The sequence below is a fragment of the Mauremys mutica genome, chromosome 24 (assembly GCF_020497125.1).
Source record: "Mauremys mutica isolate MM-2020 ecotype Southern chromosome 24, ASM2049712v1, whole genome shotgun sequence".
Classification (NCBI taxonomy): Eukaryota; Metazoa; Chordata; order Testudines; family Geoemydidae; genus Mauremys; species Mauremys mutica.
Genome location: NC_059095.1, coordinates 3,112,500 through 3,180,516, shown reverse-complemented (window position 1 = coordinate 3,180,516; position 68,017 = coordinate 3,112,500). Strand labels below are relative to the sequence as shown.

Genomic DNA, 68,017 nt, shown 5'->3' with positions numbered 1-68,017 from the left:
ATTAGTGACTGACAAGGCAAAACCAAAGATGTCTTAAACTAACTCCAGATATCAAATGTTGACTTCAGAGGAGTGTTAGAAGGGATTTTATTCTCTTCCCCTCCCCTGGCTCCTAATCAACTTTTGAAGTATTGAAGTTCGAAAGGGAAGTTGTGTGTTTTTTTTGGTTTTTTTTTTGTTTTCATTTTTTTTAAATAAATAAACCTTGGCACATGTTCCATTCCAGTGGTCAAAAGTGGTCACATCTGCTCTGCAAAGGCCCTATTTATTTGTGTCAGTGGTTGGCTCTTCAGACTTGCCAGTTGCTTTATTTTATCTGTGTACATTGTTCAGTGTTCAAGACATTTCCTTGAGCAAACACAGGGACATACAAAGGAATACTGCAAATACTGCTGAGGGAGGATGGTCTGTTTTGAGTAGAACTGGCAGGCTGGTAAGGGCTACTACTGTTGGTGCTTAGAGTCTGAGAATGTTTTTGAATGCCGCTAGCCATAAGAGCACTGAATCCATACTCAGTTACAAACCAGGCTACAATGGTGATCAGAAACATTGTGAAAACCCTGCTGGACAGGGTGTGTTTGTGAGGAAGTATCGACCAACTCCCCTGTCTGTTTAAAACTTTGGCTAGACTCTGACCTATTTTCCCAGCCTAGACAGGGCATGAGGCTTTAGCATGGGTAGGGGATGTCTACGCTGCAATGAAAAACTCACAGCTGGCTTAGCCTAAGAGGCTGTTTAGTTGTGCTGGAGCCCAGGCCGTAGGACCCTGTGAGGTAGGAGGTTCTTAGAGCTCAGGCTGTAGCCCAAACATCTACACCACAGTTAAACAGCCCCTTAGCCTGAGCCCCACAAGCCCGATCAGCTGGCATGAGCCAGCCTTGGGTGTCTAATTGCAGGGTAAATGTACTCTGAGAGGGCAGGGTGAAGATTCACCAGTACTACTAAAATGGAACTGTGTTGTAACCAGGTTCACTGACAACCGCTGGTCCCCCTAACACTTGTAGCTGTAGTGTAGATTGGGCCTTAAGTACCAAACCATACAAGCTGAAAGCATGTTCAGAACCAGGTGCTGAGCGTGGTTCTGGTTAACCCTGCAGAGTGGCGTGTAATTCTTTGAACACGGTTTATTATGGTCTGGAGCTCCAGAGAGGATGAGGGCCTATGTACCAATCTGTATGCTATTTGCATTGTTCAAAGAAATCTCTTGTGTACAGTCTGTCACTTGGGGGGTGGTTTAAACCTACTGAATCGAAGTGCTGCTTTTTCTTCGCTTTTCTTGGGGGCTACAGGGTTCAGAAGCTCCCGGATTCTTGTTGGCTGGTGTCTCTTTCTCCAGGCATCATGACTCTTGTGCCTTATACAGTAATTCAGTTGTTAACACTTGGACTGTTTCCTGTGTTGAGGCAGAACTTTGGGGGCTTGCTGGAAAAATCCTAAATCTGCTTCTGCAGTAGCTAGGATTACTTTGGAGGAGCTCATTTCAGAATATACCTTTTGAAAATAGATCTGACTATACATCGTCAACTTCTGCTTATCGTGGACAGGTCATACACATGGGCCTCAGTCATAAGCAAAGCTGCCATTTACCATCTAGCATTAGTATGTTTATACCACTAATGTGACTTTATTTTTCTGTTCAAAAGTTATGCTTTTTTCTTTTTAGTTTTGCAACTATACTTATTATATAATGGCCTTTTCTTTCCCTGATTTATTGACTGGCATCTGGCAGCAGGGAAGTTATGCTACACTATGGCTTTGACTGGAAGGATTCTTGGTGATTGTCCTCTAACTTTTGTGTGTTATAACTTCCGATGTATAAAAAGTGTGTGTGATTTTTGTTTTTAGGGGGCCAGGTGTATTTGGATTGGGGTGTGTGTGTGGGGATTAGGTTGATAAACATGCCCAATAAAGGATACTGCATCATTTGTTTACTCAAGCAGACTATCCTTCGTACCATATTGAATGCGCAGTCAGCGATCTCCACTCAGCTGGTTCACAGATGAATGTTTGTCCTCCTTGTAGGGGAGAATTTAAGTCATGGAATCTCCTCTAAAGATTGATCTGGTTTGGAGCACTGTTTAGTACCACTAACCTGCTGAGAAATGTGGGACCAAAGCCACATTTGCAGGTAGGGTACTTGACTTCTTTACTGCCAATTGCAAGCTTATGTAGGTGGATGTGCTCATTAGAACCGTACTACTGGCTCTCTGGAGTACTCACATTTTATATCCACCAGCCTACATTTCTCATTTGAGAGGCCAGCAGCATTGTAGCTCTCTCCTGCATTGCTGCTGAGCTGTGTGTTCATGGATGTGTGTGGATTCTTCAGTGGAGTTCAACATCACACTAGCAACTTTAGAGTTGAACTTGCACTTCTCTATTCATTCTAGTTTTCTTGTTAACGAGTTTGGGATGAATATTTCCTTCGGGTGTAAAGAGGACTGAACTTGGTCTGTACAGGAGAGCAACTTTGTAATTGTGACTTTAAAAGTGGGAATGGCCAAATGCCAACCTTCCCATTTGTTCTGCACTAAGATTTTTTTTTTTTTAAAGCAAAGCTTCTCTCCCCCCCCCGCCTGTGCCTGGATGTGGAGAGTGAAAAGATTAATCATATGTACAGATTGGCCTTTTCATTCAAACTGGTGCAGTTCCAGTGATGATTCTTAGGTTGTGTAGACGGGCAAACGACTACTGAAGGTCTTAATGTTTTTTGGAGGAGCCCTGGTGGGCTTATCCTTTTATGACTGAGTTCAGCTTTTATCAGTGTAAACCCGGGAGTCGCTAATCAGCTGGTGGGATAAAAGGGCCATGTTGTCAAAACTTTTTTGCTTTTTTCATCTAAAAATTAATTGATGATAGAGGTGGGGTGGTTGAGTAAATCAAATGGCATGAGTCAACCCCCACCTGTGGTCCTGGGTTCTAATGTTCTTCAGGCCACCTGTGTACAAATGAAGTTTTGTGTGTCACTATCTTTTTGTCTCCTCTACCAAACAAGCACACACTTCAACTCAATTGGCATTCTGTGGTGAGAGATGAACAGCCAGACTAGAATAGCCATCGTGTTGGGAGGATGAATCTGCCTTAACAATGAGCTGTGCATGGTGGGGAGGTTAACCTCTGCCATATCTGGCTGGAGTTACTGCTTTGGCGCTCTTATGTGCGTGAAAAAGTTTCGTTTTGAGCGTGAACCGAAATCCTCTTGCTGGGTATATAGTGATGACTTTTCACTGGCCAGCTTGTTGCTTCCCATATTATGAATACTACGTTGATAACCGGTCCCTGTAGCTGTCGAGTGCACCCCAGTGCTGTAATCTTGTGGTTGGTTGTTTATAACACAAGTCTAAATGTGCTTTTCTTTTCTTCCTTTGGGAAGTGGAGGGAGCTCTAATAGTGTAATTAGTCAAATACTCTTCCTTGCTTTGCTGAGTAATGTGTGATTAAAGATCGATATCTTCATCCCTGAGATACTAGCAATGATTGGCCATTTAGTTATTTAAATACACACACATACTTGTTGGAGGAGGGCAGAGTAAACTACTTCACTTGCTAGCCATCTGCTTTGTTCTGTGACGATGGCTGTCTGGCTTGGATTGCAGAAGAGTCCTGACAAAAATGGATATTGATTCTTCACTTAGAAGAAGAAGTGACAGAAAATACTGCCATGCAATCTGAAAGGAATGATCCCTGGTGCTTGTCAGCACTGAATCACCCTGCACAATACGGCTGGGCTGGACTTCCAAATACATGTGTTTCTTACGACTTAGTGCAATGTGTATAGTTAAAAAGGCTTTACTGGGTTTTTTATTAAGACTAATCTACGTAGTCTCCTTGGTCAGTTGCATGTAACAGCTGAATGTATGGGATTGGGCCTTATCTTTCTAGCCATCCCAAATTGCTTTTACGTCTGTTACAGTCTGGAATACAAAATCCCAGGATGATTTTATTGGCAATACACAGTGTATCCCTTGGAGCCTGTATTACTTACAACCCGTCTTTCTGCTTGGGGACAAGAAATACCTGCTGCGTTCCAACTCAACCTCTCCCCCCTTACTCTTTTTGCAAACACTGTGTCTGTGGGGCAGGGGGCAATGTCTTCTCCTGAGGAGTTGCGTGGCGATAGAGGGGCTGCTGTAATGGAGCGACTGTAAATATTCTGTTCTAGTTGAATGTCACAGCTGTTGGATTTTGCATTTATTTTTAAACTATTTCATGTTTGATACTGTGTATAATAAATTTGCAGAAAGTAGAGGATTACAATGTTTTTCTTTCCCATTCCTCCTCTACCGTTTTTACTTCAGTAGGGTGAGACAACTGCTGCCTGACTGCAGAAACTGGTACACGAGTGACTGGTGGACTCCCAAATCAAGCTGTCACACTACAGGCTTGATTTTTTTTTTTTTAAATGCTATATTCCTGTCCCATAACTTTACCGTGTGTGAGTGCACGGAATAATAGGTACACAAGGAAAACTAGAACCCAGAATCCTGACTCCCAGTTCTCTATTCTAACCCCACACTGGGCTGCCTGCCTGCCCCAGTGCTGGGACTGAACCCACAAGTCCTGGCTCCCACTCCTGCATTTAATCCAGTCACCCTCAAAACGAAAGCAACCTCGCTGGGCTCCCTCGAGGGAAAACCCTTGGGGCAGATGAAGCGACCTCTCACACACTCTCACCTTTCCCCATCTCACATACCTGGAAACCTATGGCCTGTGTTGTGCAGGTCAGGTGAGATGATCGCCAGGGTCCCTTCTGCCCTTACATCTGCTAATCCTCTGTTTATTATCCTCACATGGCAGAACCTATTGGTGACAGCCAATGGGACACTGGAGACATCCACTAAACAGTGCATAGGCCCAGAAACCGGGAGAAGTGATTCCCCGGGGCCGATGCAGCCTGCAAACTCTCCAGTCGATTCAGCAGATGGCAATACCCACGTTTGTTGAAATATATTTTTATTGCATTTCTGCAGGTTTTACAAAAATATGACAAATTAAAAAGAAATAAATAATCCCTTTATTTTTTTAAAATTTCAATTGAAAGAAATAAAACAGCAAAAAAAAAAAAATCTTTTCCCTCTTTGTACAGTAATTGCCCAGGAAAAGGGAGACACCAGACAGCCAGATACTCATATAAATACGTTTAGAGAGAAACATGTTTTAAAAATTCCCTGGACTGCTGGGGGCCTGATAAGTGGTGCTTGTAGGATATAGTTTCAGGAGTGTTACTCTCATGGGAACGTAATAAATAAGAGCTTGCTCCTTTTAAGACCAGCGTGATTTAAACAATGACAAACACAAGAGTTGGCTTCAACAAACTGAACACGGATCATTTATAAAAACAAATTAAAATGATGTTTGAACACAATAAAGCCACGTTGGGGTTCCCTCCTCGGACTGCCTGTGGCACCAAGAAGTTGAGGAATGACTTTGCGCCATTGCAGAGCAGCTCCTCCAGCCGTGGAAGGTTCCTGCCTAGCTCTCCGCTCCTGGGAGGGTGAAGCATATAAAGTAGTGGAAAATAATTGGAGGGGTGGAGAATCCTTGGGACCCCCAAAGGGGAGAAGATCTCCCTCTGGAAAAGTGATAATGTTGGGGGTGTGTAATGGCCATCAGAGTTGGATCATCAGAGAAACTGAATGTTGGGAGGAACCTTGCCACCTCTGGTGTCATCCAGACCTTAATTTAGTAGAACTAGGGTCAAAGTCTGCCCTGGGTGGGGTCAAAGAGGTTGGAAGGAAGGGCAAGATTTGGGCCCAGGTTTTCTGTAGGGCCACAAAGCCCAGCTGCTGGCATGGGATCAGCACTGCTGACAGCAGAGGAATAAGCTAGTAAGTAGGCTAGTGCTACGAGTGTAGCAGAGGCAGATGGAAAAGGCCTCGTAGGTTCCTCCTCCATCCCACCCTTGGAGTTGGGGTGCCTGGAAGGTTCTCTGGGGTAATGTAAGGTTGGGAGGGGTGCTCTCTCCCCACCTTACAGCTGCCATTGCTCTGCTCTCTAGCTGCTGCTCCATGGCAGCTGAAAGGGGGGAGGTAGAGAGGCCAATTTGCTGTCTGCAGAGCAGGTACTGCCCTCGCCTCTGGCAGCCAGGAGGAGTTGATACAGCAGCTGCTCCCAGCACCCGCTGGATTTCTGATGCCCAGTCTCCATAGCCGCTTGGCCTCCTGGAATCCCGAGTTCCCATCCTTCCTGCTCTTTCTGGGATTATCCCGATCTTTCGTCGGGTGACCCTGTATCCACCCCAAAGCACCACAGTTTGAGACAGTCACAGCTCCTGCCATCTATCATGGGACCCAGGATGCATCTGCTGACACGAAGCCAGGGAGCCTAGCACCCCCGAGTCCCTGGGCTGGCATGCTACAGAGCAGCGCACTCAATGGCTGGGGGGCACGCGAGAGATGCTGAGTTGCTCAATAATAACCGCCCGGAGAGAGGCCCCTTCTAGTCCATCTCAGCGAGGAGAGAATGGCCATGATCAAGGCTGGGGAGAGATCAGAAGGTTCTTGGCAGATCTCTGAGGAAGGGAAATCCAGGCACGTAACTAGAGGGGATTCCCCTCCCTGTTCTTCAGATAACTCTGCCCCAGCCTTCATGTCCATAAGGCTTTTCGTGGCTCCGAGCAGCATGACCCAGCCCAGTCTGATCTTGCAAAGAGGAGATACCAGGGTTACCTGCATTTAAGGAAACACTAGGCCCCCATGCAGCTGCATTAAACATCCATTCACCATGCGACCAAGCAAACTGAGTAACGGCAGGTAATCGTAGCAGTTTCACCAGCTGTTGCCTTCACACCCTGCCTATCCTTTGTGGCTGGTAGCACAGAGGTATTTTCTACACATGGATTCTCTCCCTTTTTGTCCATTAGACAGTGGAAGGTGTGAGAGGGCTGAGCCCTAGCTGGAAAGTTTCACCACCCCAGCCTGTGTTACATCTCTCTGGCTCCGATTAGATCCTCAACGCACCTTGGCCTATTTTATTGCTGCTACAGAATGGCTTGGTTATAAGACAGAAACACCATTTTTTGTGGAGGAAGAATGAAAAAAAAAAGCAAGCAACTGTTGTTTCCTAAGACTCTGGGCCTGGGAGATATCTCCTGGTGTCCCCAGGCCTGGAATGTCACAGTACTGGGCTAGTCGCAGAAGTGGGAGCTGCAAACAAGCCATTGGAGGACCCACTCTGAGAACTCCAGGTCCCTTCTACTTGGGGAGCCTGGCTGCTTTCAAACCCCACTTGTACGCTGAAGATGGGATGTCAGAGATTGGGCCAGCCAAGCCTCGTCTCTCTGCTCGGGACGTTGTGGGCATGTCCCCTTCCAGAATGGTTAGTTCCAGATGCTCTGTGCGTCTAGTGATTGACGTGTCAGTGTGCGTCAGAGGACACAGCTTGCTGTGGGCATGCATTGGGCAGGGACAGCACTTCTAGAGTTTCTGGACTTCTCTCCTTCCTATGATAAAGCAGCAGAGGGACCACTGACATCTTTAAAAAGAGTTAATCCAAAATGTCCAAGAGTAAACCCGCCTATCAGTCCCCAGACTCAGCCTGGTGGATGCTGTCCCTTGCCACCACCCGGCGGGATGATCCTATAGACACTTTGCCTCCTTGGCGGTTCCTTTCCTGCCCGGCCGAGTCCCCAGCTCCTTCCTCCTCATACAGCATCCCTATGGTAAATATTCAAAGATTCCTCCATCCCCGTCCGAAACTAAACCGCAAAGCCAAGCCAGCCACAAGCAGAGAAGTGGATCAGCCACTGACCTGTCAACGTAAGGGGCTAGCCGTAGCAGACCGAAAACTCGATTGCTAATCCTAGTGTTGCTGAAACGCTGGGTGATCTGAAGAGCTCGGAGCCACCCTCTGAGATTTCAGTTGTTAAAGCACTAGCTAAAACTATAAACTAACTATGGTAAAAACTTCCCCACTGCTGAAGTGAAGACAATCCCTCCCGCCCACCCCGAGTTCCACAGACCCTGCAATTATTTGGTTGCTAAGAACATTGGTTATTTATCCTTCCCACCCCACTGAGCCCCCCCCCCCCTTGAGTGGCTTCTTTCCCCAGTCTGCCATGACGTTTATGTGCAAGCTCCTTATGGGGGGGAGGGGGAACGTCCCAGTTCTTCTAAAGTCACTGAGGGCTGGATACCCTTCTTCCCTGCCAATGGAAATCTGAAGAAATAACTACAGGTCGCTCTTTGTTCTGGAAACTGTAAAGCTCAACATTTTGCAGACACTGGGGATGCAGCAGCTCCCAGATCCTGCCTCCGCCTTTTAAGCTGTCTAAAGAAGAACGGAATAGAGTCTGTTAGGTTGGTGGGGGGGTTAGTGCAAGAAATGTCGACCATGCATGGAAATTGTGGCTCAAATTCGCTGCCCCACCCCTCGCTCTGTTCTTCAAGCAGAAAGATGTCCTGGCACTGGAAAAATCACATCATTCCGAGGCTGCAGAGTTGGGAGGAAGCTCTGGGGGCGGTGAGCTGGCACAGGGGCGAGTTTCCCCTCTGCATCCAGTGCAGATGGGATTCTGCCAGCTGCCGCCTGGTGAGTCCGCAGGGGTGAGTGATTCAGGGGTGACCCACCTCCCCTTCCTCCTGATCTCTGCCTCCACATCGCCCCTGTAGGCCTGTGCCCCCACCCCCTCATTCCTGGGCTTGCCCACTCTGTTCGTCCCGCCGTGCTCCCCCAGATGGGATGCTCAGCTCCTTGCCAGCCCCAGCAGGATTGGTGGCTCTGGCCTGGTCTTGGAGCCCTGAGCTCTCTTGCTGTCCATCCCCAGCTGGGCCAAAGGGACTAGAGACTTTGACAAGGGTGGCCCATGAGCTAGATCCCCATCCCCCGGCTGATGGGTGGCTGCCACTTGAGTCAGGCGGGTGCGGTGCCAACCCCATTCATGCCACCCTGGACTTGAGGGACGCGAAAGGCCCATTAGCTCCTCCAGCCCATCGCCAGCTGTTGCCTGGGGCTCTGGGCGCTCTGCCCACCCTTCGCACAAGCTGGCCGTCATGGCGACGTTGGCACCAGGGTCGCAGGGGCTGAGGAGGACCTGAGCACAGGGGGTCAGATTCAGGGGTTGGGGCAGCAAAGGCTGAGCCCTATGAGGATGCAGGCAGGGAGCGCCCCCTTCTGGTGTGTGTTTGCAGTAGCAACACCAGGCCAAACGCCTGCAGTCGGGGGCAAAGCTGGCAGGAAAGGGAACCCGGCGCAGGTGGTGCCAGGGGCTCAGCAGGAGGGCACAGCCAAGGGAGCTTTGGAGAGTCCTTGCTGGGAGCCTGCCTCACCCTGGGACGCCGGGGAAAGGAGTTCTGAGCACACCCCAGCTGAGCTCCTGAGCCCAAGGCCTCTGCTTCCCCAGCCCCATCTGCCTGACTCACCCCTCTGGCTTTAAGGTCAGGCTGCCCCTGGTTGCACTGCCAGCTTCTGTGCCTGGCTCTGGGTGCTGCATTAGGGCAGATTTCCCCCAGGGAGCGCTTGGGAACATGAACATACAGCACCCATACACCCCCCACCCCCCAAGCCCTTTGTGCCCAGAGCACAGGGCCCCAGCGGGTCCCGACTCCGCTAGGAGACAGGGAGAACCCCCCCCACCCCCCCGTGCTCGAGGGGGAAAATCCACCTGTGATCCTACTGCTGCCCCTCAGGCACGACCCCCAGCCCCCCCAGCTATCCTAGCCCCGACTTCCCCCTGCACACACGGAGCTCTACCAATGCCCCTCACTCCCAACCCAAGCCCCCATCCCCCTCGATATTCAACAGGCACTGCTCTGTCACGTCACTCGGACTTGTGTGTCATGGACCCCCTCTGCAACGCAGTTCAGCCCCCCAACGTTCAGCCCTTCCCCCCCCCGCTAGTTTTCCAGTCCTGGGCTCTGGTGACGCGCCCCCCCCCCCACACACACACCCCAATTCCACTCCCGCAGGATGCTGAACTGCCTCTTGGCAGTGAGTTGAGGCCACCGATCTCATCACCAAAGCTGGTGTCTCAAGGCCCAAGGCGCCGAGCTCTGCTTTCCCGGGCTGCGGCGGATGGGACGGTCACCGCTCACGTTCCACACCCACCTCCGCTCTCCTGATGGCGCAGGAGGGTGCAGGTGTCCTAAGCGCCCCACCCCAGGCTGGGCACGTCCTAATTCTACTTGAAGAACAGACCCGGGATCCGTGGCTCCTTTGCCCGCCATCCCCCGGTTAGAGTTTATGGCCTGTGCTCTCCTCCTCGGCTCTGAGCTCACCCTCCTCCACGCCACCCTCGTCCAGCAGCCCGTTGAGGTGGGCTTTGCTGGGCGGCTGCTTCTCGCCACCCTCGGCGGATGGGCCAGGCCGCTGCGGCGGGGAGGCGGTGGTGCCGTTGCCGCTGGCCCCGCCTCCCCCAGCCCCCTCGGACTTGCCGAAGTTGAACAGTTTGCCCGGATTGAATGGTTTGGTGGGCGATTGGACCTTCTCGGTGCCCCCGTCCCTCTTAGTCTCTGGCGACTTCAGGAACTTGAAGTTCAGGAAGCCGGGCAGTTTGTTTTCGCTGCCGGTCGGCGACTGGGCCGTGGCGGTGCTGGCTGCCCCGGCGCCGCCTCCTGCCAGGAACTTGCTCTGCAGCGGGATGATCTGCTTCAGTTTCATGACATTGTTGGTGGCCAGCAGGGAGCTGGGCCTCTTGGGCTTCTCGGAGCCGTGGGACGAGCTGCTGGCCCCTTTCATTTTGGCCTGGCTCTTCTCGTGGCCGGGGTCCTGCCCGGCAGCCTCGGGCTTCCCCTCGTCCCGGCTGGCCTCCCGCTCCTTGCGGGCATGGTACTCGGCTTGCCGCTGCCGCTCCTCCTCCTCCCGCTTGCGCCGCTGCTGCTGCTGGTAGTGGTGCTGCGCCTGCCGCTCGTGTTTCTGGGGGGAGGGGAGGGCAGCTGGTTAGTGGCAGGGGCCTGGGACGTCACGGGGTTTGGGGAGCCTCCTGCTTGTCACGGCGCAGCTCCAGGTGCCTCTCCCCTGGGGTTTCGGTGCCTCCAGCCCCGGGCACGTGAGCACGGCAGGGGTGACTCTGCAGAAGAGGGGCCGTGGCAGGGAGAGCAACCCCCACACTGCTCCTTGACGTGCATCACCCCAGGCCAGCACCCAGAGAGCAGGCCAGTGACTGTGCATGATCCACCCCACCCCTGGCCTCTCTGCAGAGACGACCAGCAAGGGGACAGGGGAGGGGTTGGGGACATGACGTCTAGGCTGAGACACCTCCCAGGCTTGCGCCGCGCACCCAGCTGGGATGTGTGAGCTGCGGATGCTCGACCCCTGGGATCCGGACTCACCTTGAAGGTCTCCCTGCGCTGATACTCCAGCTTCGCCATCTCCTCCGCCACCCAGGCTGGGATGTCAGGGATGGCCACCTGGATGAGGTACTTCAGGAGCAGGGCAAAGTGCTGTGGGGAGGAGACAGGCAGAGAGCTGTGGGGAGGGTCTTGGTCGTGCCAGCAGGGGGCACTGCACGGCTGCTTTAGAAACGGCATGGGGCTAGAAGCCCGAAATCTGACCGGCCCTCTGGGTTCCTCGCCCTCTGATTCCAACCCGGAGCAGTTCTACTGAGCTGCCCCTCCCAGGCAAATGCTGTGCCGGTCTGTGCTAAGCAAACAGCAGCAGCCCCGCTCCAACGAGAGACCCTACGATAACAAAGCACATGCACCACTCCAGCTCTAACCAGAGACCATGCAATAACAAACCACAGGCACAGCCCCAGCACTCACAGAAGACCCTACAATAGCAAACCTCAGCCCTGCTAGCACTTCCGTACCTCCAGCACCACCACGGAGATGATGGCTCCCTCCGGGCTGAGCCATGGGAAGAGCCGCTGCAGCTGCCCGCACTGGCCGATCAGGTAGCAGTTCACCACGATGGCCAGGACGCCCATGGCCTCCATCACTTTCTGCAAGACAAACACCCTGGGATGAGATGCGCCACTCACACCCGCCACCTGCGGGCCAGCTCTTGCGCTGAGCTGGGAACCCAGCCTCTCTCGCCCAGCCCCTCTCCTGGAGGGGCATCTGGGCCAAATCTGAGTCGCCATGGGAGCCTGTGTACCAGGTCACAACGCCACTGACTCAGATTTGGCCTGGCCGCCCCTGTCACGATGACGGAATGGCCGAGCCAAATCTGCGGCCCTAGGCCTAGGACAACGCAGGAGACACACTGAACTTTTGCTGAGGGTGGCAGATTGTCTTGAGTGGTCCCTGCGGATGCTGAAGGGGAAGGCGCGAGATCCCTGAGCCGCACCGAGCGTGGCAATAGAGAGCTCCCCAGCTTGTCCCCTGGAGCAGGGGGCACACAGCTCGTGCCACTGCCAATGAAATCCTTAATCAGCACTCTCTCCTCCCGTTGAGGTATTTGTCCCAGTAACATCCTGTGGCAGCGAGTTCCACAGGTTGAACAAGTGCTTCCTCATTTTTAGTTGTCATCAATTGGGGCCTTTTTGATTCCACTCAGCACCTCTTTGCTCCAGCCCTATGGGATAGGCTGAGCCGTCCCCCTATCTGCCTGTCCTTGGATAGAATCAGACGTAACAGGGCAGCCTGCCCCCTCAAGGGCCAGCAAGCTGGGGCCAGCCAACTCTGGTCGATGAGCCTCACCCCACTACACCTGTATGGGGGCGTGGGCTTTAAGAGGAAAGCAGCCCAGCACTGGGGGTGAGGCGGGGGCTGGGAGCCAGGCTTGGGCTGCGCACTGTCTGGTCATTCCCGTCTGCCAGAGGCCCTGGCTAGGAGGGCAGACCTGGCCTGGATGGTGGGGATGATTGGAGCCCAGGAGCCAGCAGCTGGACAGTAGGACAGGCCGCTACCACTGGGGCCTGCTGGTGAAGAACGGGGCTGAAGGCTGAGCCCAGCAGGGCTGAAGAGTCTTTTGGCCCTGGCTTGGGGCGAGAGCACAGAGCGACCCATCTGGAGAGTCAAGTCGCCACCCCAGACACCGGGAGCCTGAGGAAGAGAGCAAAGCAGAGAGGCTGCAAGGCCAGGATTGTCCCCGAGGGACGCTCTGGGATGGCAAGGCCTGTGCCGAATCCTTAAACAGTAACTCGTGTTTCCCGCCATACAGCTCTTGACAGAGAATACATGGTTGTTTCTCCTGCCGGAGACAAGCAGCCACCTCTGGGGTGGAGCACAGCACAGCGCTGGGGAAAGCGCGGTTCTGTATCCGTCTGAAAGAGCCAGGGAGACTAGGGAGGTGAAAGTGGAGGATGCCTAGGGCACTGAGGGGAGCCTCCTGGCTCCTCTTCTGCTTCCCAAGGGTAACAGATCCTCAGGACTGGGTGCCTGGCCGTGCCAGCTCTGTGCCCTGCAGGGATCCCCTGTGCCAGGCTAGTCCCCCAGCAGCACAAAGCAGGCCACGATCCGGACCCTCTAGAGCCTCTCCTGGGACTGAAAGCGCCACGCCTGGGCCCTCACACGAGTGCCCACCCTCCCGGTGGCTCTCGCTGCCCTGCGGGGATGGGGACCCGGCCACCAGCCCAGCCGCTCCCTACCTGCCACTGCCCGATGCTCTCCACCCTCTGGCCGAAGGGGCGCTGCAGGCCGGTGCACAGCTTGAAGGCATCGCTGCGGATCTCGATGATGTTGTTGATGAGGGCGCACAGGGCGGCCAGGGGGAAGGCGGAGGAGAAGAGAACCACGTAGCCAAACTGGATGAACATCTCCTGGTAATCCTGGAACGTGTCCTGGGGGGAGACAAGTCATGCTGGTGCGAGTCCCTGATGCCCCATGATCCCGACCCACAGTCCCCCCTGCAACTCCAGCCCTGGGCTGCCCCCCCACCAACCCCGAGCTCTGCCGGTGCCCCTCAATCCTGCCCCGCCCCGGCTCTGAGAGCACCAAGCAGGGTGGATCCAGGGGCGCTTTGTGATGTGGGCACTCTGGGCAGTTACTGAGACTCCTCTCGCCTGCTGCTTGAGGCAGGATTCGCACGGAGCCCCCCGGGGCGAGAGGCCAGCGCACGGGGCTCCCCGCTCCCGGCAGCCCCTCACCTCGTACTTCTTCATGCAGCTCTCCACCTCGGCCTGGGTGAGGTGGGGGGAGTAATTCTCCTCCGGTGGGTCAATCCAGGAAGCCCGGTTCCGCTTCCTGCCCTCCTCCTCCTCCTCTTCCTCCTGGCTCTCGGCCCCCCGGCCCCGCCGGGCCCGCAGGGTCACCGCCAGCTCCTTGGCTTCTGGGAGGGGGCTGCCGGAGGGCCCGTCGCTCTCCTCCTCGTCCTCGGCTAGCTCGAAGACGGAAGCGGGGTCCATGCCCTTTTCCACCATGGTGGGGCTGCCCTCCTCCAGGAAGCTGGCATCCTCCATGGCACCCAGCTCCCGGCCCCGGCGCTCGGCCCGCTCGATGAAGCTCACCTTCTTCAGCTTGAGCCCGCAGTCCAGGACGCTCTCGTCCTCTGAGTCCGACTCCCGCTTCTCCTCCTCCTCCTCGGGGACGCCACAACCCCCGTTGAGGCACTTCTCCCCCTGGGGCCCCTCGCCTGCCCCCTCGGGCTCGGGGCCCGGCCTGGCCGGCTGCTCTGCAGGCCGGGGATCAGGGCCCAGCCTGGGCGCCGTGTATCTCTGGGCGAGCAGGCGGAAGATGGTGTGGGAGACGTCGCGGATGTTCTGCAGACTCAGGTCGCCCCGCTGGATCTTGCGGTAGAGATGGGGCTGGGAGACCTCCTTGATGTTCTGCAGGAACTGGCGGGTGATGAGCAGCGTGGCCAGCATCTGGGGAGGGGACAGATGCGCCGGGAAGGCGGGTCACATCTGGGGAAGCCGCTCCCCTGCCTGTCTCCATCCCGCCGGCACCGCCCCAAGGCTGGGCTCAAGCAGCCACTTTAGAGAGGCTTACCCTGCCCCGGGGGCAAGGGAGGGAGTGGGGGGGGCGAGCAGGGGGTGCACACTGGGCTCAGCGACCCCACCACAGTTGGGGTGCAAGGGGCCCACAGGGTGGCAGTTGATCGTACGGTGTTGATCAGCCTCCCCGCTGAGGCTGCTGGGATGGGGAGGGGTTAATTTCAGCTGGCTGCTGAGATGCACCAAACTCATCACACCAGACCCCCCAACCAGCTGGCACAGGACGGCAAATTTCAGTCTGCTGCCGGTGGGTGTAATTAGAACTGGGACACGGAGCCTCCTTCCCTGTCACCTGCAACCAACTGCCTTGAGTGAAAGGCCCCATGTCCCATTTCCTGCCCCCTTGAGCCAGCCAGTCCCCCCGCCCTGGGGCCAGAGCCGGTGCCCCCGAGAGGGGAAAGGCCCGTATCTCACCCCCCAGCCCCGTTACTGCTCCTTTGCTTTCAAAGGCTCCCCTGCCCCAGTGAGACTGGAACGGTCCCGCAGCTGTTCCCCGGGCGGACGGGCGGACTGTCCAGCCAGCTGGGCTGAGCCACGCGGCCGAACTTTCCATGGCGTGGGATGAATCTGCCAGTGGGTGGCATGCACAGCCTGCCCCCGCCCGCCACCCCTCCTACTTTGGATACTGCCAGGCTCCAGCCAAAGCTCAGGAGGCCCTTAAAGGAGATGAGAAAGAGGTGGAGCTGAAGGGTGATGAAGGGAAGGAGAGCGTCTCTGAGCTGACGCACGAGGCTTTGGGAGAGAGAGAAGATGAGCAGGAGCTGCGGAAGGGACAGACGAACACAGAGAGAGAGACAACGAAAAGGAGAAATCAACGGAGACCCCGAATCCAGGCAGGGCTTAGGGTGGCCCGGCATGCGGATGGGAGCGGGAGCCAATGGAAAGTTTCGGCCTCTCTTCCTAAGGGGGCCAGTGATTCTGGGGGCCCGGCTTGAGACGCCGTGGGTCTGAGCAGCAGCCACAGCTCTGTCTGAAGGCGACAGGGGGCTGTGGGTGCGCAAGCCCTGGGTGCCAGCAGAGGGGGCCATGCTGGGTGCCTGGGGCCGAGCTGAGAGCCCAGCTGGATTTAACTCCGCAGGGACTCCGCCATCCCCTCCCCGGCCCAGCACAGGCCCCTGGGGAGGAGACACCCCTTACCTCCTTCAGCCGCTCCATGTCTTTGAGGTAGAAACCGATGTAGAAAAGACTTAGGTATGAATTTACAAACTGAAACTGCCGGGGAGAAAGAGGGAGGGAAACAGCAAGTCAAGCCCCCCTCAGGATTGGGCTCCGGGGCCTCCAGCCCACCCCCCATCTGACTCATGCCCATCAGGCCTGGGGGCAGCTTGAGGTCCCAAGCAGGCCCTAGAATCCCCGCTTGTTCTTAATCCTCCAGGGTGGTTGTGACCAGCAGGGGTCTCCCCGGCATGCTGGGATTCTGGCGCGGGGGGTCCTGGGGGACGGCGGTCAGCAGCCAGGGTTGAGCCGGGGCCCTTCAGCATGACAAACTGGGTGTGTGCAGCCAGAGCTCAAGGGAGGCTCCCCTCGCTCTCAGAAAGCCACAGGCTGGAACGGTCACTGCTGCCAACCAACAGGGGGCGGTGTGGTGGCTGCACGGAGCTGGGGTCACCTGGGTCGAAGGATTCTCCCGGCGGCCGCGGCTGCTGATCGGCTCCTTGCGGTAGCCACCCTGCACCGCTGCGGCTGCTCCCAGCAAGGGCACCCTCCCCTCCTCGGCAGCAACCCCGCTCTAGCTTACCAGGACGATTTTAATGATGAGGTGTTTCTCGTAGGCACTCTGAAGCCGGTAGTTTTCTGGAACGAGAACAGAGAGACTCAGGCCAGGGGGTGGGGTGGGGGGTGAACAGAGAGTGGGGGTGGGGAGGGTGAGGCAGGGCCCCGAGGAGAAGTAACCAGACCTCTCAGTGCCCAGGTCCAGCCGCGCTCCGTTGGGCCCAAGCGCTGACCTCAGGGATGCACCTGCCCCGGTGAGAACTGGGATACCCGAGGCCTCTGACGAAGTGGGACTGTTCTTAATGTTTCCTCTGAATACTGGGGGGGGGGCCTCAGTTTCTGGCCGACCCTCTGTCTCCTGGCAACTAATGGCCTGGCCCTTCCCCTCTGCAAGGGGATGCTAAAGGTGGGGGAGAACAAAGAGGTCAGGTGACCTCCTGGCCCGGGAAAGGAACTGAGCAGAGGAGGAGGGGCTGGAGGGGGTGTCAGTCTGGAGCTGGCTGGGGACGAGGAGTGAAGTGCAGACGTGGGGGTCTGGCTCACTGCCCCCCAGAATGGACCCGGCCGAGGGGTCCGGTTCTCTGTACCTACAAGCTCTGTTTTAGACCCTGTTCCTGTCATCGAATAAACCTCTGTGTTACTGGCTGGCTGAGAGTCACATCTGACTGCGAAGTGGGGGGGCAGGACCCTGTGGCCCCCCAGGACCCCGCCTGGGGAGACTCGCTGTGGGAAGCGCACGGAGGGGCAGAGGATGCTGAATGCTCCAAGGAGAGACCCAGGAGGTGAAGCCGTGTGAGCTTCTTGCCCTGGAGACAGTCTGCTCCAAGGGAAAGGAGGCTCCCCAGAGTCCTGCCTGGCTTTGCAGGGAGCAGTTCCACAGCATCGCCCGGGGACTCCGTGACAGGCCAGATTAGCCCCTGGGATGAGCTGGGGCGTCTCCACGCCCTGGACATGCAGCGGATTGCAAGTGTGGATGTGTTACGAAAGCAAATGACCAGTTCCCGGCTCCTACAGCAGGACGGAACTCCCGCTAGGAGCCGCTGGGCCCGGGAGGTTGACCCCAGAGGACGCGGGTTTGGAGAAGTCCCCAGAACCCCAATGCTTCTCCCAAACTTGAGTCAGCAGAGCTTGGATGGGGTCAGGGCCTTCCTGGGGGCTGCTGGCTGGCCTGCCCCAGCTCGGCAGAGGCCGGCCGGATCGTGGGGGACAGAGGGGCTGGGAGTGCGCTGACATCCCAACCTTGTTGCCGTGTTGGCTGCAGACTGATCCCAGAATCCCCAGCCCCCCCCCCGGCGCCCAATGACGCACCCATGTCGTTCAGCCAGTACGCGATCTTCCTGTAGACGTCGTCGCAGGCTGTGACGATGAGGGCCAAGGCGATCTTGGGCAGGAAGCGGATGAGCCGGGGCAGCTCCTTGATGCTCAACACAAACTCCTGCGGGGACACAAGGGGCAGGGACTCCATCAGCCCCGGGGTGAGCAGACCCTGCACGCGCCTGCGCCAGCACGCAGGCCGGGCTGAATCGTGACGGAGCCAGGGGCTCGTGGCGCCCCCGCGCTGCTCCCAGGAGTGTGGAGGATTTAGCGCCCGCTGCTGGCGGGAGGAGAGGCACCTGGCAGCGGCCAGCGGGGCTGGGCCGGGGACAGCGTCACCCACCTGCAGCTCGAAGCACCCCAGCATGACGAGGAAGACGAAGGAGAGGCAGACGAGGCAGACGGGCAGGCTGACCAGGCACTGGAAGAGCAGACGTTTCCATGGCGGGTAGTAGAACTCCTCCACGTTGGTCACCGGGCTGATCCTCTTGATGCCCTGGAGGGGGAGATGGCAGCCTGTGACCCTCCATGAGCCAGACACCCCCCCGCACACACCTGGGGAGATCCCTCCAGGATTTTGGGGCAACCAAGCTGGGGATCTGCCGCAGAGTTCCCAGGAGACCCCTGTGCTGGGAAGGAAGGGGAAGTGCCCCAGAGTCTCCCTCCCAGGCACGGTGGGATTTAACTTACACACGCACGTGCACAAACCTTCCTGCGGGGACACGTCGTGCACGTCCACCGACACGCTCACGGGCTCAGGAAAACTCTCCCAGCCACACGCACACGCGTGTGCATACACACACACGAACACACATGCCGGCGTGCTAACAGCTTCCTGTCTCCTCTCACCACGCCCTGGAGCCCGGGGCCCTGCCCCTCGCTGGCTCCCGTCAGCATCAGAGCCCAGCTCTCAGATCCTCAGCAGGTCCTGCCCGGGGGGCTTCCGGGGAGCTGCCCCAGTTCATGCCAGCTGAGGATGTGGCGGGAGCTCTGGGCGCTGGCTGATAGGGAAGCCTTCGCCGCCGGAGCCTGGGCTCCCTGCGGGTGCGGAGGGCCTGAGCTCGGCTCTGCGGACGGCTGCCCCGCTCCTGGAATAGCCTGGTGCCATCAGGAGTGACTTCACTTCAGGCAAAGGGGCTTTCAGATCACCCTGGGCTGCCCACCCCCGTCACTCACCCTGAACTGTGGCCGGGGCTCCTCAATGGACTCGGCAGGCGTGTCCAGGGTCCCCCACTTGTAGGCGAACTCGGCCCCCCGCTGCTTCCACTCCTCCAGGAAGAGCGTGGCCCAGATGACATTGAAGATGGCAAAGACCACGCAGCAGATATCGCGGCTGGTCTGGGAGGAACAGACATGGGGGCAAAGGGCGGGTGGGGACAGGTTACAAATAACAAGCAATGAGCAGCAGAGCCAGGAATCGAACCCAGGAGTCCTGACACCCAGTCCCCACTACTCTAACTACTAGACTCCACTGCCCTCCTTTATCCCAGTACTGAGAATAGACCCCAGGAGTCCCGACTCCCGTATTGAAATGACCCACCTTGTAAGCTAGGGGGAAATGGACGCAGCACTGAGCGTCAGCCCAAGGGGCACTAGCGAGTACCGCAGTTCCCTGCCCCACTGCAGTGCTCCATCTCCCGGGGCTCCCCCAGCCCTTCCCCGGGCGCAGCACCCTCACCTGGTCGTTCTCGGTGAAGGTGTAGAGGATGGAGCCAAAGACGGCAGGGTACACCATGGCCGAGGTGTAGAAGCCGAGCCAGGCGAAGTACATGGCGATCTTCACCCCGAAGTAATCGCAGATCTCGTCTGCCGACGGGAGAGCAGGAGTCAGCAGCCAGGTCGGGGCCCATGGACGGCCGCGGGGGCGGACGGAGAGGGGGCAGGAGATGCTCCGGTGCCTTGAGCCGGGCTCTGAATCCAGGCACTGGAAAGTGGGCACTGACCTTCCTGGATGGCTGCATTTAGTGTCTGGGTTTCTGGGTGCTCATGTCTGTCTGGGTACATGTGAGTGAATGGGGCACACCCGCGAGGGACACGTGCGTGGCTGGGGCACGTCCGGCGAGGGACACGTATACAGCTGGGGCATGTCTGGCGAGGGACACGTCCGGCGAGGGACACGTGCCCGGCTGGGGCACGTCCAGTGAGTGACACGTGTGTGGACTGGGGCACATCTGGCGAGGGACACGTGTAGGGTACGTCTGGCAAGAGAGATGTCTGGCGAGGGACACATGTATGGACTGGGGCACATCTGGCGAGGGACACGTGCGGCTGGGGCACATCCGGCAAGGATCACGTGTATGGACTGGCTATTAGCAACTTGGGGGGAAATCCCCCTTTTCAGACCCTCTCCTGACCTCCTGGAATCAGTGGTTGCCTCGCCATGGTGATGCTGCAGCACCGGCCCCTCCCAGGGGGGGTAACAGCTCTCCAGCGGGCGGCGGGTACGTACCCAAGGGCTGGGCCTCGCAGATCGCCTGCACCCAGGACTTCATGAGCCGGTTGAGGATTCTCTGCTCGTGGACGGGGAACACCTGCTGGATGACGCCGCGGGCCACCAGCTCGGGGACTGCGTGAGGAGGGAGAGCAGTGAGGGGCCGGGCGCTCCCCGACCCGTGCAGCCCTGCCCAAGAAGACGCGGGGGTCTTTTCCCTTCCCCGGGCTCCAGCCAGGGCTGCGAGCTGGGGACAGGTGCCGGGGGATGATTTAGGGCTTGCAAAAGTCAGACAGTCCCCGCAGGATAAGCAGCTCCCACCTCCCCACGGCTTTGAGGCTCCCGCTGCTACACGCATGCACACACACATGCATGCGCACACGCACACATGGGCTGCCAAACATCATTTAAAGGGGGGGCATAGATTCCCCTCATCTGAACCTCCTCTGACTCTCTCAGCCTCCCGCCCCCAGCCCTAGCAGCCTGACCCCGGTGGCACATGAGCTCCTACTCCCCAACTCACGCAAAATCTGAGTGAGTGGCCTCGCGACCTGGCCCCTGGGGCCACAGCACCACTCACGTTTGGCCCAGCCCAAAATGGTCAGGCCATGGCCTATGTGACACACACACACGTATACAATCATGCACACACGCATGTTCATATACATGCACACACATGCACACACGCCACCACCCCAGCCTGTTTGGAAATGGGCCAGATGAGCCGGCCCAGGTATTTTCAGCTGACTATTCATCTCCCTGGGCCAGTCCGTTTGAAGCCCGTGGGCAGGGCCGCGAGGGGGCAGTGGGCTCCGATCAGTTCCCTCCCGCGGGCCGGGCGCCGCACTCACTGACAGGCTGCCCCTCCAGGAACTGGATGTTGTGCAGCGATTCCCCGTGCTTGGCTCGCAGGTTCTCCAGCCAGTACCTGATGATGTTCTGCCGTTCCTGCGGCGGACAGGGAGAGGCAGGAGTGAGCCCCAGGGACGGTGCGCAGCACGAAAGGAGCCCGCTTTGCCACATCTCTCCCAACAGCATCGCCCGATGCGCCCAGGGAGAGCCAGTACTCCCACCAGAGGCCCAGGACATTCACTCCAAAGCCACCCTCCCCAATGGATTCCCAATCCCACGGCGCCCGTGCCAGCCCTGCAGGTGAGAAGAGCAGCCGGGGGGGAGGCCTGACCCCACTGCAGTGCCAGGGTGCCCCCCACTCCCAATCCCAGAGACCCGGGGCTGGCCCAGCAGTGCCCACCTGGGAGGTAAAGAAGAAGAGTTCGTTCTCGATGTTCTCGTAGATATAATCCTCCTCGCAGGAGAAGCTGCGCGTGCCCCCCCCGAACTCGGCCTTCACCGGCTTCCGCAGCCCGATCTCGTCCGCCCCACGCAGCAAGCTGCCCCGGAGAGAGGGGGGGAGCCGTGAGGGTTGGGTGACGTGGAGCAGGGCGCGGGACGAACCCCCACGCCTCTCCTCCTCCAGCCCTCCCCAAAGACAACGGGGTGGGAGCGACCCAAAGAGAGATCCCAGCGCGGGCGGGGGTGCGACCTACCTCTCATAGGTGGCGGTGACGAAGAAGGCGTACACCTTGGTGTGCCGGTGGTGCCGGATCTGGATGATGAGCTCGGGGATGCCCAGCCGGATGTGGTTCAGGAGCCAGAGCAGCGTGTGGTCGTCCGTCGCGTCTGAGGGAAGGGGAGCGGGGAGACGCAGGTGGGCAGCAGCTCAGGCAGGGAGCGGGCACCCCCCGCCCGCAACGTCCTGCTTTGTGGGCTCTGGGGATATCGTGCAAGGCTCGTGGGACTGCAGACGCTGATTCCAAGTGAGAGCCTGTGGGGGAGCAGTCAGGGGCCTGCTCTCTTCCCTGGCCCAGCTCTGCTGACCCCAACTCTTCTGTTCCAGCCCTGCCCCCACTCCTCGATCCTGACCCCCAATTCTGCTGTTCCTGCCCCAGCTCTGCCAAGGCCCCTCAGTCCTGACTTGCAGCCCCCCCCCCACAAAGCTATTCCACTTCTGGACACCAGGGTTGGGCCAAAAGGCTATTATGGGCCAAGGCTGGGAAGGGTCGGCTACCAGGAAAATCTCGGGCTGCTGCAGGAAGCGAGGTAGCACCCTCTGCTAGACGCCAGTGCTGCAGGGAGCAGGAGGGGCACTCCTCCTTCCCAGGCAGTGTGACCCCAAGGCCCTCGCTAGGGGGTGCTGCGCTGCAGGGTGCAATCTCTGTCCAATGAGCTGAAAGCCTGAGCATTTGGGATCCCTAACCCCCCCTCCCCCCGGCGTTCTCCACAAGTGCTAGGGTGTTAGCCCAGGCATCCTGCCTCTCCCAGCGGAGATCATCCCATGCTGCCTCCCTCGTGCCTTTGCCTCTTCCTGTCGTGACACCGTTGCACAGAGGTGGCTGCCTTCCAGCGGCAGGCACTCCTGGCGCGTGTTGCTGAGCGGCCCCTTACCGGCGAAGGTCATCAGCACGTCGCAGTTCTCGGTGGGCACCGTCTTCATCCAGGATTTGTGGGACATGATGTAGCGCCCGGCCTGGAGCAGTCGCTTCCCGAAAAGCTTGTCTGCCAAGGGAGCCAGAACAAGGGGGTCAGGGCGCGGCAGGGAAGGGGCAGGGGACACTGATCCCTCCAGGGGATGGGGGAAGGAGGAGGGGGTGACGGGGTGGGGGCAGACCGAGCTGTGGCTGGGAGGCCACAGGCCGGGAGCCCTGGCTTGTCAAAGCAAAGAGGGGGCTGGGCAACTCTACACTGAGCCGGGGCTGACGCTGGGCCTCACCCTCAGGGCAGTGACCGGCATCGCTTAGACTGAGCCACAGCGTCTTGGCCGGATGGGGCCATGCCGGGGTGGGCACAAGCTGCCAGCAGCTGGCCAGGGCTAAGGGCTGGCACAACACCCCAAGATACAACACAGCATGCACACAAATCATGACACAGGCATGACATGCATGATACACACAAAACACACACTTACCCCCTCGACACCTTACACAACACGTGCCCAGGATACACCCCCACACACACACACACGCGCGTGCACCAGGCCACCCCTAACCCAACCAGAGCCATCCTCACACAAAGACACACGGGGGCTCTCGCACATGGATCACCAGCCCCCGGAACAGTCTGGGCTCAAGAGTGGGACTGTCTTCAGAGGGCAACTGGAGGCCAGAGAAGGGAAACTGAGGCATGGCTGTGCCCTGATGGGGAGAAGTAAGCCAGACGCCTGTGGTTTGCCTTCATCCTGTCCCCGCATAGCCGCCTCCTCTCTAAACAGTGCCATTGTAGGAGTCGCTCCAGGCAGCTGAACCCTCAGGGGCAGGGCTGTCTCTTGGTTCTGGGTGGTACAGCACCAAGCCCCTGCTCCATGACTAGGGCTCCTAGGCCCTACCACAATACAAATAACTAACAGACGTTCTCGTCTCCTGTCTCCCCCCCCCGCCCCCCACACTTCTGTTCTGCCCTTTCGGAGGTGATGGGACGAGCAGTCCGGGTGACGGGGGTGGAGGTTGTATAATGGCATGATCACATTCTCCTCTGTCCCGTTCCTCGTGCACTGAGCTGGGGTCTCCATTAAGCCGTCCCCAGCGACACCCAGGTCTCTTTGCCGAGTACAGTCAGTGCAGGACCCAGCGAGGCGTCAGCGTGGCTCAGAGGATTCCTGCCAACGGGCAATGCCCTGTGCTCGCCAGGGCCGGAGGGACTCCTCTGCCGTCAGCAGGCTTCCCGTTCCCCTGGCTCAGCCGGGTTCCTCAGTCTTCTCCAGACGTGACTAAGAGACACACGTGGCCCCTTGTCCAGAACGTCGCCAGACGGCCGAGTCAGCAGGCTCCAGGGGTTTCCTCTTGCATCTTTCCCTGTTCACGGCCACCTGTTCTGTCTCTTCAAAGCCTCATGCCGGGGGCGCTTCCATCAGAACAGATGAGCCAGAGCTGCTGGCGCTCAGTGGAAGTGATTATCTGGGGATCAAAGCCAGCCCTGGAGGGGGCAGCTCCCACTTATTCCCCTTCCATTGAGCGGGCACCCCCCGAAGGTCTCTGCTGAAATCCCATCTCTCCTCTCCACTAGGTCGGCCCTTTGCAGCGGGATACGGGGGTCTCTCCCAGGAAGGCAGGTTCTTCCCTTCCCATCCGCCTGTGCAGCTGCTGGCCTGCAGGCAACTCGGGCCAGACTCTCCTGGGTTTCCCTGGCTGTTCCTGACAGAGGTGGCAGGTGGCGGCTGGGAACCCAGCTTTCTGAAATGGGGCTGGCACAGGCTGCAGCCAAGGCTGGCTGGGAGCGGGGGTAAGTGGGGCAATTTGCCCCCGGCCCCGCAGGGGCCCTGGCCCGGCAGCGGTCTGGGTCTTCGGCGGCATTTCAGCGGTGGGGGGCCCTTCAGTGCTGCTGAAGACGCAGAGCGACTGAAGGGCCCCCCGCTGCCGAAGAGCCACCAAAGACCCGGACCACCGCCGGGTGAATACAAGCACCGCAGCTCCTCCGCTGTGCCCCAGGCCCCCTGAATCCCGTGGGCGGCCCTGGCTGCAGCATGACATCCCCGTTCCCGGCAGGCCTGTCGCTGGGCTGGCAGCTTGGCCAGGTGATCCGGCACCAGCAGAGACTGGCCAGATCCTCTCCCCAGATCAGCATGCATGCGGCTGGACCCCGCAGCTCGGGGGGTGAAAAGCTCCGACAACGCAGCGCAGCAAGGGGGCTCCCTGCAGCCCCCGACTGCCCGGAGAGCTGCAAGGGCTCTGGGTCTGGGCCCAGCGCAGGGGGTGGCTGGAAGGGACCATGCAGGGCAGTGAGTCCATGGCCCCCTCTCCGCTCGTCTGCAGCTGTCCCCCCACGTGCCAGCTGGACGGATACACCCCAGGTCAGTCAGCCTGGCCCAGAGCCAGAGAACGATTTCCCCCTCTCTCAGCCCTCGGGCAGCGTGTCCTACGCTCGCCTCTGCCCGGGCTCGGTTCCTCCCCTGGTGGCTGGGCCGGGCTCCCTGGCAGCTGCCCAGAGAGGAGCTTGACTGGCAAACGCTCCCGGCGAGTGCCCCCGAGCCAGGCTCAGCCCAGAGGCCTCCCTGGGAGGACGGAACAGACCTGGGGCCGTGCACCCTCCGGGCACGTGGCAGAACAGCAGATCCTGCCCCACCCCCAGTCAAACCGCCCCATCTCCCAGCCTGCCCCCTCACTCCAGTGTCCCAGCCTGCTGGAGCCATGGAGCTCCATGCTACACCCCCCTCCCCCAGCCCAGCTGTCTCCTCGCCCACCCCCCCATCCCCTCGCTTCTCCCACCAGCTTCTTACCTACGTCCCTCCCCGGCGCCTGGGCCCACCGCAGAGCCGCCCCCTGCTCAGCCGCAGCCCCTGCCTGGAAACACTCGCTCGGGAAGCCGGGAAGACAGGGGAACTGACAGGATCAAAAGCAACCCGTCTCCATGGAAACCTGCGGCAGGCCCCACGCCGCAGCCCCCATGGGAGCAGGGGGCCGGTCCCTGTTTCCTTCCAGCCGGTCGCTTCCCTCCGGCTCTTCCTTTTCATCCTGTCCAGCTCCCCGTTTGCTTAGCCAGGAAACCCCCGACTTCGAGGCAAATCTGCCTCTTCGGGTGCCACTCTCAGCCGCCCTGGCAAGGGGACGACGGCTGGGCAGCCCAAGCCCCAAATCCCTCCCGTAATTCTCCCCTGCTGCCTGCCGAGGCCTCTGGCTCCTGCCCAGCTCTGCCCCACCAGCTCCCCCTGGAGTTGGGGTCCGGGCCCCCTCTTTGGGCAGGCACATCCTTGGCTCCCTGCCTGGCTGGGAGAAGCGGCCCTGGCATACAGAGCCCCGTGCTGGGCTTTTCTGCGCTCAGAGGTGCCCCTGGCTTGCATGCCCTTCTACCCTTGTGCATCCACAAGCCCCCTGCCCATATTGGGGCACACTGCATGCCCCTTGCACCTTCAGATGCCCCCCCGACCCCCATCACGCCCGTCCTGCCTGCAATTAAATGCCACAAAACCGCAGCAACGGCCCCCAGAGAGCGGAGATCCCCGGAGGGGCCCTAGGAGGAGCTCACCACCCCTGCCCCTGCCCCTGGGGGGTGGGCACTACAGACACGCACCAAGGCCCGATCCTGCACCAGACTGTGTTCCCTCGTCTCCCACTAGTGCCAGGGGGAGACCAGGGCCCCCAGCACCTTGCAGGATCAGGCCCGTGGACCAGGAGCTCTTTGGGGCAGGGGACGCTGCCCCTTGCTGGGACCGGTGGCCCAAACTGCCCCGATGCTTCAACCCCCCTCCCGCCCCTAAAGCCATGGAGCACAGAGTCTATGAGTCTATCTGAGGCTGCCAGGGAAGGGGCTGGCTGGTGCCAGGGGGTGAGGTGGGCATCTGGGCTCAGACCCACCCAGCTCCACCCCGCAGGGTGCTCTGGGTGGCAGCAGGGCTCCCGGGGAGGCAGGTGCTGTCTGGGCAAACGTGCCCCACACTGCACCAGGCAGGGAGAGGGGAATGACCCTGGGCCTGCCCCACCCTGGGGAACCGGCTGTGCCTGCTGGCCCAGTGGGGAGCATTGCCACAGAGGCTGGCTCAGGCCCAGGTGCACACAGGAAGCACCCGCCCTTCCCGCCCCCAGTGCTAATGGGGTAGCAGGGCCGGGCAGCTCCCAGAACCTGTCCTGAGCCAGAAGCCTGGGGCTGGCTGAGCTGAGGCCTGAACCCCACTAATGGGCTACACCCCTAATCAGGGGGGAGGGGCTAGCAGACAGATGGACTGATCCCCCCCCCCCCCAGGGGCTCCTGGCCATGTCTCTTCTGCCTTTGGCTGGTGACCACCCGCGGCTGGCTAGGCCCTGCCTGGGCTCTGCCCTGCGGCAAGCGGAATCCGGGCCTGGCTCCCTCCCCGGTTCCCCACCCATCCACAGACACCGAACCCCACTAGTCCTTGGCACGTGCCTCATTGTCGTGTGGCCAGGGTGACCTTCCCCGGGAGGCACTGACTGTCCCACAAGCTGACCCAGCCCCCCACCCCCAGGGACCCTCGCTGGAGGTGACCCAACAGGCCCCTGGCCTGGGAGCGGATCTCTCCCTGAGACGCTGCGCTTGGGAGAGCGAAGGTTTTAGAGAAACCAGCTGGACCCAAGCAGAGCAGGTACAATGGGGGGAGAGTCCCTCCCCCAGCTCTGCCGATGCCACTCAATCCTGACCCGGAGCTCCCCTGCTATCCCGGACCTCGGCCCCAGCTCTGCGATGCCCCTCAGTCCTGACCCGCAGCCCCCCCTGCTATCCCAGACCTCAGCCCCAGCTCTGCGATGCCCCTCAGTCCTGACCCGCAGCCCCCCCTGCTATCCCAGACCTCAGCCCCAGCTCTGCGATGCCCCCAGTCCTGACCCGCAGCCCCCAGCTGTTCCAGTCCTTGGTCCCTCCTGAGCAAACACCACCGACTGTGCCAAACCGTGCTGCACCTAGGCTGAGACCCACCAAACTCATTTCATGTGACTCAGCAGGGGTGGTGCACCAGCCCCCGGAGCATTAACCCTTTACCTCCCTCCTCCCCAGGCACAGTTTCCCACTGTCCTCTCAGGGGCTGAGCGCCTCGCTCTCCATTCACTGCCCCGTTCCCTGGGCTGCAGCCCCGCGTGTGGGTGGGAGAGGGGGCGAGAACAGGCCTGAGGCTTCGCCAGTCTGGTGAGTGCTGCTGAAAGGATGCCCTGTTCTGGCTGGGTGTGGGCCAAGGCCTCGTTTAACCCCTCGGGCACCATGGCGCTCTGCACAGCCCCCTCCGCTCCAGCAGTACAAACAGTTTAGCTGCCCTTTACCCCCGGGTCTAAGCACTGAGGTTCCCACGGGCTCCCGGCGGGGGTCTGGGGACTGATCCCCACTGGGGGAAAGGCAGCAGAGGGAAAGAGAGGCAGATGGTCAGGCACCGTGTCCTAGGAGCGAGCGGCCCGTCAGCCTGCGCAGTCATCTCCCCGAGGGGCGGGTGGGGACTAGCTGCTAGAGGCCCCGAGGCCCTGAGGCATGCACAGGATGGAACAATCCTGAGGTCTGTCCCATCTGCAGGGCCAGAGCTACGTCCTGCAGACACCCGATGCCAGGCAGCCCCATGGCTTGATCTGGCCGGAGCTGGGATGGGGTGGCCTTGTGCCCTGCCCTCACAGGGGCTCTTGGGGCTGTTCCTATGACCTGCGAGGGGCAGGAGACTGGATGCGGGGCTGGTGGCTGGCTTGTGCGGTGGAGCTGGGAGCCTGGGCGGGGCAGGCTGGCAGGCTCCGTGACTGCAAACCCTACTCTGGCCAATGCCGCAGCTCCTGAGGCAGCTTCCCGGGCTCGCGGGGTGCATTCCAGGCCAGGCGCCACACCTGGGCATAGACACCTTCCCAAAGCCCCCTGCCTGCCCTGGCCACGAGACTGCCCTACTCCCCACCAGGCACTGCTGGCTGCCCACTGTGGGCACGGAACAAAGCAGGGCTCTCTGAGCCTTCGGGATGGTGAGCACAAGCCCAGCATTGTGGATGCCCAGGGTTCCTGGGCACAGCTGCAGCAGGAGGGTGGGTGGAGGGCAGGAAGCTGTGGGGGAGGGTGGCTGGGAGGCTTCCTGCTCCTGGCCTCCTTAAAATGGGGAGTTCTCCAGGGCTGTAGATTACCCCAGCCCTTAGCGCTGCCCCCTGCACTGCACAGACAGAAGGGGCAAGGCTCCCCCCAGGCCCATCGCCTGCTCCTGCCACCCCACCTCGCACCCACCTACCCTTCTGCCCCTCTCCCATCCCTCCGCTGTCGCTCTTGCTTTAACTCTGCACGTGCCAGTGGCAATCCCTCTGAGCGTCCCAGGCAGCCAGCCGGATGCCGTCCGGCCCAGGGAGCCAGGGGTTAATCTCAGGCTCTGCAGCAGGTGTCTGCGAGTCTGTTCCAATGACCTTTCCCTCTCCACCCTCCATTTCATTTCAAGTCCTTAAAGCTCAAGCTTTGAAGTGACACAAACCAAACCACCCCACCGAACCCGAGGCGGCGGTTTATGAAGAACCTTGGCTCTTTGCTCTCCCTTTAATCAGCGACGGCCCTCGGCATGAGGCACGCAGCAATAACCGCCCTGAAGCATGCCAGTGCCATGTGCCCGCTGTCCCTGCGGCTTGGTTCCTGTCTAGGATCTCCAATACCAGCAGCATCTTGCTTTTCATTTTTCCTAGAAACGCTGGAGATGGATGGTGAATAAGATCTGACTTCCCACTGGATCATTTCATCCCTAAGGGAGACGTTCATCCCCGTGCGAAAGGGCTGGCGGCACAAGCCCTAGATGCCGCTTGAGTTCTGGATGAAGTTGACAAAGTCTGTGTATGGGCCACTGAAGTCCCATTTAAGCCCAGAGTTTAAGTGGGCCTGGAGTGGTGTGTAACCTTGTACTGACCCTCACCCTCTCAGTGTCTGGCAGGGATCATTTCCTGCTGTCGCTAAAATGCAGCCACCTCTGGAGTGGAACGTGTGGCAGCTCTTTAACAGCTGCAGAGCAATGCTACCCAACAGTTTGGGACAGCGAATGAAGGTAAAGCCTGCAACAGGTTTGATAACTGGACAAATGGGTGCATTTTACAGACAGGAGACTCCACCATGATTGTCTGTAAACTTTTGCACCCTGTATACAGTAGGTTAATAAGATTAGCTGAGTAATATACTGCATATTAATATATAGTTCCAGACAAGGGTGCGGTCTCTGGTAAACAAGGGAGACAAAGCCGGAACTCAAGCTGGGTGGAAGCCTGTTTGTACGCTTTTGTAAACTAAAGATGCAAACAACAGCTGTGTAACACCTGTGATTCCATGTCACACGACAGACTCCGGGTGCTTCATTGAGCTGGTCATGGAAATCAGGGTAGTTTGAAAGGACAGAGAGATCCTGGACACAAGACCCTCCTGTTCTAGAGAGGGCAGGAGCAGGAATGGCAGTGGAGACAGTGTTGCCTAGTGGACAGAACACTGGACCGACCTAAGGGCATGAGCTCAAGCCAGTGGCAGGCCTGGGAATTGATGGGTGACAGTGGGAAATCATGTCCCCTTCCTGTGCCTCGGTTTCCCCATCTGCAAAATGGGGATAAATGATACTCCTTTTTAAAGCGCTTTGAGATGAAAAGTACAAGGATTCTTCTTAATTCCTTGATCAGTTTTTCTTGTTGTAACAAATTGCAGGCCAGCTCCTCCATGGCTGTCAGCGGGTGCAGCAACGTGGCTCCAACCGAGTTACTCCCACAGGCTACCTCACACCAGCTGAGGATCTGGCCCCACCACAGGAAACTTCACAAAGAGCATTGTTTGAAGTGGAGTCTTTGGATCTCGAGCCGAGAGGCCATCTGAACGGGGGACATGGGCTCGTGTCGGCAGCTCTGCCTGACAGCTCCTCTGATCAGACCTGACTCGGCAGCGATGTCTGGAGGAACTGCGTGATAGTAAAAAAACAACCCAGAGGATTCCTCTGGTACCGACATCCAGGAGAGACTGCAGAGAATGGGGTGCAGCACCTGCACCCGATAGTAGATGGCTGCACCCCACCCACCATCTTGCCTTGTTAATCCAAATACCTTGTTTATGGACCAGCAGAGGAGCATAAGAAACTGCCACATCAGAACAGCACATATTGCATTCTGAACAGCCCAGCATTCTGGCTCTGACGCTGGTCAATACTGGCTGGTGCACGTTATGCACCCAGTTGCCAGATACTGCAGAAGACATTTCTTCCTGGCCACAGCCAGCAATCCGTTTATGCCCTGGAGCATGAGGGCTGAGAGCCCTTGCACTGCGGTTAGCCACGGCCACGCTAAGCAGAATAAAATCCTTGGTCTTTGGTGCTGAGGAATCCTGCATGTGACAAAGTGATCTGCAGGGCCAAAATGCAGCCACCTCTGGGGTGGGATGTGGCAGCTGAGCAGGAAGCGAGGAAGAATCCTGCATCTAGCAGCACTCGGGGTTGGCTGGCTGTGGAGCCCGGTGCTGGAATTCTGCCCGGTGAGCTGCCAGTGACCTCCTTGGTGCACAGACATGGTAGCAGGGTTATAACGAAACTGTGGGCTCCCTTGTATGTCAGTGACTCACATGTCGGCCTGTCTGGTGTCCACATCACTGCAGCCGTCTGGTTCGTTAAGGCACCTGATCGATGCGCGTTAACGACGCTGCTCGTCTCTTTCCCCGTGTCTGGGTTTCTCTTGCCCCATCCCCAGCTCCCCTGACCGGAAGCGGCAGCTGCAGGTCCCGCAGCTCCCTCCGACCTGGCAGCCTGCGCGCTGACCCTTCCTCCAGCGCTCTTGGCATGGGCACCGCAGCCCTCTCTCCGGTGGGAGGGGGAAGCCACGTGACTGCAGAGCCCCCCTGAAGGCGGGAGTTAGCGGCCGCGACTCGGGCTGCACATGACAGAGCTGGGTCTGAGGGCTGGATCCCAGGCCCTGCACTGGGTCATCGTCCTCGTAGGAGTCACGGTGACTGATGGGAGATGCCGGGACTGAACAGGCCACGGTGACTGAAGCTGTTCCCCCTGCGGGGGATCCTTGGGGGCCCGTTGGTGGGGCGCTGTACGGGAAGCTTGTCTGTACCGCACCTGACACGGGAACAGAGGCCTCTCGTCTCCAAGGGGCCGATCCGCCAGCGCCAAGCTCCAGTGCAATAAAGGGAACGACTGTCCCTGCCCTGGACCCTGCTGTTCTGCTTTGTTCCTCCCCACAGCAGATGTGGCTCTTGCAGAGCCTGGCCTGGCCTCTGAGCCCAGCCCCCAGTTGGTCTCCTGCTAATCCACCCGACTTTCCGCTTCGCGCCCCATTGCTGGAGTCTGACTGCCCCCAGCTCTGGGAAACAGCTCCCAGCCGGACCCCCTCAAATTCACGCCTCTGCATGGGGTTGAGGACCCAGCTGAGCTCCCCGAGGAGGTGGGGGCAGCACACCCTGCCTGGGAGAGCAGGACCCTTTCCTTTCCAGCCACCAGAAAAGCTGCTTATGCTGGCAGCAGCCCAGCTCCGGAGCAGCTCGTGCCTCTGAGATCGGAGTGATCACAGACTGTGGTGATGGTGATGCTGGGCCGCAGACACAGAGAGCTCAGGGACCACCAGGTCAGATGCCCGAAGAGAAGCAGGGACCAAGCAGCCTTAAGAGTCCAGGTTCTGGAATAACCACCCAGGAGTGTTCGGAAGCAAAGGGCTCCCTGCTGGAACTCACTGATGATAACCGACTGACCTTGAACTCTGATCTTTGTGCTCTGAAAGCTCCTACCCCTTGAGCTAAAGAAAACTCACCACTCGCAGTTAGCTGTATACGGCCTATGACATACGGATGAGCAGTTTAGTTCCATCCAATAGAGGGCAGTGGTGTGCACACACCTCCCATTCAGCTCGCTGCACTACACTCATCACTTAGCCTGAAGGATCCACGGAGCCTTATAAAGAGTCACTACCCAGTAATTTAGGACAGGAAGTGAAGGCAGCTCCTGCATGCAGTCAGCACCACCCTGGGGATTTGAGTGGAAGGATGGAATTAGCCTATGGTGGAATTGGCCCCCTCCTACTGCCAGCGAGTGGGGTGGTACCAGCAGCAGCACCCTCGACGGCATCGGCTCAGTGTCAGAGCGGCACCTGCTGAGGCAGCAATGCAGCCCCAGGAGCCCCAGCCCTAGGGCAGACCATCCCAAGAGCCTCCCTCTCCCCCTGACAAGGCAAGGAGCCGCTAAGGCAGTGCCAGTTCACATGGGCACGGCTTTAAAGCGAGCTGAGCCCAGCCACGGGATGGAATTCATTAATAAGCTACACCCAGAGCGGTGGCTCCAGCAGCTGGGAATCCTCCTCCCCCATGTTCCCAGCCACATGGAAGAGGTTTGCTTGGCAAAGAGGCTTCAGCCACAGGGGGCTTTCCCAGCATTTCCACACTAGCCATTTATTGATTCACCAGCCCAGAGCCAAGTCCCAGCCGTGCCGCCCCACAGGAGAGAGCAGGTTAGATAAAGAACTCCTGATGGTTAAAGAAACAGCCCCACATCTCCGGCTCCGTGTCCCCACCCTGCTTCGTCTCCCTGCCGGGTTCTCTCTGTTTCTAACTGCCTCATTTCTGGTGTCTTGGCTTCTCTTCCAAATGCAGCCCGTTCCCATCTCTGCAGGGAGGCAACTCGCTTCTCAGCTGTGCCCGGAACCCAAGTACATTTGTTTTCTTGAGCCTCTTCCAGATCTTTATTGTTAACGAGATCCTGTTCATCACATCCAGGAAAGGGAGAAATAAACTCCTGCCCGCGGCAAACCAGAGAGAGAATAAAGCCATGCCCAAGGGCTCTTCCTTCACAGGCAAGCACCAGCAACCGGGGCATTGCTAGCGATGGATGCTGCCAGTTGTCTCTTTGCCTTGACTGTACATGGCACCTTCCACGTGAGTGGCTTTGAATGGTAGGGGATTCTCACCCCTGTTTTACGGATCGGAAATCTGAGGCGGGAGCAGGACAGGGACTCCCCCAGAATCGCATACTGAGCAAGTGGCAGAGTTGGAAACTGCACCCAGAGGTCCAGAGTCTCACTCCCCCCCCACCGCTGCAGAAATCAACCTTCCCGCCTATCGTCAGGAAGAGAACCCAGGAGTCCTGGCTCCAAGCCCCTGTGCTGTGAGCACACTCAAAGCCCAATGGAACCCCGATCTCCTGCCAGGCCTGGGGCCAGAAACTGGGGTTCCCCTGCCCAAGGGGCAGATGGCACTAGAGCTGCTGCCCTTTCAGTCTCACTGCTGGAGGAGGTTTGGCCCGAGCCCGCATGGCAGAGTCTGTGCTGGGCCCCACTGCTGCAGCGCTCCAAGCCACGCACACGGGTCCAGGGTGGCCGGGTTCCAAAGGACCTCTGCACTGCAGGAGCAGGGAGGCGGCTCAGCCAGGCCCACAAAACGAAGCCCCCCAGAGCCCAAGCTGCGATTCCAAGGAGCAGATTCCTCGCACCAGGCGGGATGAGCTCATCCTCCTGCCGATCATGAATTATTAAAGCCTCGCTCCGAGAGTTGTGATTACAGGCTGCGAAACAAAGGGCTCCGAGCGGGCAGGCAGGAGGCACTGCTCTGGGAAGGCAGGGGTGTGTGCTACTCATCCAGATGCACACGCCACTCACACGCATGCACACTCACACGTACAGGCATGCTGACACACGCGTTCACAGATAGGCACCCGCCAGCTCTCAGATCCCCTGCACCCGCCAGCACACACACTAGTGTAAGACAGTACACGTGCATACAGATACACACACTAAGTGTGCATGTGAACGTACATGCCCGGATGTGAACACGCCTTCCAGGCCGGTGTGGAATGGGAGCAGGTATGTGATGGGGAGGTGAGAGTCCACAGGACTAGTGCTGCTGCTGTCTGTGATTCGGACTTTCTGCTTTGGCCGCGCAAGCTGGGCAGAGCTCCACTCTCTGGCAATGAATGAACAGAACCTCCACCACCACCCCTGCAAAGCAGAGCCCCCTGCAACCACCCAGCTGGAGAGGGACCCGGGGCCTTACATTTCCCCCCATGCCAGCACCATCTGTGCTTCTGGGGGTTGGGCCCTGCTCCCTCCCTGGTACAATGGGACATCCAAAGCCGGCCCCCTCCCAGGTTCATTTCCAGCTCCCACTGCGGGAGATGGAAACTTAGTGCAGGAAAGTCCTGCCAGAGCCCAACTGCCCTCAGTGCTGAGTCTGCAGCTGCATCATGCCTGGCCCGATCCCCTCTGCGATCAGGGGCAGCTACCCTGGCTCTACGCAGGAGCCTGTGCTCCAGTCCCTAGCTCCCAGGAAGCCCCACTGCTCCATCACAAAAGCCTCTTGAACAGCGCGTCTTCCTGGGTAATGTAATTGTTTCTCCCGTGGCAGGATCATGCGCCAGCCAGCGAGGTCTGCAGCACTCCTGTTCCAGGCCTTGGAGAGATCCTTGATGCAGGGGACCAAGCCCATCTCTGGCACTTCACTGAGGATCTCAAAGCACTTTATGAACCTGAATGTAGCAAACCTGACGACTGCCCCCCCATCCCTGGCAGGTAGGTAAATATTATCCCCACTCTACTCATGGCACAGGGGGGTGAAGTGATTTTGTCCAAGGTCACGGAACAAGCAAGTGGCTGAGGCAGGAAAAGAACCCAGGAGTCCTGACTGCCAGCCCCCAGCTCTAACCAGAGACTAGAACAGAATCCAGATGTCTCAACTTTCACAGCTCCCTGCTCTAACCACTCGACAACATTCCCTTCCCTGAGCCGGGGCACAGAACCCGGGAGTCCTGGTTCAGTCCCCCTGTGAGAACAGACACAACGGCAATGCTGACAGCTCCCTGCAGAACCCACGAGACAAGACCAAATTCTAGTGTCAGTTCCACCACTGCAATTCGGGAGTCACTCTCCTGGTGCCAGTGAAGTGACTCCAGATTACACTCCTTGTGTAAATGGGAGCCAAACCTGGCCTTCTAGAAATAACTGGTCACGCTCAGCGCTGGTGGGACTCCCTTGGAATCAATGGACTCTTTTGGGCTTGAAACCTCCCATTCACGCTGCGGGCTGGCTCGGGGCTTTAACGCCCGTTCTTTGGTTCAGCTGCAGCTCCCTTTCCCATTCATACCAGCCCGGCACCAAGCTCCCGTGCAGCTAACCTTGGGCTCGCCACACTAAGGTCACGGAAGCCGCAGAGCGCTTTGGTACCAATCCACCAGCAGCCCCAGCCTCCCAGGGAAGCCCGAGGCAGCTGTCTGACACACAGCGCTGCTGTTTACTAGGCTCTAATCGCCAATTACGCTGCCACAGATGCCCAGTTCCTAGGAGGACATAAATTAGGTCACTCCTCACGCGCCCGCATCTGTCTGGGAATTTCAGTTGCAGGGTTTGTTCCCTTCTCGCAGATCCCTGCGGCTGCCTGGGCCTTTGGGGAGTCTCCCCCCACTTCTCCCCACGCTGAGCCCTCTGGATCCGAGCAGAACCACAACGCCCCGACGGGCCCTGACCGCAACACGGGCCCAGGCGCTGAGGAAGTCAGGGGGAGGCCACATGGTCCAGGGCGCTTAGGACCAACCTCCCCCCCCCATCCTGCTGCTTTGAAGGAGCATTCCTGCCCCCCCCCCCAGCCTAGCTCTCCCCACCTCTGCTCCCCAAAGTCCTGCTGGCCTCACTCACAGCAGCTGGGTGGCATCTGCAGGGAGCGCTGCCCACCCCACCCCCCGCACACAGTCAATGGGGAAGGGCCCGAGGCAGAGGCAGGACCGACCCCCCCGCCCCGCTTGCCTTGGCGGTCTCCCCCCGGGGCTGCTGGCAGCCTGTGCGCGGGGGCCAGGCAGGGAACCCGCAAAGGCGCGTTCGGGTTACAAGGAACACGAGACCCCCCCCCCGCCCCGCGCTGCAGGGGAGCTGCGGCTCCAGCCCCCCCGCCAGGAGAGGCGCAGCCGGGCCCCCGGCAGGGGCTGCTCTCGCGGGGAGCGGGGGGGTCGGTCCAAGCCCGGGCCAGCGGGATTTTCCCGCAGCGCTGCAGGGGCCGGCCCCGCTGCCCCCCCCCCGCCGGGCCGCACGCACGAGCCTACCCAGGACCCCGGCCGGTGCCGGCTCCGCGTCCGCCGGGGCTCGCCTCTGCCGCTCGCCCTCCTGCGAGCCCGGGGCTGGCGCGCCCGCCTCGGGCATCCTGGCGAGCCGCGGCCCGAGGGCTCAGCGGGGCTGCGGCGGGGGCTGCGCGGGGGGCCCCGCCCGGGGCAGCGGCCGCGCCATGGGGGCTCCGCTGCGGCTCCCCGCTTGTCCTCGCGCGCCCGGCCGCCGGGGGAGGGGACAAAGGAGGCGCGGCGAGGCTGGGCGAGCGGCTGGGTGAATAGTCTGGTTGGCCTCCGCCGCCCCAGCGCAATCCGGAACCCGGGGGGGGGGCGGAGGGAGAGGATGGGGGAGGTGGGGGAGAGGTAGCTATGGGGATGGGAGTGTAGCTATGGGGTAGGTGGGGGAGGGGGAGGGATGGGGGTAGGGGGGAAGTGGTAGCTATGGGGGTGGGGGAACGGATGGAGGTAGGTGGGGGGAGGGGTAGCTATGGGGATGGGAGTGTAGCTATGGGGGTAGGTGGGGGAGGGGGAGGGATGGGGGTAGGGGGGAAGGGGTAGCTATGGGGGTGGGGGAACGGATGGAGGTAGGTGGGGGGAGCGGTAGCTATGGGTTCAGGTGGGGGGAGGGCTAGGTGGAAGGAGGGGTAGGTATGGGGGTAGGTGGAGGAATGGAGGTAGGTGGGGAGGGTAGACATGGGGATGGATGAACAGAGCCCTAGGTATGGGGGGATGGATAGATGAAGGGGTGGGTATGGGTTCAGGTGGTGGGAAGGGTGGGTATGGGGTAGGTGGGGTAGGGGTAGATGGAAGGAGGGGTAGTTATGGGGTTAGGTGGAGGGAGGGGTGGATATGGGGGTGGATGGATGGATGGATGGATGGATGAACAGAGCCGTAGGTATGGGGGGATGGATGGATGAAGGGGTAGGTGTGGGTTCAGGTGGTGGGAAGGGTGAGTATGGGGTAGGTGGGGTAGGGGTAGATGGAAGGAGGGGTAGTTATGGGGTTAGGTGGAGGGAGGGGTGGATATGGGGGTGGATGGATGGATGAAGGGGTAGGTGTGGGAAAATGACTTTCCCAGTATCACACACAGCAAAGCACTGGCAGAGATGGAAGTTGAACCTGGGAGTCCGGATCTCAAGTCCCCCTCTCTAAGCATCAGATAATAATCCCCCTTTTTTGCCCAGTGTCAGAGGCAGAAAGTCAGGGGCAGAGTGGAGAGAAGGACCCAGGAGTCCTCACTCCCAGCCCACCCTTCTCTAGCCCCTGGACTCCACTATCCTCCCAAATCTGGGGACAGGACCCAGAAGCCCTGAATCCCAGTCTCCCTGCTCTAGCCACCAGGCAATATTCTTTCCTTTCCCTCCCTCCCAGTCTTACGGCTTGGTATTCCTGCCTTGACTGGATATTGCTTTCAGCCCTAGAGGTCATGCTGTTATTTCTAGAGCCGAGCTAGTGTGGAAATACATGCAGGTAACCTGACCTGGGCTACAGAATCTTTACTGATCCATTTATAAATCTTCTCTGATCCCCTGGTGTAGCATGTCTCAGCACCTCTCTGTCCCGCTACAGCTCCTTGGGGAGATTCTGGGGCACATGCTGTGTAACTCCTTTCGAAGCCATCAGGAACTACAGGCCTAAATCTGACACCCTTACTACCATCGCTTGCGTTAATGCAGCCCCCTGTGCGTGGGCCATAGGTAAATATTACACCACGGTGTACTTGCCAGCCGAGAGGGTCGCGCTTTCCAGCGCAGGCGCCTGGTTTTGATATGCAGTTACAGGCCTGGGTGTTCGTGTTCTGCAGGCTCCATGATATATGAGAATGTGGCTGTCGCAACTGGTATGAAATGCAAATCTTGCCCAATTTTCTCAGTGCTTTAAGCAGAACCATTGGCAGCTATTCTATCGCAGCACTTTTGGCACCAGATCTGACCGAGATGATGTATGGCCCCACCAAGGGGATTCTTTTTCTCCTTATGTGCTTATATATATATATTGGTGGGGTTGGGTCTTTGAAAGATGGGGCCATTGGGAATGGGGTTCAGGGCCCTTCGCCTCTCTAGAGAGTACAGCCCCAGGTCAGGGGACCGGGCTGACCCCAAGTGTGTGTGCATGGGAATGGGATATGGAGTCTTTCACCAGTAGGGGGTGCCAGTTCTAATCCCACCCCAAATTGGGGGAATCAGAGAATGGGTATAGGGTCTTTCCCCTCCAGGTAGGGTTACCAGATGTCCTGATTTTATAGGGACAGTCCTGATATTTGGGGATTTTTCATATATAGGCACCAAATACCCCCCACCCCTTGTCCCGATTTTTCACATTTGCCATCTGGTCACCCTACCTCCAGGGCACCAGTTCAGTCCAGTCTGTCTAATCCAGGGGTCGGCAACCTTTCCGAAGTGGGGTGCCGAGTCTTCATTTTTTTCACTCTAATTTAAGATTCCGTGTGCCAGTCATTCATTTTAACGTTTTTAGAAGGTCTCTTTCTATAAGTCTATAATATAGAACTAAACTATTGTTGTGTGGAAAGTGAATAAGGTTTTTTTAAATGTTTAAGAAGCTTCATTTAAAATTAAATTAAAATGGACTCATGGCCAGGACCCCAGCAGTGTGAGTGCCACTGAAAATCAGCTCGTGTGCCCCCTTTGGCACGCGTGCCATAGGTTGCCTACCCCTGGTCTAATCTTATCTCAATCCCCAGCTCTTGACCAATCTGGGTGCGGGCAGCTGAGTGTGGCAGGCGTGGTTAGACAGACAGCTCAAGAAGGTGTTAATCAAAGACCAAAATCTCTCGGCCTGCTGCCATAACAAACATTGACAATCGCGCCACAAACCAAGCAGTGACAGAACCGCCCCCACAGCAGCCCAGGAGTCCTTCTGCGCTTTTACAATGAGGCATGTGTGCTTATTCCACCCCCCCCCCCCGAGGTTAGAATTGCCCCCTCTAGTTGCTCGGGGCAGGGAGTGGGGGTCAGGGCGCCAGCAGGGCAGCCGGTGTTAGGAAATGCCCCTGTAAGCTGTGACCTGGGCTTCCTTTCCCCCCACCCTGGGGCCAACCTTTCCCAGAACTTCCTGAATTATTGAGACCTATTATGGGAGGGACTGGGGCCAGAAAAGGTTTCTGGGGAACTGCAATGTGTGCGCGTGACGTTATTTAGAACAGCTGTATTAGCAGATAAGCTTCTCTATTGATGTTAGGATGGGGGCGGGGGTAAATCTACAATGCTCATCTGGGCCAGCCGGCCAGCCCGCCCCCCTCAGGGCCTTCTCTGGCTGGGGACTGACGGGACAAAGGGGGATTGAATAGATCCCTTGGGAGGTAGGAAAGGGCTGTTAGTGACCTTATAGCGAGAGGGGAAACTGAGGCACAACACTCACCTGCGGGTACAACTAGAGGCAGGAATTGAACCCCGGCGTCCTGGCTCTCAGTCCTCTGTTCTAACCACTAGATCCAGCCCCTAGCGCCACAGCGCTGCCGTGAGCTCCCTCTCTGTGCTGGGCGAGGGGCTCCCGCAGCTCCTACCTCCTAGGGCTGGGGCGGGGGGGGAGCCCCCAGCCTGGCTGGTCCAGCTCCTCCACCTCCTGCCAGACACCCTGGAGATAAATTCTATGGTTCACACATGCAGCTCGCTGCGGGAGGCCGCCTTTTCCAAGTAGGTGAACGAGTAGCCTTTGAGAGGCGACACCAGAGCCCGCAGCGGGCCAGGGCGTTGTGTAGCGGCGAGCAGAGAGCACGGGGTGCGCTGGGCTGGTGGATCTCCATTTTCTGGTGCCTGTGTGATAGCCAAGAGTCAGCACTTTACAGCCGGGCTGACGGGGGCTGCTCTGGATAATAGCAGAGGAATCCCCCAAGATCCCAGCTCATGTACATCCCCAGCCCTGGCTGTGCAGGGGCAGGAAATGACCCTTTCTCTGTCTCCTCTGCTTCCTCTGCAGGTACTTCACAATCCCGAACGGCTCTGTCCTCACAGCACCTCCGGGGGATGGAGGCGCAGGGTGGATAAAGGCCTGGTCTGTACTAACACGTCCCAGCCCTGAGAGCCATTGCGGAGGAAGAGATAGATGGGCCCTGTGCAGGTGGGATCGTGGCCCCCTCCTACAGCAGCACTGCCTGCGGCAGTATCCTTCCCTGCCCGGCACCGTCACTCGAACTGTCACCATTTGCAGGGGAGGCCGGGGGAGCGGGGCGCAGGACTGGAGAGCATGCCAACCCTGCTCTCACCCCCGCAGCAGAGGCTCCTATGTCCTGCAGGTCATGGCCCCTTGCTCCGGAAGTTGCAGCCTGGTGTGTGCAGTTGCAGTCCCACTCAGGTCTGGCACCAAACCTGACCCGTGCTGCGACCCCAGGTGCTAGGTTGCAATGCCTAGTGCAGGGTGCCAGGCCACGTGGCGGGACACCGGAGCCAGTGCTCTGGGGCAAGTCATGAATGCAGAAAAAAGTGACAGGCAAACGGGAAAAGCACACACTCCGGGACTTTTTTTGCGCCATAACAGATCTGCAGCCTTAATAATAATACAAACCTTGGAGCCTTCCGGGAAGTTGCATGGGACCCTGAGCACCTAAACTGGCTGCACCGGCTGTTTGCTGCCAGTGAGATGTAGCTGCGTTGACCTTGGGCAGGTGGAGTTCCTACAGTGACGGAAACCCCCTTCTGTCACATAGTCTGCGTCTACACTACAGCTGGAGCATACGCTGACACCAGCCCCTAGAGGACTTGCCCAAAAGGACTCTGGGTTCTTGAGCCCCAGTTTAGTGCCCACTGGACCAGTCTTCCCACCCCAGACCTTTGGACTCCCAGCTACTTCCTTGGTCCTCGGACACCAGCTCTGACTCCTGTTGTCCTGCAGGGAGAGAGCTGGGTTCTGTCCTGTGCTGCAGGGCTCTGTTCTCCCCTGCCCTGCGTTAGCGGAGCTCCCGACTTCTCCCCAGCTCCACCGTCTTTATTCTCTTGGGGGACGTGAGCAGTGGAGAGAATCCACTTTGATTCCCACCTCCTGAGGCATTTGCAGCCCTGGCTGGTAGTGGGATCCTCCCTTGACTTGAGAGATCCAGGGTGGCCAGGCTGGGAGCCCCTGTAACATAATCCTGGAGCCTCCTTCTCTGTCAAGAGCTGCCTGGGTGCTGTCAGAGCATCTGGCTCTAGGTGCTGGATGCAGCTTGGGTCAGGGCCCCAGTGAGGAGTTTCTCCGCCTTTCCCTCTTTTCACATGCAGTGAGTTGCCCTCTCTGTTTGACCTCGCAATTGACCAGCTCCGGGCTGGCCCAACCACGCTCACCTGGCCAGCCCCACGCAGCAGGTGGGGGCACCAAAAGCCCACTGTGGTTTGAATGGCAACAGGAACAGCCAGTGTGGCAGCAGGCAGGAGAGTGGAGCAGAGGGCAGAAGGGAAGGGGTGAATGAGAAACTCTAGTCTCCACCCAGGGACTTGGGCTAAATAAACCTCCTGCCCTTAATCCCAGGAAGAAGGAAAGAAAAGCCTGAAAAAAGCTGGGTCAATAGGGGGATGCAGAAAGTGGTGGGAAAATTAGACATGGTTTGTGGGGTGAGGAGGGAGCCTAGCTAGGGAGCAGCTTTATGTCGGACCCTGGGAGCCAATGGGACATGATTTCCGGGCCAAGTAGCATCTGATATTTTATTTAAGCCTAGAGTGGAGAGGAGGCCTCCACAGGACCTGGCTCCAGAGTCCATGCACCAGCCTGCCCTGTCTCATGTCCTTTTCCCTGACGGGGCAGCTGTGTTTGCAACCTGGGGCAGTGCCACTGGGTCACATGGAGTCACGGAGGGTGGGGTTGCCCCAGGGATGGATGAGATCATCTTGTTTTGCAGTATGTGATGATCAAGAAAGCTTCCTGGATCTATCAGTTCACTGCAATAAATAATTCACTCTCATCTCTTCTCCCCCCCTTCCCCGTGAAACACATAAGAATGAGATCAATGGCAGATCTCTTTCTTTCTTCAGTTAGAGGAGCTGTTCATTTTTAAAACACCACCAGAAACTAGTATTTTTATTTTGAGGCAGGGATGACCCAATGCTCCCACACAACACCTTCGCCTCGCTGCTGAGGTGATTCCTGGCCTCCTGCATGGGAGAGTTTGGATTCCCTCGTGCAGGGGGCACAAGCAGGTGCAAATGCAGATGCACGCCCGGCCCAGCCCCCACTCTACGGCACGGAGCTGAGATCCTGCAGGACAGTGTCACCAAAACATACGCACCCGCTTAACTTTACACACAGCGATTAATCCATTGAACTCCGCACAGGGTGTAAAGTTAAGCACATGCTGTAAGTCTAGGCAGAATTCAGACCGATGTAGAAATTCCATCTTTGAAGCATGTTTTTCAGCATATACCACACGGGAGCTGGGCAGATGCCCTGGCTGTTGTGTGAGTTTAATTTCTCAGCTTCTGACAATGCTCCCCACAGAGTGGAGGTGTTTGCAGGGCTACAATGGGGACAGTTGTGTGGTCCCCAAACTCCTTGGATTGCTGGGAACCGCCATGAACAGAGATTCCAGGGGTGAAATCCTGCCCTGCCCAGGCCCAGCCCCAGCCCTCGCAAGCGGGCAGGGAAGGGGCTGGGGGCTGGGGGCCGCCAGCTCCCCAACCACCCCCCCAGGCTGCACTTAGCCAGCTGAGCGGCACAAGGAGGAAGCTCCGCCCCTTTCTTGGTTTCGGCCAATCCGTGCGTAGCAGGGGCGGGGCTTCTTGCCCACACTTTGAGGTTGCGGAGCGCGTCAGCTGGTGCTGGCAGAGGCCGGCCTGCAGCAGGGGCTGCAGCTTCCCGGGAGCAGGAGGCCTGGGGCGCGGTGCCGGCTGCCCCCCGCGTGTTGGGGCTGATGGAGGGGGCGCTGCTGGGGGCGGGGGCTTGCTCACGTCCCCCCCCCGCTTGCTGCGCCCTGCCGGGGGGGCCATGTGGCCTGGCACGTGGAGGAAGGTGCTGGCAGGGCTCAGCCCTGTGTCTGGCGCTGCTGTCAGGTGTGTGTGTGTGGGGGGGTCTCTGGGCCGGGTCAGCCCCCGGGGCGCAGCAGCAGCAGCCGATGGCATTGGCCGCCTTTGCCGTGGCTTGCACCTGGCTGCGGGACCTGGAGCCAGTGGCCTCTGCCTCATTCCTGGGGTCCCTGCCGTGCCGTGGGGTCTGGAGCGCTGCAGGGTTATGGGCCGGGATGCGCCTGTGGCTCACGGGGCGCTGGACCACGGGCCGCCGGTAGCCACAGGATGGGATCTGGCTCAGCTGTGGCAGAGGCCCCATGCGGCAAACAGCTGATGGGGATTCTCTCTGTAACTGCGATGCCCGGGGTGGCTGCAGTCTGTGATTTGGGGGGGCTGGGTTCGGATACACGGGCGCGCACGGGCCTGCTTGCAGTCCCTGGCATTTCCCAGCTCCCTCCGGCTGAGAGAGCAGCAACCGTCCCTTTGCTCGAGGCTGAGCATCTGCTTGCCCGGGTGGGCCAGTTTGTGCATCCGTGACGGTTTCCCCCAGTCTGGCAGGAGCCCTTGCTGCGGCCTAGGGCGATTGGATGCGATGGCTGGAACCGGCCCTCCAGGCTGCTCTGTAGTTGTCCAGCATGAGGCTCCTCCCCGAACTGGAACCCAGAGCGAAGATCCCAGCCTCCTGCATGACAGGGCAGGGGTGAGGAGCATCGGCATGAGGGCGCTGGGTCTGGCCATGGTGCATCGAGTCTGGTGGCAGCGATTGTTACCAGGTGCTTCAGCGGGAGGTGCCAAGATGCCCCCGCAATGCACCTGGCTGACGGCATGGTGCTGCTCGTGGGCGAGGGGCGGCTCTTCGCTGCTGTATCCAGCCGTGGGGTACTGATCAGTTGTGGGTGCTGGGACTCTTGCCCCTGTGCCCGTCGCTCAGGGCAGTCTCACTCCTGGGCTTTGTCTCTGGTCGCTTTCAGGGTTGTCAAGCGGCTGTACTGCCGTGCGGGGAAGAGAGACACCATCTTCGCCTTGTCTTCGGGCCACGGGAAATGCGGCGTGGCTGTGATCCGGACCAGCGGCCCCGCCAGCGGAGCAGCCCTGCGGAGTCTAACGGGGCAGCAGGAGCTGCCCCGGCCTAGAGCCGTCGCCTTGCGGAGGATCCACGACCCCAGCTCCGCAGAGACTCTGGACAGGGGCCTGGTCATCTGGTTCCCAGGTTAGAGCTGGAGACTGCAGCAGGCGCTGTAGGGCCGCGGTGCCCAGCCCCTGCACCCCGGGGGCCTTTTGGGCAGGTCCCTCCTTGGATTCACATGGGGGGGGACTGGCAGTTAGTGACGTGCCGGGGGATATTGATTCTGCGCCGCAAACCATAACATTTGCTTTGGCTCTTGCCGCCCTCAGTAGCTGGATGGAAACTGCTCATTGGTGGGAGCGCCCCAGAAATGGACCCCTGCCACTGGCCAGCTTTGCCTGCGCTGGCTGTTTGCTCCTGCAGCCCCTTCTAGACAGGCTGTGTTTGCTCGCTCGCCCCTGCCTGCAGTTCCCAGCACCAGCCCTACAGTGCCCGGACACCTGCAGCGAGGTGCCAGCCCAGCCCAGCCCAGCCCTGCATGCATGTGTATTCACAGCCCGTCTCTCCTCCCCTCACTACCAGGTGGGATTCCCAATTGCATTCTCCTGGTCATTAAAGAACTGCCCCCCCTCTCCCGGTCACTCCCCCAAGGGTGAGCTCCTGTCACGTGACATCCTGGGCTTGACCCTCCCAGCGGATCTTGCACTGACCTTGTCTGGGGTTCTGCAAGCAGAGAGATTCCAGGATTGGGTCCGAAATGGAGGCTGGTAGCACCTGGCAGTGGGGTAGCATCTCCCGTTCTGCCTGGCCTTGTGCAGACACTAGATACCAGAGCGGGAATTGCCCCCCGCCCTTCCTGTCCTGCACCAGTGCCAGGCCAGGCCTGGGAGGCTCAGTTCTCCCTGCAGCCTTGAGCCCTTTGTTGCACGTGGGATGGGGCAGGTGAGACGGGTTTTCTGTTTTTCTGATAAATTTGCAACCTCTCTCTCAACTCTGGTGGCCTCTTGCCCTGTGTGTGCGCGACGGGATGGGAACTGCTTAGCTCTGTGCATCATAAGCCCTATACCGAGAACAGCTAATGGGGAGTTTTCCTTTAGCTCAAGAGCTTGTGGAGCAGGAAGATCCCAGCTGTATCCTTGGTGCTTCCATGATGCTCCAAAGTTTCTTATGGCATTTACAAACAGGGCTGCATGCTCCGGCCTATTCTCTGTACCCACTCCCCCCCCCCCCTTTTCCTGTTATTGAGTCACTTTGGTGTGAAAACAGGATCTTTGCTCCCTCATCTTTTCCCCACCCAGTCCCACGAGGCTGCCAGCGAGCGGCGGTGATATCGCAGCTCGGTGAGCAGTAAACACCTGGTGCAGGTGGCCTCTGGGGGTATAGAGTGGAACCTCCCAGAAAGCACACGGCGCCCGGGCAGAATTCCAAAGAGGATGTTGTCTGAGGATTTCCCAGCGGGCCTGGGCGGTTCCTCGTCAAACGCTGAAGGGCTGAGATGTTCCCAGCTGCAGGGAGCCTTTCTTCCCTGCGGCTGAGTCCGAGGAAAGTCCGCGCAGGGCTTGGCCTCCTTGGCAGTCAGAGGGGTGGGGACGGCTGCCACTGATACCATAATTACTAACGAGCCGATCTCCTGTGTGGGGTCGGCCGTGGGTCCCCGTTCAGTGGCCATCCTCCCAGGTGATGCCGCGTGCCCAGCAGCTGCAGGGAGTGAACCCCGGACTTCTGGAGCTAAACAAGCCCCAGTCTCTATTGTCTGAGCTAATGAACTCGGGCGCCTTTAGCTCAACCTCTGCAGCCATAGACGGCGGTGTCTGGACCATCCTCCAGAAGGGGACAGTGCCACGCTGCTGAGCATGGGTGACGCATGCGACTGGATTTCGGGGGGCTGGGATAATCTCTGCGCTGGGAAGCCAGGCAGGGCTGGGCTGGTTGCTTGCTACAGGGGTGGGGCCAGGGAACGGTGTGGGGGGCTCACTGGGGGGCTCTTCCCTTTGCCAGTACAGACCCCAGGGCCCCTGCATGGCACTAGGAGGCCCTTGGCTCTCTGGCCCCTCAAGCTCAGACCCGAAGCACTCGGGATACCCCTGGCGCGTTTTGCAAGAGCGGAGCCGTTAACTCCGTTCTGCGCCCCCGGCCAGAGGAATCGTCTTTGCTCCCTGCTGACCTCTTGCCGATCAAACAAGCTGCCGTGCTCCAGCCAGAGGCAGCTGCCGGGGGGGAAGCGATTTGTAGATGAGGCTCCGTGTGAAGGCACCTTTTAGGAGAGGCCCCCTCCCCCTCCATCCCTAGTCACCGTCTGGTTCTTTTCTACAGATGGAGCTTTTGATTCTTTCTCTGCTGTGTCCCTTCCCGGCAGCACGTGAGCCCATCGTCCTCATTCCAATTGCTGGGCCTGTGTCCCCTGACGGCACCAGCGCGGACACAGAAAGAGCTTCTTTAATGTTTCATCCCGTGCCCAGCCTGGTTGGGTGGCTCCCTGCCCCCCCCGCCCCCGAGGGCCACGTGTCATAGAATCACGGGTTGGAAGGGACCTCGGGAGGTCATAGGGTCCAACTCCCAACTAAATCATCCCAGCCAGGGCTTTGTCAAGCTGGGCCGTAAAAACCTCTAAGGACGGAGATTCCACCACCTCCCTAGGGAACCCATTCCAGTGCTTCACCACCCTCCTAGTGAAATAGTTTTTTCCTAATATCCTATCCCAGTCCCAGGGGGGCGCAGCCTCTAATGGGCTCTGTGCTTTGCAGGGCCCCACAGTTTCACCGGGGAGGACTGCTCCGAGCTGCATGTCCACGGGGGGCCGGCAGTGGTGGGCGGCGTGCTGCAGGCCTTGGGTAAGTGTCTCTCTCCATCCCTCTGAAACTCAGCGAGCCGGATTCTCGGTCGCTCTGTCCCTGCTGCGCTCTGGGCCTTGGAGGGGGAGAGACGGCCCCTGGCAATCCCTGCGGGGCAGTGGGTCGGCTCCCTGGCTGGGTTGTGCTGGCGATGGGGCCCTCCCGCAGACATTGGGGGCAGATCGGGGGCATGGCCAGAGCGTGCTGCGGCTGTCCTGTGTATCTCAGTACCCCGAGTATAAGGTAGAGCAGCCTGGAGCCTGTGAGTGACAGCGGGGGCTGGGCAGAGGTCCTGCTTGGTCCCAGAATACGGCCCCAGCAGGCGCTGATTCTCCTGGTGGGGAGCTCGCGTCTCCCGGAACTGGGGCACCTTGGCCAGCCCTGCCTGGCCGCGTGAGGAGCGATGCCCCGGGGGGCCCCCGCTCAGGTTTGCTGCGTGTGGTTTTCCTAGGGCGGCAGCCCGGCCTGCGCCCGGCCGACCCCGGCGAGTTCACCAAGCGAGCGTTCCAGAACGGCAAGCTGGGCCTGACCGAGGTGGAGGGGCTGGGGGACCTGATCCACGCCGAGACGGAGGCCCAGAGGAGGCAGGCGCTGCGGCAGATGGAGGGGGAGCTGGGGCAGCTGTACCAGCGCTGGAGTGAGGAGCTCACCAAGGCAAGGCCCCCTCTCCCGCAAGGCCTGACTGGGGGGCAGCGTGGCTAGGGGCGTGGCCTGGAAGGGGGGGGCTCCTGGCTTTGTCCCTGACTCCGCGTGACTTTGCCTAAGTCACTCCATCCCGCCGGGCCTTGGTTTCCCATCTGTACCGGGGGTGCTGGGACCAGCCCTCCTTGGAGCTCCGTGGGCACAGAGGGATTCAATATTCTTGCACCAAGTGGTATTACCCGTGTTCCCAAGGGCTGCCCCTGACTCCATCCCCAGACACGGTTAGAATCAGCCCGTACCCGCCCTGTGCCAGCCCGGGGCAGGTTCTGGGAGGACAGAACTCCGCAGTGCAAGGGGTAACGTGAAAGGCTGGGAGTCCGGACTCCTGGGTTCTGCTCCCCGCTCCGACACTGATTCCGTCGGTGGCTTTGGGCGAGTGGCGTCCTCTCTCTGGGACTCCGTGTCCCCAGCTCCAGCGCGGACCCTGCTTTGAGCTCCCAGGAGGGAAGCGGTAGCTAAGGGTGAGGCGTTCGGGGCTAGCACAGGGTCACTGAAGTAGCTGGCCTGGTGTAAGAGACCCCTGCACCCCAGGAGGAGAAGACACCCGAGGGAGCCGGAGAAGGGTCCCTGGGCTCTGGCTGTTGAGCTCTGGTTTGACGGTCGCTGCTGAGGGGCCCCGGGGGAGCAAAGATCGACCCTGAATCCTGCTGTTGGAGCCAGGTGGGGCTCAGCCTGGGTGCGGGAGCCTGACCTGCCAGCAGGATCAGGGCTGTAATTCGCGACGTGCCATCCCCCTTTCCACCCCTTAGGCTCTGGCCCACGTAGAAGCCTTTATTGACTTCAGCGAAGACGACAATCTCGAGGAGGGCGTGCTGGCTCGAGGTGAGTGGTGCTGGCCTGCCTTTAAAGGGGCAGCGTCCGCCCGTGCCTTGCCCCTCACGCTGTCCCCTGCGCCAGGGCGAAGCAGGGGCGAGATGCTGCCATGGCAGCATTCCCCGCTCGGGTTGGGCTGGCGTGAATGACCACACAGGGCTCTGGAGAGCAGTGACCTGGGGCCGTGGCTTCTCTGTCCGCGACGCCCTGGAGCGTTGCCTTGCAAAGGCTTTTGGGAAATCTAAATTTCCTCTGCTGCTGTCTGGTTCGTTCGTTCGTTTGACACAGGCTGGGCCACGGATCCGGTCATGCCCATGTGGGCACAGGGGCTAAAGGCTGCCCAGCCCTTCTGCTGGCCAGGGGTCAGTTTCATCTTGTCCCTGGTCAATTTCACAGGGCACCGCCCAGTAGCAGTGCCTGAGTTTCCATGGCAGCAAGGGGAAGAGTTTCAATACTGGGGAGGGAGCCTGTTTTAATTGGAACTCTTGAAAAATGCCATCGGCTGCTATTTAGTTTGGTGAACTCCCCTTGATTTCATACCAAAATCTAAATCCTGAGCCCTTGAACTGGTGGTTGATTGAGCTGCTGATCCGGTTGTGGCACAGGATTAGGACTGGTCCGGTACAAGTCCTAGCTCTGCCACAGTCTCCCTGTGTGACCTGGGGCAAGTCACTTAATCTCCCCTGGGTCTCCGTTTCCATTTGTGCTGTGACGGGGGGTGACGGTCCTCCCTTTGCCCCCCCAGACTGAGCGCTTTGTGGGGCAGAGATTGTGTCTGCAGGACAGGGGCGGCTCTATGGTTTTTGCTGCCCCAAGCACGGCAGGCAGGCGGCTTTTGGCGGCGTGCCTGTGGGCAGTCCTCTGTTTCATGCGGCTTCTGTGGCATGCCTGCGGGAGGTCCGCCGGTGCCGTGCCATCGGCGTCCCAGCTGCCGAATTGCTGCCGAAGCTGCGGGACCGGCGGACCTCCCACAGGCATGCCGCCGAAAGCCGCCTGCCTGCCGCCCTCACAGTGACCGGCAGGCCAGCTCCCGCGGCTTGCTGCCCCAGGCACACGCTTGCTGTGCTGGTGCCTGGAGCCGCCCCTGCTGCAGGAGGGGGCCCCGCTTTCTGGCGAGGTCCGCCCAGTGCAATGGGGCCCTGCTCTCGGGCGGCGTCTCTCTTTAGGTGCTACCGTAATGCGTGAAATGGTAACAGCCTGTCCAGGGAACCGTCCCCTGTGCGGGCCTGGCTGCCGGATTGGGGCCGCAGTGGGTTGCTGGGGTCCCTTCATCTGTGCTGAGGTTTCATTTAGTTTCACTTTGCTTTTTGGTTTCTTCCCCTCCTCCCCGCTCTCCGGGTGCTGCCCCGGGCTCAGTGGATGCTGCCGTGCAGACGCTGGAGGAGGAGGTGAGGGGACACCTGCAGGACGGGCGGCGCGGGGAGCGGCTGCGCGGGGGAGTTCACGTGGTGATCGCTGGCCCCACCAACGCTGGCAAGAGCAGCCTGCTCAACCTCCTGTGTGAGTCGGGGGATGGGGGGGGGAGCCTCCATCCGCAGCTCTTAGTGTCCCGGTCGCTCGGTGCCTCGCCCCCCCCCAGAGGATGGTTCAGTCCCGTGTGGGGCTAGGCGCTGGCTGGACAGCCAAGGACAAGGGCCCTTAATTCACCGATCAGGTACTGGCCCTGCGAGAGCTTCCCGCTGCCGGGGGGAGTTCACTCTCCATTCGGTCCTGGCTTCTCTTTGCCAGCGTCTGTGCCAGGGATGCCAATTGCCCCAGCACCAGGGTCTTTATTATAGTGTTGTGGCCGATGCCAGGGATGGGACTGGGGCTTCCAGAGGCGAAAGCTGCCGGATCTGTGCAGGGGCTGGGACAGACTCCCACGCTCTGTGGATCTGTGCAGGGGGCTGGGACAGACTCCCACGCTCTGTGGATCAGGCACAGAGTGCGACACAAAACATGCCCTGGCTGGTGGGCTACCATGGTGCCCCCTTCCTCTGCGCCCCAGACACCAAAGCCCGTGGGGCCTGACCCTGCTGCTCCCCCCACCCCTCTGCAGAATTTGGTCCCGAGGCCAAAGTCCTCAAAACCTGCCACTGATTTTTGGCTGCCCCGGGATTCCGGTTTGTTTGGGGGGAGGGTACGGCACAACTGGAGACGCCTGGGGCTGATTCTCAGAGGTGCTGACACCTGCAGCTCCTGCTGACTGGAGTCTGCACTGCGGGTGCCTGGCGCTTCTAGAATTGGGCCCAAGGCATCCCAGGCTCGGGGCCTGCACTGGTAGCATGTGGGATGGATCAGTGGCTGCGGTGGGACGGGGTGGGGGTGAGGCTCTGGATCAGGGCATGAGCTCCCAGGGCGGAGACTCCACCTGCTTATTCGGGCTTGTGAGTCGCTTGTTGTTGCTAATGAGAAACCGTCTTAGGAAACTCGCTGGAAAGCCCCCCCAGTGCCCACTAGATGGCAGCACGAGCTGGGCGCTGAGTCTCTTGCTCGTTAGCTTTGCGGAACCAGGGGCTGCTGGCCCCCGACTGAATGGGTTGGCGTTGGTGGCACATCAGGGCCCCAGCAGGTGCATGGGGGTGACACGACCGCCTGGCCCCCGGCTACAGCGTGAAGGACCAGCGGCCTCGTACTGGTGTTGAGGGGGTGGGGGTGTCCCTCTGTATGGATTAGACTGGGAGGGAGCTGCTGGGTCTGGCCTCCCCACATCTCTGCAGCTCCCCTCGCCAGTGACAGGCCCTGACGACCGCAGGATGCCTCTGGCCCCTGTTCCCTGGGGGGAGGTGGCCGTACAGAGGGTGCCCTGTCTTGGGGGCTCAGGAGGCTCGGCCCAGGCTTGGGGTGTGCAGGGTGGGGATCTTCACAGAGCAGCTGCCCAGAGTGGTCTCCCCAGAGGAGCCCCTGGCGAAGGCCCTGGGAGAGGTGGGGGCCCAGGTCTTGCTGGATGTCGGGGCCAGGGAAGGTGTGTCTGGGGGGCGGCACCCCTGTGCTGAGGGCTCCTCCTTCCAGTCTCACTCCTAGCAACAGGCCTCACCACCGATTGTTCCCAGCGTGGTCCCTGAACCCCCTCCATGACCCTCGCGCTCTCTGTCTAGGCCAGAGGCCTGCGGCCATCGTGTCCCCCGTGGCGGGGACGACGCGGGACGTGGTGGAGTCGGCTCTGAACATCGGCGGCTACCCCGTGGTGCTGAGTGACACGGCCGGGCTGCGGGAGACCCAGGACGCCATTGAGCGGGAGGGCGTGAGCCGAGCTCGGGAGAGGTGAGGCAGGAGGCTGGGGGGGTGGAAAGGCGACCGGTGGCCTTTCCCCATAGCCTGTCGTGTGCCTCACAGCAGCTTTGTTCTGAGAAATAGGAATAGCAGGGGGCCCGTGGGTTGGGACTGAGGGGCGCCGGCAGGGCTGGGATATCGGGGCTGGGGGTCGGGACTGAGGGGCGCCGGCAGGGCTGGGATATCGGGGCTGGGGGTCGGGACTGAGGGGCGCCGGCAGGGCTGGGATATCGGGGCTGGGGGTCGGGACTGAGGGGCGCCGGCAGGGCTCGGATATCGGGGTTGCGGGTCGGGATTGAGGGGCACCGGCAGGGCTGGGATATCGGGGCTGGGGGTCAGTACTGAGGGGCACCGGCAGGGCTGGGATATCGGGGCTGGGGGTCGGGACTGAGGGGCACCGGCAGGGCTGGGAGAGCAGGGAGCTGCGGGTCGGGATTGAGGGGCACCGGCAGGGCTGGGATATCGGGGTTGCGGGTCGGGATTGAGGGGCACCGGCAGGGCTGGGATATCGGGGCTGGGGGTCGGGACTGAGGGGCACCGGCAGGGCTGGGAGAGCAGGGAGCTGCGGGTCGGGATTGAGGGGCACCGGCAGGGCTGAGCTGCAGTGATTTCCCATTAGCTGTAAGGTCCGTGTTGCTCTTCTGAGCTGACATGTCGGTGACCTGCAGCCCAGACGCAGGCGCCTCTCCCAGCAGCTGCCGGGCAGCCGGCCTGCCAAACAAGCCCTCCCCTGGGGAAGCCCCTGCCTGCTGCCTCTCCCACCCGGCGGGTCCCTGGGGGCTGGCTGCATGGGGCCGCCCATCTCTGGCTGTGGCCTGCGGGGTGTCAGGCAGGTGCTAAACAAACTGCTGGATCCTTCCCGTGAGCCAGGCCCATCCCGGCCCCTCCTGGGACATCCTGAGTGTGGCCTGGCAAAGGGCCTTCAGCCTGGGCCTGTCTGTCCCGTCCGTTCGGGCTCCCGTGGGGGGAGGGGGGAGGCGCTGACTGTGGGGCAGATTCTGAGACCTGCTCCCGGGGGCTGTGATGGGGGGGGTCATGTCCCTTTCCGGGTGCGGGGGGAAGGCCCAGCGACGGGGCGGGGGAGTCACGCTCAGTGCCCTCTTGGTACCATTAACCCCGTGTTTGGGAGCAAGTGCCCCCTCTTCAGCAGGCAGCACTCCCAGGGTGTGCATGGGGGGGGGGGTCTCTCTGTGACCAGTGCAATGAACCTTCCCCCCCCCAGACTGCAGCGAGCAGACGTGGTGCTGGCCGTGCTGGCCGCGGTGGACGTTGCCCCGGAGCCTGGGTGCCTTGCCGAGGCCTTGCGAGCCGTCCTGCCCCCCGGAGTCCCGGCCCGACGGGCGCCCTGCGTCCTGGTCCTGAACAAGGCTGACCTGCTGGAGGAGGGGCGCGGGGGGGCCCTGCTGGGAGCCTGCGGGGAGGGGGCGCTGCCCCCCGCCTGCCTGCTCTCCTGCAAGACTGGAGAGGGCGTGGACAGGCTCCTGAGCCTGCTGGGGACACAGCTGGAGCAGATGTGAGTTCCCGGGGTCGAGCAAGGGGAGGGGCTAGGCCAGGCCTTGGAGACGGGGATGGGGAGGCGTCTCATGGGCTGGGCCCCGGGTGGCTGTGCTGTGATGGAGGATGCAGTGATACCCTCTGGCAGCAGGGGACGCTGTCTGGGGTGGAGAATGGGGCTGGGGGGGATCTGTTGACATTGGAAATCGATGCTGCAAAGTCTCTGGGGTGTTAACTCAGCTGCTGGCTTGGCTCTAAGCACCATCCCATCGATGTCCACACAGCTCCCAGCCCAGCGGGGCCTCATTCCAGTAGCACCTGGAAGCCACAGGCACTGCACAGAGAGGGGCCCTGCCCTGCGGCGCTTGCAGCCTGAATAGATAGAGGCTGGGAGGGGAAACTGAGGCACAGAGTGACGTGACACGGGCCGGTCACTCAGCAGGCAGTGGGAGAACTGGGAATAGAGCCCAGCTCCCCAAGCCCCAGCCCAGTGCTCTGTCCGCTAGATAGCACAGCCTCCTTCCGATCACGGAACGGCTTAGCGGCTTGGAGGTGCGGAACAGCTAGAACTGGCAAGAGCTTTGAGAGGCCTCTGATTTCCAGCGGTTCCCGTAGGTGAAGCCGGGCCTCAGCCCTGCCCTGCGTCCTCGTCCCAGTTTGGTGGGAGGGGGGTGGCTTTAGGGGGGTTGGAAATGGAGCTGCTAAGGCACCTTGGCTCGTTCAAACTGAGCCTGGTTGCTGTGTGGTTGGAAGATGGGAGCGGCTCCTGCACGGGGAGTTTCCTTGCTGCCAATCAACAGCAAAGGAAGACAGGCCCCGTGCACATAGTATCTGAGGTTGGTGATGCCCTAGGGCTCCGCTCTGGTGGCAGCGGGATTAGGAGCTAGAGGAGAATCGCCATCAGCTGCGAGCAGTACAGGGTTTATGACACATAGCGATGCAGAGGGCAGCAGTGCCACCACCTGCCTGAAGCTTGTCTTTGGTCTCCTAAGTGAGCTGGGCTACGGGCGTGACCCCTCCTTTCGTCTGCCAGGTGCGGCGACCCTCTGGCCGGCTCCCCAAGCCTCACGCAGGCACGGCACCGCCTCCACCTCACCAGCTGCCTGGGCTCGCTGGGCCGGTACCACGGCTACAAGTCCCTGGATCTGGTGCTGGCAGCCGAGGAGCTGCGGCTGGCCCGCAGGCACCTGGGGAAGATCACGGGCCGAGTCAGCGCCGAGGAGATCCTGGATATCATCTTCAGGGACTTCTGTGTTGGGAAGTGAGGGGCCGGCGGGGCTGGGGTGTCGCTCGGGCCAGGGGCCGAGGCGCCGGCGCGGCATTGTGGGAAGAGCGAGACGCTGGGCGTGGGAGGAGCTGGGTCTGCGATCCGCTTCGGCAGCGATGAGTGTGCCGGTCTCAGCCTAGCTCCCGCAGCAGTTGGCCTCGGGGCTGGAGAAGCTGAGGGACAATGACAGAGGTCTGTGGGGGGATCCCAGGGGCTGTGGGTCGGGGCTGAGGGGCGCAGCAGAGCTGGGTGTGCTGGGGGCACAGATGGCAGAGGACAGCCCCCTCCTGCACTTGCACCCAACTCTCAGGGCTATTAGCCCCCCACTGTGTTAATTAAACCCCCCGGTCCCTTTCCCTGCCCTGTCATCTGTTCTTTCCTCCCGCCAGCATGAGGCCTATGGAGGTGCTCAGCCTTCCATTGCCCGGTGACCAGCGGGCCCTGGGGAGCTCGTCCTGCTGGGGGGGGGAGAAGGGACTATTTTCCTTCTTTCCAGGGGTGGAGGAACACCTGGGCTAGAGGACGCTGTATGTACAGCTGGCCCTGTAAGAGGAAAGGGGGGCGTGACTGGGCCTGTGCTCTGTACAGCTGGGGAGGGGTGAGACTGGCTGGGATTGTGGGGTGTTCCCATTAACATGGGGGACGAATGATCCTTTGCCAGTGCAGCGTCCGAGAACACTTTGGTCATACGAATGAATTCAGCCTCCCAGCGCCAGGAGCCCCACTTCATAGGGAGGGGGCAGGGAGTCTCTCCGGTCAGTCAGCTGTGTGCTCGGAGCTGTACAGGGCCTGGCTGCTACAGAGTGGGGGTGGAGCAGTCAGGACGTGCTGGGAGGGATTTCGCCTAGCGCTGCTGTTGGGGTTAGGGGCGGGTAGCGCCTTGGGGCGCTGGAGCTGGCGGGGCTTGTCCATGTGCTGGGGGCAGAGCCAAGAATGGAACCCCGGTGTCCGGCCCCTCAGGCCGTCTGCTCGGGTCACAAGCCTCAGAAGCTCGGAGCAGCAGGGCCCTGGCGCAGTGTTTCTGCCAGGAGATGGTTCTTGGGCCAGGCAGGTTCTGCTCCCGCAATGGAGACACGTTTCTCCCCTGATCCCATGGCCCAGCCTGCCGGTGCTGTTCCTAGACTAACCAGCTGGGGGTGCCGCAGAGCAAGGTTAGGCCCTTTCTCTCCAGGCAAGGCTGGCAAAAGCAGCCTCTACCCTGCCCAGGAGTGGGGGGCAGCACCCCTCGCCTCAGGAGGGTTATATTTGGGGGCGCCCCTGAGCGTGGAGGGCGCCATGGGGGTGAGGGAGCCCGTGTGGGGTGGCTCTTCCCTGCCTGTCTTCTGGGGGGGGGGGCGTCTCCGGAGCTGGGGGTCTCCTGGGCCAGCCGTGGAAAAACGTGGGGCTCGGAGCAGCTCTGCTTCCAGGGGAGGAGAGTAAACAAGGCCCTCGAGCGGCTGGAAGGGAAAAACCGGCCTGAACGTCACATCCCGGGGCAGCTTCTCCGCCTCAGCCAGAAAGCCGGGGCCATGTCGCCCTCCTTCCCCCCACTCTGCTGCAGCCTGCGCCCTGCGTGCCCTTTCCAGGGGCTGGGCCTCCCCCCGCCCCACCCCGGGCAGCCTGGCTCTGTTTCCAGTGCGTGGCCTTTGGCCTCTCTGCCTCACTGGCCCCACGCTCTCCCCCGGGGCTCGTTACCGCTGGGGTTCCCGGCCTCCTGCTGAGGAAGCCCTTGTTTGGCCGGGTTATTTATAGAGGATTTCCTGATGCTCCTCCAAGTAACGAGCTCTCCCCCTGCTCTGCCAGCAGGGCGGGGGGACCAGAATCCAGGAGCCGAGTCCCCTGCAGGCCCATCCTGGGCAGCCCTGGGGACAGGCGGTGGAGTGACAGCCCTGGGGTGAGCTCCCCCTGCACAGCAGAGTGCAGAGCTCCAGGGCCCAGGGTGAAACCACTGCAGAGGCCTGAGTCTGTTTCCTCCTCCTGGAGCGTGTGTGTATGTGTGTGTGGGCGGGATGGTGGTGTCTGGCTGGCTTTAAGCCACCTTTGTGCACCCGCTATTCTAGGGCAGGGCCCTGCCTGGTGCCTGCCGCAGCAGCCTTGGGGCTGCTCTAACTTACACTCTGCTCCCCATAGCTCCAGGGAACAGCTGCAGCACAGTGTGTCTCCCATGGCCCCACTCTGCCCCCTGGGGCTGGGGACAGGGTGGGCGCAGAGTCCTTAGGCCAGCTCCACGGGGGGCCAGGGAGGTGCGTGCACATGGTGGGAGTCGGGGGGCTGTTTCCACCTGCTTTAAGGACCCCTTGTGTGGCCAGAGGGGCCGAGCGGGGCCTTGGTGTAGCTGTGAGCCTGGCCCAGGGGTTGAGCCTGGGGGGTGCCAATCAGTTGTCAGGAGGGGGCGGGAGGGGAGTTGAGGGTGTGGGGTCAATATTGGGCAATGTGGCCTCCTGGGGGGCCTTTCCAGCCCTGGTGCATGCGGCCGCAGCAGAGTTTCCCAGGGTGCAGCAAGGCCGTCACCCTTGGGTGCTCCCCCCAGGCTGTGCTGCCTCCTGAGCGTGGGGCGCAGCAGCTCCCCGGCGAGGAAGGATGGGGGGGGGGTTTCCACGTGCCATAGGTGAGGGGGAAGCCGGGACAAGCGCCTACCCTGTGGCCTTGTGTAACCAGAGAGCAGCCGGTGCTTGGATGACCCCTTCCTGGTGGGGGTGGGGGCTCTTCTGTTCCCTGTCACTGCTCCCCATGAGCTGCGACTTTATCTGCTAACTGGGGCTCAGTCTGATTCGCACGTGTGCGGGAGAGAAAAGGCAGGAAGTGGGGTGGGGGGGCTCTCCCCTCGCAGCCAGTGCTGGCCCCACTGTCCCTGCGCAGGGCTGAGGGGGCTCAGAAGGGGGGCTCTCCCCTCAGCGCTGCCCGGCAGGGAGGGGCGGCTGTTTGAGACAGGTCCTGAAAGATCTCATGAACCCATTTGTTCATTAACCTCCCTATCCTGACCCACCGTCAGCTCTGCGGGTTCCTGTGACCTTCCGAAATTCTGCTCCCCCTCGATTCGAAATGTCAGCTGGGTACATAATTATCCTATAGTCCTCCCATAGCATCGCTGTGCGCTGTTAAACTGCTGCCTTCTCCCCCAGAGGTGGCTGCATTTTGGTGGCAGGGGAACGTGAGTGATTCCTGTGCGCAGGGCTTGTGACTGCCTTTAGGATGTGAGCTAAAACCCTGAGCACAGAGCCAGGAGGATGCAGGGACTTCCCAAAGGAGTTTACAATCTCGCATGGAGTGTTAGGAAAGACTGATTATAGCTAGTAAGGGGAGATAAGGCCCAGCCATAAATCATCCCATGGCAACAACACGGCTGCTCCCGGCTCTAGCGTGTCCTCTGGGTTTCTAAACTAACCCTCTCATCCTGCCAAGGCTCAGGGCCATCCGTAGGAAACGCAGCCTGGCCCAGAGCTGAGCCGCCCGGCGCGATTAATGTATTTAACACTAATCGCTTTGTCAGGCGATCGGTTTCCTACTTCTGCAGCACGGTTTGTATCTAGTGAATCATGGGGGGTGTCTGGGAGCCAGGACTCCGGGGTTCTGGGAGGGGCAGCGTAGCCTAGCAGTTAGAGAGATATGAGTCAGGACTCCTGGATTCTTCTTCCAACTCTGCCACTCGCTTACTGTCACGTCGCTGCTCTGTGCCTCAGTTTACCCCTCTGTAAGAGGGCCTGATAACTCCCTTGTGGGGCGGCTCTGAGACATAACTAACTACTAGGTCGTGCACCGAGCCCCAGCTGAGGGCTGCTGAAACCCAGCTCAGCACAGGTGGCCTCAGGTCGAGAGGGGAAGTGGCTTTGAGTTGATGGCCAGGGCCTCTAGCACCCAGCCTCACCGGCCGCGGCACATTTCCCCTCTGGCAGCGCCAGAGCTAATGGGGCCTGTGGGGAATGTCCAGGGAGGCCATTTATTCAGGCCACTTTCCTTGTCCAACAAAGCAAGGCTTTGGGGCTAGATTTCCGGCCTGGAGAGGATGCTCTTGTGTCAGCTGCCGGGGGGGAGTTACCCCTCTGCCGGGGGCCTGAAAGGGGAACATCCCCAAGGGGGGGGCAGAGGTGGGACTGGGGGCAGAGACCCCAGGCGGGTGCAGCCTGGCAGCTGATCTAAATGGGGCCAGATGCCCTTGGTTTACCCAGCAAAACTCCCATGGATTATCCACCCATCACTGGGTGCTTCTCCCTCTCGGGGGCCACCAGAGCTGGATCCGTGGAGCAGGAGAGGGCAATTCCCTTTCCCTGGAGGGCGGGGGGAGAGTTCGGCTCCCCCAGCAATGATCCCTGGCCCCAGCCTTGTGCGTGTGCCAGCTGGAAAGGCGGGCGTGGGTGGCACAGGTGTGTGCTGCCTGCCTGCCTGCCTGCCCGGGGCTTGCTCTCGCTGTGCGTGTGCGCCCCTCTCCCCCCAGCCCGCTCCTCTGGGGCTGAGAGCAGGCTCCGGAACCAGCCCCTCTTCGGCGCGGCTGGAGCTGGCAGCCGGGCCAAGGTTGGCCTCTGGCTTGTTCCTGCTCCAAGTGTGCAGAATTCCTGGCCGGAGGCCACTGGGCCGGGCTTGGATCCTGCCCCCTGCAGTTCTGGGAACGTGCTTCGTTGTTTCTTTGTTTGGGTCCCAGCTTGGCCTGGCTCTTCCTGCGGCACCTGTCAGTCCCTTCCTCCGGGGCGGCCAGAACGGGACGTTCCCCGTTGGCTCGAGAGCTGGGCCCCGCTCGCAGCCACCCAGACTCCTGCACCTCTTGCCGGGGGGCTGAGGGGGCGCTGGCGGTGGCTGGGCCCTAGGCAGGGGCCCTTGGCTCAGGACAGCAGCTGACGGCCTTGGTGGACGGGGCAGGTTGGGGGGTGGCGGAAGAGACGAGGCACATGGGGACGTGTGTCCCCTGCCCCCTCCCCCAATTGTCCTCTCCTCTTCCAAACTCTGGGGCAAAAGCCCCTTTAGGAACCCAGCCCGCGAGCGAATGTCACCTCACCCCCCCCCCCGGATCTTCAGCGCCCAGCCCCCCCGCTGCAGAGGGGCCTTCCAGGACCTTCCGAGTCCCCAGCCTTGGCTCAGGGCAGGGGACTCCGCTGGCTCAAGGTCTGGGCCAGGGTCAGCGGGAGCAGAACCAGACCCACCGGCTCCCGCCCCCAGCACCCGGAACAAAGCACAACCCCCTGGCCGGGCTGCCGTCAGGCCTGTATTCAGTGCGGGGTGGAAGAATTTACAGCAAAGCGCCACGAGCCTCCGCCGCATCGCTGGGCTAATCAGCGAGCGAGGCCGGAGCCGCCCCGGCGGTTCCCTTCACCTCCTGGCCCTGCGTTCACATCCATGGCAGATCCCGCTCAGCCGGCCCCCTGCACTGCCTGGGTTGTGGCATTGGGCAGGGCCCCAGGGTCGAGCCTCCCTGGGATGGGGTGAGCTGCAAGAGCCCAGATGACAAAGGGCTGCAGTACTGGAGGGGTGTTGGGGCCGCGGAGCCTGAGCAGACCAGGGCCTTGAGGCCTGAGGGGAGCGAGGGCTGGGCAGGGATGCAGGAGTGGCTGGAGGAGGACGGGGGCCAGGCCCGGGCGGGGGGGAGGACGGAGGAGATCTCAGCAGGGGTTGTAAGGGTGAGTAAAGCCCAGGGAGTGGGGTCAGACAGAGGGAGCCACGGTCCTCCCCCCGGCTTGGCCTGGGCCGTGCTGCCAGGTCTGGCCAGACCCCCCACCCAAAGGGCTACCAGTCGGAGGGAGGGCTGCCAGAGGGCGAGGTCAGCATGAGCTCCCCTCCCACCAGCATGCCCAGCTTCCGGGGCTGGCGAACCAGGGGTAACAGGACCAGGAATAAGGGGGGAGGCCCAGAGGGCGTGTGTCCCTGGGGTGAGCATGAGCTGGGTGAGCAGAGAGTGTGGCCAAGTGTGTGTGCGAGAGATTGGAGCTGGGGAGGGGGGTGTACGATGGATTTCGGCTGTGTGGGTGGGGTGGGGAGATTCACATGTACATGTGCGCTTATCTGGAAGTCTCTGCCCAGGCGTGTCTGTCTCTGCCTGAGGGAGATGGCGATTTCAGGCCGGGCACCAGTTCAGTCTCCTAAGTTTCTTGCCAATCAAGTTGCGTTTCCTCCCCTTTGCTCCAATTCAGCTCCCGGCCTCTGCTCCCCATGGCCTCGCTCCCTGGTTAGCCGCTGGCGTGGAAAAGAAAACAGCGAGAAAGGTCGGCGCTAACGCCGCTCACACACAGCCCGAGTGGCCGCGCCCGGGTTCCTGCCCTGCGAGGAAGCTGCCGACCGCTGTGGTATCCTGCTGCCCCAGGATTTCCTGTGGCCCCCTGCCCTCTCCCCCTATCAAAGAACCCAGGCAGGCTGCTGCTGGGCTCTGGCAGGTTCTCATGCCCCCAGGCGAGCCCGTCTCCAGTAAACAAAGGGCCCGATCCTGTGCCCGCTGGAGTCACTGGCCAGACTCGGTATTGTCCAGCTACTGAGAATACTGATAACGTGTACCAGGCACCCCACCCCACCCTCAGCCGCTCAGGAAATGCTCCGTAGGGGTCTGATCCCACGCTCCTCAGCGCCTGCAATCATGCTTTGCCCTTGGCCCCCAGCGCCTCGCCTTGTAAACGCTAACGACCCCTCCCTCCACGTCGCCCCCAGGGGCAGGTGAGTGTAGCTGTGAAACAGGAGCTCTGCGCCCCGACCCCCAGGAAATGCTCTTTGCAAGAGATGTTAGTTCTATCCCAGGTTCCACCCACATCCCAGCTGCTTTACGCTGCGACGGAGTCTACTCATGGGGCTGCTTAACAGCAGCAGAGAGAGGCCAGATGCTGCCTGACCCCAACTCTCATGCTTCAGGGTGTGAAGGGTCAGGAAGGGTTCTGGACCCACACAGACTGTACTGCGCAATCAACCAGGCGCACTAGCAAGAAGGGGACGCTGCAGCCAGTGCTAGAGGCAGGACACTGGCCGTGCGGGGCCAATGGTCTGCTTTAATGGGGGGGGATACTGGGGTAGAGGGGGATGCGAGAGGGACAGCTGCTATGATAGGTTGCTCAGCGTGCTCATACAGGGGACCCCCCAACCTGCCTTGCCCTTCGCTCCTTACCTGGGCTGCGCCACGGGTTTGGGGGGGAACTGGTTGGGCAGTTTGGCCTCCAGGAGTCGCTTTCTGATTTCATCCAGGCTGGTGCTGTCTAACAGGGCGAGAAGCACCAGAGGTCTCTTGGCTGGAATCTACTGCCCGTATGTGCAAGGGAAGGGGCCTCCCTCCCCCTCACAAGCCCCCAATCCTGGGCTGGCCTCGCCGCTCCTGGAGGAATCTGGGACACGGGGCCCCTGGCCGGGCAGGGACACAAGGGGGGTCTGGCTCGGCGTGCCAATGGCCCAGCAAGGAGCCCCCTCGTCCCCCAGCTGCTGTATAATGGCTCCAGGTTGGGAATGACGTGAATGCACAAAGCTGCTAGGGAGCCCCAGGGGCTGTGGGTCAGGACGGTGGGGCAGCAGCAGAGCCGAGGTGGGGTGGGGTGGTGGAAACCTCCATGCCGCTTGCTCCATGGCACCGACCTCACCGACGCTGCAGGGTTTCATTAGCGCTAGATGTTGAGGGAGGAGGTGGGGCTAGGGTTTCTCAGAGCAGGGCTAGGAAAGTGGGTGAGGGTTGTGCCCACAGGCCAGCTCCAGGGGCTGGCGCCACCTGCCAAAGCTAGTCCGGGAAAGCATCTGGACACCTGCCTTTTGCCCTTCCTCGCACGGGCACTCACCAGTGTTCCCGAACGTCCCGGGATTCCCCAGTGTCCCTGGGTTCCCAAAGGTGCCGGGGTTCCCATACGTGCCAGGGTTCCCGAAGGTGCCGGGGTTCCCAAAGGTGCCGGGGTTGCCGAAGGTCCCAGGGTTGCCGAAGGTCCCGGGGTTGCCAGGATTTCTCAGGCCTGGGTTCAAAGCACTGCCCTGTCAATGAGAGGAGAGTCACGCTGGCTCAGCTGCCGGCCACGGAGCCACCCCCAAGAGCCAGCACGTGTGCAGCCCAGAACACTTCGCTCTGCCCACTCGGCACCAGACGGAAGGAACTGGGGAGACCCTCCCTGGCTGACTCCTGGCAAGGGTGTGGCGGGAGGAGGTTGGGGGAAGGCCTCTGTCCCCTGCTATGCGCTGCCCCGGCCCTCGGGGCCCCGTGAGCCGGCAGGCAGCCCGGCGGCCTTGGGGGAGTCGCACGGCTTGGGGGATCTGCTCCAGGGTGTGTATGTGGGAAGGAGGGGGTGGAGGGGGGTGGATAAGCACTATCTACCCCCCAACCTACAAGGACATCAGTGGATGAACAGTGGGGCTGCCAACTTTCTAATGGCACAAAACCGAACACCCAACCCCGGCCCTTCCCAAGGTCTCACCTCTGCCCACTGCATCTCCCCTCCTTCCCTCCCTCGCTCTCCCCCACCCTCACTGACTTTCACCGGGCTGGGGCAGGGGGTTGAGGTGTGTGTGGAGGGGGGTTGAGGAATCTGGCTGGGGGGTGCAGGCTCTGAGGATGAGGGGTTTGGGGTGCAGGAGGGGACTCGAGGTTGGGGGTGTGGGCTCCAGCAGGGGGTGCAGGCTCTGGGGTGGGGTAGGGATGCATTTGGGGTGCAGGAGGGGACTCTGGGCAGGGGTTGGGGTGTGGGCTCTGGCAGGGGTTGCAGGCTCTGAGGATGAGGGGTTTGGGGTGCAGGAGGGGACTCGGGGTTGGGGTGTGGGCTCCAGCAGGGGGTGCAGGCTCTGGGGTGGGGCTGGGATGAGGGGTTTGGGGTGCAGGAGGGGACTCCAGACAGGGGGTTGGGGTGTGGGCTCCAGCAGGGGGTGCAGGCTCTGGGGTGGGGCTGGGATGAGGGGTTTGGGGTGAAGGGGGGGGTCCTGGCTGGGACGGGGAGTGTTGGGGGCTGCAGGGAGGTGGGACAGGATGTAGGCTCCGGAAGGGTGTTTGGGTGTGGGAGGGGACTCCGTGCTGGGGCAGGGGGATGGGGTGCTGGAAAAGGATCGGGGTCCTGGTGGTGCTTACTATGGCTCCCGGGAAGCAGCCATGCAGAGGGCAGCATGCAGAGCCTCCCTGCAGCCCCGAGGCACATGGGCAGCCAGGGAGGCTCCGTGTGCTGCCCTCGTGCCCACAGGCGCCACCCCCATAGCTCCCATTGGTTGTGGTTCCCAGCCAATGGGAGCTGCGGAGCTGGCCCTCGGGGCGGGGGCAAGCGTGGAGCCTCCCCGGCCACCCATGTGCCTAGGGGCTGCAGGGACCTGGCGGCCGCTTCCTAGGAGCCACGCGGAGCCAGGGCAGACATGGAGCCTGCCTTAGCCCCAGGCCCGGCTGTGCCGCCCACCGGACTTTTAACAGCCCAGTCGGTGGTGTTGACTGGAGCCGCCAGGATCCTCTTTCGACCGGGCGTTCTGGACGCCTGGCAACCCCAATGAACAGACAGACCCCCGGAGGGCGGACCATGCCCAGATGGCAGGCTGGATTTGTGGGCACGTTCCTACGTACCCACAAGGAGGTGCACACCTCCCCCCCCCAGCCTCAGGATGGACGTGGGCACGGACACACGGCAGCCCGGGGCCCCCTCACCTTTGCCTTCCTGCAGCTCTCCAGTTGGGCCTTGGTGATCTCAGCCTGGGCAAGGAGCTTCTTGTTCTCCTGCAGCTGCTGGCTCAGGCGCCCCTTCTCCTCCGTCAGCGTCTGCTTCTCCTGGTAGCTCCGCTTGGCCTCGGCGTCGCAGGCGGCCTGCAGGGCCTGCAGCTGGTGCTGGTGCTGCTGGGTCTCCCTGGTGCGCTGCTGCCCGCACTCCCGCAGGTTGGCCTCGCTGAACAGCTTCTCGCCGTGCAGCCGCCCGTTCTCCTCCGCCTGGGTCTCCAGCTTCTTCTGCAGCTGGTTCCCCAGCGTCGTGAGCTGGGTGTTCACCTGCTGGCTCAGAGTGGTGCAGCTGTGGGGCGGGTAGGACGGGAGGGTCCCCACTATCCCCTGGATGCTCTGCTGGATGCTCTGGATCTCGCCCAGCATATTTTTTCCCAGGCTGCAGCACTGGTTCTGCCCCTGGCTCTGCCCGCTGTACTGCGCCCGCAGGCGGATGCCGTCCTGCCGGCAGACCTCCCGCTCGCTGTTGGCGGTGCTGGCCGCCTGCGTCAGCTTCTCCGTCACCTGCGAGCAGTTCTCCCGCTGCTGCTGGGCCTCCCGCACCAGCCGGTCCCGGGCCTCCCGCAGGCTCAGCTTCTCGGCTGTGCCGGGAGAGGACAAGGCAGGGGTTGGGCTGACGGGGTTACGTCCCCCTGGGATCCAGCTCGCCTGCCCTCTACTCCCCCAGCACCCCCATCCCCTGCACCCACCTCCCCCCGACCCTCCTCTCCTAGCACCCCCATCCCCTGCACCCTCCTCCCCCAGCACCCACTTCCCCCAGCACCCAATCCCCCTAGACCCTCCTCCCCCAACATCCCCATCCCGTACACCCTCCTCCCCCAGCACCCTCCTCCCCCAACATCCCCATCCCCTGCACCCAATGTCATGATTCCCCCTCCCCCTGCACCCCTATCTCTCCCTCCTGCAGCACCCCATCCTCTCAGTTTGCCCTCCCTGCACCCAATCCCCCCACTGGAGTCAGCCCTACTGGGGGGGAGGGACTCCTGGGGAACTGCAGCCAATCACAGCTGCTGCAAGAGGCAGGTAGAGCAACCCCCTCCCTGCTCCCAGAAGAGTTTTTGAGGAGGGGAGGGAGGGTGAAGGAATAGCCAACACCATTCTCACCGGAGGGGAGGGGACAGGAAGAGCCCAGCAGCTCAGGGTGGCTGCCCCCCCCCGTGAACAATGATCAGTCTGCTCCCCCCTCCAACAAGAGCCCTGGAGCCACAGGAGCAGAGGCGTGAGATTGGGGGTAAGGAGCAGCTGTGATGGGTGTGCGCAGAATTAACTGCTGGGCTGGGGGAGGGGCAGATGTGGGGGAGGGGAGGAGGATTAATGAATTAGGCCCAGGGGTGTGGGTCGCTAGCAGCTCACTGGTGAGCTCACGGGGTCCGACTGCTGATGTCTGAACTCTCGGGGTTAGCAGTGCTGAGTGGGGGAGAAACCCAGGGGGCCACGCTGGGGTGCCCCCGGTTCAATGCAGCACTCTGCTCCCACGTGGCAGGGGTGACCCCACTGATCCCTTCCCAGCAGGATTTCGGGGGTTGGGATAGAATTGCCTGGTGCCCGGTGGAAAAGGGAACCTGGCGGCTCTGGTCAGCACTGCCGAGCGGGCTGAGGCCGGCTGCCTGCCTGCCATGGCTCTGTGCAGCTCTGGGGAGCAGCGGCACGTCCCCGCTCCGGCTCCTGGCCATAGGAACTGCGGGCAGTGGGAGCTGCGGGGCGGTGCCTGCGGACAGGGCAGCACGCAGAGCCACCTGGCCGCGCTTCCAAGGTGCAGCCGGAGGAGGGACGTGCTGCTGCTTCCTGGAGCCTGCACCCCTCACCCCCTCCTGTGCCCCAGTCCCCTGCCCCAGCCCTGATCCCCCTCCTGCACTGTAAACCCCTTGACCTCACCCCAGAGCCTGCACCCCCAGCCAGAGCCCTCACCCCCCACCCCAACCCCCTGTCCCACCCCAGAGCCCCCTCTTGCACCATGAACCCCTCATTTCTGGCCCCAGCCTGGAACCTGCACCCTCAGCCTAGAGCCATACCTCCTTCTGTGCCCCAACCCCCTGCCACAACCCTGATCCCCCTCAGGCCAGCCCGGAGCACCCTCCTGCACCCCCAGCCGGGACCCTCACTCACCCCAACCCTCTGCCACAGCCCTGATCCCCCTCAGGCCAGCCCAGAGCACCCTCCTGCACCCCCAGCCAGGACCCTCACTCACCCCAACCCCCTGCCACAACCCTGATCCCCCTCAGGCCAGCCCAGAGCACCCTCCAGCACACCAGAGCCTGTACCCCCAGCCGGGACCCTCACTCACCCCAACCCCTGCCACAGCCCTGATCCCCCTCAGGCCAGCCCAGAGCACCCTCCTGTACCCCCAGCCGGGACCCTCACTCACCCCAACCCCCTGCCACAGCCCTGATCCCCCTCAGGCCAGCCCAGAGCACCCTCCTGCACCCCCAGCCGGGACCCTCACTCACCCCAACCCTCTGCCACAGCCCTGATCCCCCTCAGGCCAGCCCGGAGCACCCTCCTTCACCCCCAGCTGGGACCCTCACTCACCCCCTTCCCACACCCCAACCCCCTGAGCCAGCTGGGTGAACATGAGCGACAGAGGGAGGGGGGTGGAGTGAGGAGGGGTGGGGCCTTGGAGGAGGGGCCGGACAAGGGTGTTCGGGTTTGTGTGAGTAGAAAGTTGACAACCCTGGGTTGGGATCAGGTTGTACAAAGCTAAAACTATCTGCTGCTAAAGCTGGGGGGTTGGGGAGGGAGTCCCAGGGACTCCAACTGGGGCCGGGAGGGCCCCTGCTCCTGCAGCCCAGACAAAGTAGGGTTTGCACCCCATTCTCCACAACCGTGAGCTCCACAATGCTGCCATGTGACCTTCCTGGAGCCCCGGGTGCCCCGCTGCCTGGGGCAGGACGTGTGTGCATGCCGGATGACCAGCCCCGGTGGTGTCAGGGGGAAGCAGGCCAGACTCTCTGACATCAGGCAGGTGCAGTGAGCAGGATCAGGAAGTTCCCCGCTGCCTGGGGTGTGGGGGGCTGGCTGCATCCACGCCCTGGACAGCCTGTGGGGACCCCGCCTGGCCCTGAGATGATTCCACCAACACCAGTGGGACTGAGCGGGGCAGGGGAGGGAGAGGAGCCGGGGGGGAGGGGGGAGCTCTCACCCACCGTAGCAGGTGATGTTCAGGATGTTCATGTTCCTGTAGCACTGCTCCACCATCACCTTGTTGTACTCAGCGTAGATCAAGATATTCTGGCACTGGGCCTGGGGAGAGAACGGGGGATGGAGCGTCAGAGCTTCCCTGCCACAAGGGACGCGTGGCCACCCCGGCACCGGGGAAGCCATTCCCAG

At 60.7% G+C, this 68,017-nt stretch overlaps 3 protein-coding genes across 3 annotated transcripts in view; 1 reads left to right on the top strand and 2 right to left on the bottom strand.

Annotated features, from left to right (window-relative positions):
- Positions 1-9,890: 9,890 nt before the first annotated feature.
- Positions 9,891-36,859, bottom strand: ANO8 (anoctamin 8). Its single transcript, XM_044998233.1, has 17 exons — positions 36,739-36,859; positions 22,716-22,826; positions 21,818-21,950; positions 21,523-21,661; positions 21,122-21,218; positions 20,289-20,405; positions 19,518-19,645; positions 19,016-19,177; positions 18,183-18,335; positions 17,834-17,960; positions 16,551-16,606; positions 15,950-16,024; positions 13,967-14,683; positions 13,469-13,660; positions 11,747-11,878; positions 11,268-11,378; positions 9,891-10,851 (listed from the first exon to the last, which is right to left on the bottom strand). Exons 1-17 carry the CDS (start codon positions 36,833-36,835, stop codon positions 10,171-10,173), a joined length of 3,228 nt encoding a protein of 1,075 aa, XP_044854168.1. The 5' UTR covers positions 36,836-36,859; the 3' UTR covers positions 9,891-10,170.
- Positions 36,860-43,489: 6,630 nt separating this feature from the next.
- On the top strand, positions 43,490-55,447 carry GTPBP3 (GTP binding protein 3, mitochondrial). Its single transcript, XM_044999113.1, has 9 exons — positions 43,490-43,712; positions 44,639-44,877; positions 47,478-47,564; positions 48,016-48,218; positions 49,016-49,088; positions 50,436-50,579; positions 52,157-52,322; positions 53,554-53,844; positions 54,859-55,447. Exons 1-9 carry the CDS (start codon positions 43,648-43,650, stop codon positions 55,088-55,090), a joined length of 1,500 nt encoding a protein of 499 aa, XP_044855048.1. The 5' UTR covers positions 43,490-43,647; the 3' UTR covers positions 55,091-55,447.
- A 4,799-nt stretch (positions 55,448-60,246) lies between these two features.
- Positions 60,247-68,017, bottom strand: part of LOC123355961 (plasmalemma vesicle associated protein) — an 11,731-nt gene continuing 3,960 nt past the window's right edge. The window contains exons 2-6 of the mRNA XM_044998844.1: positions 67,834-67,930; positions 64,625-65,271; positions 62,799-62,985; positions 62,144-62,231; positions 60,247-61,230 (exon numbers count right to left, since the gene is read on the bottom strand). Coding sequence (XP_044854779.1) covers positions 61,224-61,230; positions 62,144-62,231; positions 62,799-62,985; positions 64,625-65,271; positions 67,834-67,930 — 1,026 coding nt within the window. The 3' untranslated portion in view covers positions 60,247-61,223. The remainder of the gene's footprint in view (positions 61,231-62,143; positions 62,232-62,798; positions 62,986-64,624; positions 65,272-67,833; positions 67,931-68,017) is intronic.

Excerpts from the sequence above, each read along its gene's own strand:
- ANO8 (XM_044998233.1), bottom strand. The coding sequence starts at position 36,835 with ATGCCCGAGGCGGGCGCGCCAGCCCCGGGCTCGCAGGAGGGCGAGCGG. Across the intron at positions 19,646-20,288 it reads CTGCGAGGCCCAGCCCTTGG|ACGAGATCTGCGATTACTTC; the intron begins GTACGTACCCGC and ends TCCCGTCGGCAG. Across the intron at positions 16,025-16,550 it reads TCATCATTAAAATCGTCCTG|TTTCAGTTTGTAAATTCATA; the intron begins GTAAGCTAGAGC and ends TCTCCCCGGCAG.
- GTPBP3 (XM_044999113.1), top strand. The coding sequence starts at position 43,648 with ATGTGGCCTGGCACGTGGAGGAAGGTGCTGGCAGGGCTCAGCCCTGTG. Across the intron at positions 47,565-48,015 it reads CGGCGTGCTGCAGGCCTTGG|GGCGGCAGCCCGGCCTGCGC; the intron begins GTAAGTGTCTCT and ends TGGTTTTCCTAG. Across the intron at positions 52,323-53,553 it reads GTGAGCCGAGCTCGGGAGAG|ACTGCAGCGAGCAGACGTGG; the intron begins GTGAGGCAGGAG and ends TCCCCCCCCCAG.